The 60,948-nt window shown below is 41.6% G+C and overlaps 4 protein-coding genes across 6 annotated transcripts; 2 read left to right on the top strand and 2 right to left on the bottom strand.

Annotated features, from left to right (window-relative positions):
* Nucleotides 1-233: 233 nt before the first annotated feature.
* On the top strand, nt 234-8,770 carry LOC115756587. 2 transcript variants are annotated; one of them, XM_048281445.1, is made up of 8 exons: nt 234-456; nt 536-634; nt 667-856; nt 956-1,114; nt 1,670-1,788; nt 1,953-2,141; nt 2,230-2,320; nt 8,456-8,770. In XM_048281445.1, the coding sequence occupies exons 1-8, from the start codon at nt 308-310 to the stop codon at nt 8,525-8,527; spliced, it is 1,068 nt and encodes a 355-aa protein (XP_048137402.1). In that variant the 5' UTR covers nt 234-307; the 3' UTR covers nt 8,528-8,770. The 2 variants fall into 2 exon arrangements, with proteins under 2 accessions (XP_048137402.1, XP_030552284.1); XM_030696424.2 differs by having other exon boundaries at nt 235-456; nt 536-629; nt 731-856.
* An 8,105-nt stretch (nt 8,771-16,875) lies between these two features.
* Nucleotides 16,876-19,257, bottom strand: LOC115756555 (transcription factor HHO3-like). Of its 2 annotated transcripts, XM_048281443.1 has the most exons (6): nt 19,213-19,257; nt 18,774-19,161; nt 18,371-18,660; nt 17,874-18,210; nt 17,704-17,780; nt 16,876-17,273 (listed from the first exon to the last, which is right to left on the bottom strand). In XM_048281443.1, the coding sequence occupies exons 2-6, from the start codon at nt 19,018-19,020 to the stop codon at nt 16,947-16,949; spliced, it is 1,278 nt and encodes a 425-aa protein (XP_048137400.1). In that variant the 5' UTR covers nt 19,021-19,161; nt 19,213-19,257; the 3' UTR covers nt 16,876-16,946. The 2 variants fall into 2 exon arrangements, with proteins under 2 accessions (XP_048137400.1, XP_030552254.1); XM_030696394.2 differs by lacking the exon at nt 19,213-19,257 and having other exon boundaries at nt 18,774-19,165.
* Nucleotides 19,258-24,135: 4,878 nt separating this feature from the next.
* Nucleotides 24,136-30,664, bottom strand: LOC115756566 (protein IN CHLOROPLAST ATPASE BIOGENESIS, chloroplastic). The gene is made up of 11 exons (XM_030696404.2): nt 30,245-30,664; nt 26,198-26,281; nt 25,728-25,802; nt 25,584-25,626; nt 25,446-25,503; nt 25,077-25,241; nt 24,928-24,990; nt 24,742-24,836; nt 24,580-24,661; nt 24,392-24,502; nt 24,136-24,312 (listed from the first exon to the last, which is right to left on the bottom strand). The coding sequence occupies exons 1-11, from the start codon at nt 30,546-30,548 to the stop codon at nt 24,172-24,174; spliced, it is 1,221 nt and encodes a 406-aa protein (XP_030552264.1). The 5' UTR covers nt 30,549-30,664; the 3' UTR covers nt 24,136-24,171.
* Nucleotides 30,665-38,904: 8,240 nt separating this feature from the next.
* On the top strand, nt 38,905-40,327 carry LOC115756166 (zinc finger protein WIP6). Its single transcript, XM_030695863.2, has 2 exons — nt 38,905-39,359; nt 39,815-40,327. Exons 1-2 carry the CDS (start codon nt 38,934-38,936, stop codon nt 40,301-40,303), a joined length of 915 nt encoding a protein of 304 aa, XP_030551723.1. The 5' UTR covers nt 38,905-38,933; the 3' UTR covers nt 40,304-40,327.
* The last annotated feature ends 20,621 nt before the right edge of the window (nt 40,328-60,948 follow it).

Raw genomic sequence — 60,948 nt, 5'->3', positions numbered from 1 at the left:
ATTAAAAAATATAAAATTAAATTGATTCAATTGAAAAATTTATGACTGAATTTGTATAGGTAAACCAAAATAATGAATGCAGCACGCTCAAACTATTTATCAACCAGATAACAGTATCCTCTCATATTACACTACTTCCTTTGGCCAAGTGGCCGAGTCGAAGCCATTTGATTTGACTTGGCGATGACTCCATTCTTTTTCCTTTTCCTTTTCTTTTGTGTGTGGTTGACAAATTCCATCCCAATAGTTTTCGCGCGTGGAGCTTTTAGATGGGAACTTTGAGGGGGAAGCACTAGAGAAGGGAACGATGGCTGTCCACTGCACTTCCCTGCACTTTTCTTGCAAACTTTCCGCCAAGTCGCCATCTTTATCCCCAATACAGCCTACCCAGTCAATTTCGATCCATAAGGGCTCGAGCTACTTCAACTCAGGGGCAGTCAAGCTCTCCGCTCGCAGGTCTTTTTCTTCTATCTTCTCCGAAATTTCCTTATGCCTCTGTACTGGGACGAAATGATGGAAGCGTTCTCGTCCATAGGTTGGATGGTCTTGTTCCCGCTGTTGTTTCGGAAGGAAGCCCGATTGAAACGAGCTCTTCCACCTCTGGTTTCTATAAACTCACTTACTTAGAGGTGGGTCTTGCGAAACTTTGTTTCTTGATCTGTGTTTTCGCCGGAAGTTGCTTGCTTTGGACATGTTGGTGAGTGTGTGTGACTTCTTGATATATGTACAGGGGAACAGTTGGCTTTGGGATGTGGGTGGGTTGAGGCTTTTGGTCGATCCAATCTTGGTGGGTAACTTGGACTTTGGCATCCCCTGGCTCTACGATGCTGCCAAGAAATTCTTGAAGAATTTTCAGGTCTCTTTGCTTTTGCGTCAATTCACTTCGTTGCTTTGTTTGATGTGATTTTTCGTTGATTATGGGGATTTTGTTTGGCTATGTTGCGTTTGGGTTCAGCTCAGCGATCTTCCTGATATTGATTACGTGTTAATTACCCAAAGCCTGGATGATCACTGCCACTTGAAGACCCTGAGGCCACTTTCGGAAATGAAACCAGATCTGAGAGTGGTTGCTACTCCCAATGCCAAGTCTTTCCTGGATCCCCTTTTCAGAAATGTGAGTATAGTTTGTACTTCATGGGCTTGTTTCTTAAAGTACTTTGGCAACCTCAAGCTGATCTTCTCTTCAGTTCCTATGTAATGTTTCTTTTCATTGATCCCATCTATTCTGTAATTGGGGAGCACTCTTTGCTTAGACTACTATTAATATGTTGGCACACGAGTGTCTGGAATAGTTTCACTTAAGACTGTTGGAGTGCACAACAAACCTCTCGGTATATGGCCTGCCATTTTCTTGTCTATGGAAGCTAAAAGTGTGCACTTGATAATCCACATCTCATCTCATTGAAAAGCTCAAGATATCGGGTGTAAACGAACTTGATTCCTGTGAGTGTTTCACATGTTGTGTTTCTAGTTTCACTTGATTTAGCGCACCATTTGGTTTTGTGTGTAGAGAGCTATTGAATCAACTATCTCTGGAGTGATGTTCTTTTCTTTGATTTTCAGAACTGAATCCTGGAACCTGCTAAGCTGACACCTTAGACAATCCACAATGCCCCTGCTATGTGGTTTTGCCTCTTTTGGTCCCCAACTTAGTTTTGGAATATTTCAGGTCACCTATTTAGAACCTGGCCAAAGCTGTGAAGTGGAAGCAAGAGCGGGTCCAAAAGTCAGAATTCAGGCTACTCCAGGACCAGTTTTAGGTCCTCCTTGGCAAAGGCCTGAGAACGGGTATAAATTTCAATCTCAATTTCTGCTGTAAATTACAACTCTGGACAGTTTCCCTCCTGTAAGGAATCTCATCTACTTTACTGTTAGTCAATGAAAATGCATTTGCCTGTCGTGTTTGTGATTGAGCTTTCTCTCTGTCTCTCTCATTGGCTTAATACCTTCAGGTATCTCATATCTCTACCAGGACAATTGAGTCTGTACTATGAACCCCACTGTGTTTATAACAAGAGCTTGCTGGAGAAAGAACAGGCTGATATTATTATTACACCGGTTATTAAGCAGCTTCTTCCAAATTTTACCTTGGTCTCAGGGCAAGAGGATGCTGTACAACTTGCTAAGCTGCTGCAGGCCAAGTATAGCATATTTTCCTCAACTCTTTGAGAATCTTTGAACAGCATACTTTCAGTATGTATGAGAATGGCTTTCTTTCTTTACATGCAGGTATGTTGTCCCAATGAAGAATGGAGACCTCGATGGCAAAGGATTTCTTGCTAGTATAATCCAGGCTGAAGGAACGATAGAGTCGTTTAAGGTTTGTGATCAATTACTTACTGAAGAAATGGTGCAAATTCTAGTAAAAGTATTTGGGGGATTGACTTTGATATTTTGTGGATATGAAGCCTTTTATTTAACTACTGGTATTGTGTGCCTAATTTCTAATTTATGAGGGAACTAGACCTTCCTTAATCTTCTTCTAGAATATAACATGTGGCCACTTTCTTTGCATAATGACCATCCATTTCTATGGTGATTGTCAAGTAGTGAGGTGATGTGATCTGTAGAGAAAAATAAGAATTCTGGAAGGAATCAACTATGATTTCTATATTCCCTCTACATTTACAAGGCTATAGGCACACTTATATACAAAGAAGTGAACCAATCCTAATTTACCTACAAATCAGGGGATATACATAGAAACATGATATATATATATATATATAGAAAGAGCATAAAATAAGAAGAACTCTTCCTATTTTGAATCTAATAGACAACTCACGCAAACACTCCCCCTTAAGCGGGTGAGAAGATGTCTTTGATACCCAGCTTGACAAGTGAACTGTGAAAAGCTTGACTCGATAAGGCCTTCGTAAGAACATCCGCCAACCGATCTTCAGATTTGACAAATGGAAATTTTATCACCTTAGCATCCAAGTTATGCTTGACAAAGTGCCTATCCACCTCAACATGCTTAGTACGATCATGTCGAACTGGATTGTGAGAAATTTGAATTGCAACTTTATTATCACAGAATAGTTTCATTTCGGACTCAGGTGGGAAACCAAGTTCTGTCATCAACCTTTTTAGCCATAATAGCTCGCATAGACCTTTAGCTACCCCTAGGAATTCTGCTTCAGCGCTTGACAAGGATATGACCTTCTGCTTCTTGCTCTTTCATGTTACTAAGTTTCCTCCCACAAATGTGAAATAGCTTGATGTAGACCTCCTATCAGAGATGCTACCTGCCCAATCCGCATTCATAAATCCCTCTACCTCAAGGTGACCGTTCTTTGCAAAGAACAACCCTTTTCTTGGAGCCGACTTCAAGTAGCGCAGAATCCGAACCACGGCATTCATATGTTCTTCACTCGGTGCATGCATGAATTGGCTCACAACCCCTACAGCATATGCAATATCGGGACGAGTGTGTGACAAATAAATTAGTCTCCCTACTAACCTTTGGTATCTGTCTTTATCGGTAGGCACCTGAGCAGGAAACTCTCCGAGTTTATGATTTTGAACTATAGGAGTGTCAGCAGGCTTACACTCCAACATTCCAACCTCAGCTAATAAATCTAACACATACTTTCGCAGAAACAAGGAAATACCTTCCTTCGACCCGACTACTTCAGTTCCCAAGAAATATTTCAGGCCTCTCAAATTTTTCATCTCAAATTCATTAGCTAACCGCCCTTGAAGGTCTGCAATTTCTTCAAGATCATCTCCTGTTATGATCATATCATCCACGTATATGATCAATGCTGTCATTTTGTCCTGTTTACGCTTCAAGAATAATGTATGATCAGCATTATTTTGAGTGTATCCATACCTCTTCATCGCTAAGCTAAACCGACCAAACCACACGCGGGGTGATTGCTTTAACCCATATAATGACCACCGAAGTTTGCACACCACATTCGACCGATCAACACACGAATACCCGTGTGGGACTTCTATGGAGATCTCTTCCTCTAGATCTCCATGAAGAAACGCGTTCTTCACATCAAACTAGTGCAAAGGCTAATCCAAGTTCGCTGCAAGTGACATCAAAATTCATACGGTATTCAGCTTCGCAACTAGAGAGAATGTTTCTTGGTAGTCCACACCATAGGTCCGGGTATATCCCTTTGCTACCAGTCGTGCCTTATACCTCTCAACCAATCCATCTGCTTTATATTTGATGGTGAAGACCCACTTACACCCTGCTGCCTTCTTCTCCTTTGGTAACTCTACCAGTCTCCAAGTCTTATTTTTCCGCAAGGCTTCCATCTCCTCTTTCATTGCCTGAACCCACTTGGGATCCCTCAAGGTTTCTTGTACGCCACCAGGAACTTGAATTGCAGAGACATTAGCCACAAATGCCTTCAAGTGTTCTAAAAATCTCCTTGTCGAAACATAATTGGTAATCGGGTACTTCGACTTTCGTTCCTCCACATCCGGTGAGTACCTATTAGGAGCCTTGCCTCGATTGTGTCTATCGGGCAATTTATAACCAACAACCTCATCGGGATTAACAAGAGACTTGTGTGATAGGAGAGCTTACCTCAAGAGCATCCTCGGGAGAGTGGTTGGGTACTGAACAAGGGATATTTTGAGGAAGAGAGGATCGTGCTTGAGGTTGTTCTCGTGACTCTTATACCAACATACTCTGCCGATCATCTTCATTGAGAGTTTCTTGCCGGTTTCCTTGTCCACTGTCCTTATCCACAGTAGCCCCTACCATCATGTCACCTTCCCACCTATTTAGCCTTTCATCATGGATCTCTCCCCGAAAGGTACAATTGGTGGCGGGAAAGAAGAGCTCAGATTCAACAAATGTGATATCCATGGTCACATGAGTTTTTTTTGTGTACGGATTGTAGCAACGATATCCCTTTTGGTGGGTTCCATAACCAAGAAAAACACACTTAACAGCACATGGGTCGAGCTTTGTTCGCTGATTCTTATGTAGATAGACATAGGCCACACACTCAAACATCTTAGGAGGTAAAGTCAAGATTGAGGGAAGTGAGACATGCGTCGAAATAGCCTGGAGCGGGGATCTGGAATGCCAACACGCGGGAGGGCATGCGATTCATCATATGCCCGGCGGTAACCACGGCCGCATTCCAAAACCGATTTGAAACCTGCTCACCCACCAGGAGTGCCCTTGCTGTCTCCAAGATATGACGATTTTTCCGTTCAGCAACACTATTTTGCTGGGGTGTCTGAGTGCAAGAGGTCTCATGAATTAACCCATGGTTTTGAAAATAATCTATGAGGTATTGGTTAATATATTCGCCGCCGTTGTCGTTGCGAAGGACACGGATTTGAGCTCCGAATTGGGTCGTGATCATGCGGTGAAATACACAAAAGATTGTCCCTATTTCATCTTTATGTTTCATTAAATATAACTAGTTCATCTTGGTACAGTCATCCACAAAGTTACAAACTAACGAACACCGGACATAGTAATAATTAGTGAAGCACCCCACACATCAGAATGTATTAATGAAAAAGGAGTTTGGCTCTTATTAAAACTCGGTGGAAAAGAAGCACGATGGCTCTTCGCCAAGATGCGAGTCTCACGATGAAATTTAGAATCCGATAAACTACTGAACAAGTTTGGAAATAATTTCTTTAAATACCCAAAAAAAGGGTGTCCTAAGCGACGGTGCCATAATCGAATTTCTTTCTCCTTAGCAGTAGATTGACCGCGGGTGTGGTATGCTCAGCTTTCAGCAAAGTTATCAACAAAGTACGGTCCCTCCCTCTTAGTGCCACGTCCAATAATTTCCTTCGTGAGGATATCCTGAAATAAACAAAAGGAGGGATACATGAGTACACTACAATTCAATTCATCAGCGATTTGTCCAACAAAAAGCAATCGGTTAGATAAGGATGGCACTAGCAAAGTGTGAGATAATGATAACGATGGGGAAAGTTCAACATTGCAAGCCCCTAAAACCGGAAAACTACGACCATTGGCGTTATATATATGTTGTCTCCTCGGAGTGGTTTAGTGCAGGAGATCATTAGGATGGGGTGTCATGTGATCGGTAGAGCCCGAATCAACAATCCACCCATCTTTACCTCCAGCCTGAGAAGTACCGACAAGCACAAACCCATTGTTACCTATAGGATCGGAATCGGGTGTAGCAATGGAGTCTACTTGCGGCATCAAAGAAAAGGACTAATCACCTATAGCCGAGGAAGCTTGTCCCCTACTCGTCGGATTGTCGGCTTTCCTTTTAGCTTGCAATTCTTTCCACCACTCGGGATAGCCATGCAACTTAAAACAGGTCTCTTTCGTATGTCGAGAATTCCCGTAGTGATTACAACCCCCTGTTGTGAGCGGTTGCGACTTGGCTCTCGAACCAATGCTAGAGCATCCTCCCTCAGGTGGAGTAGAACCAAGAACCATTCGTAAAGTAGCATGTCCAGGGCTGAATTCTGGAAATTGCGAGCCTATTTTGCTGCCACGCGACACCATAGCAGCAGCAGTGGGAGTCTGTGGGTGTATCATCACAACGGCCTGGCACATGTCTTCTCTTCTTACTCGTGCGTAAGCTTGTTCAACCGTAGGAAATGGTTGCATCTGCAATACATCAGCCCGGACCTTGTCGAGGCAATCATCCAGGCCATCCAAAAATAAGTAAACATGATCTTCTTGAACCAAAGTGTTGTATCTATTAATATCATAAGCGCAGGTCATGGGATTAGGCCGGCGAAAATCAATTTCTTGCCAAAGTCCTTGAAGGTCATTATAATACTTTTCAATGGGTCCGCCTACTTGCTTCAATCGAGTTAGGCGTCGTTTTAAATCATGCATCCGGGAGACGTTGGCGCCATCAAAGAATGTCGTAGTCACCGCATCCCAAACTGCTTTTGCGGTGGGGTATCGGATGAAGTTGTCTATCGCTGCAAGATCCATGGAATTGATAACCTAGCTCTTCACAATTGAATCCTCAATCTTCCACTTCCGGAAGCCTGGATCATTCGGAGGGGGTTGGGGAAGAACCCCAATAATATATCCCACCTTGTCTTTGCCAGAGATGTACATCTCAATAACATGGGACCAAAGACCATAGTTGCTTCCATCTAACTTAGCAGCGATTGGGGGAGTCAGAGTCTCAACATGAGATTGTGAGACATGATGTTGAGACAAGACTTGGGTCAAATGCTTAATAAGAGCATCAATATTCGAAGCTCCCCCTTGTGCTACCAAGGGAAGACCATCACCGATCGGGTTTGTGTTTGCCATAGGGGTGTAGTCTGATCGGAGTAGCAACGAAGGTCGCGACAATGGAGTGTAAGTGGCGAAGACGGCCGGTGCGAGACGACAGCGCAATAAAGAAGACGAGCAAAACCCTAGGCTCTGATACCATGTAGAGAAAAATAAGAATTATGGAATGAATCAACTGTGATTTCTATATTCTCTCTATGTTTACAAGGCTATAAGCACACTTATATACCGAGAAGAGAACCAATCCTAATGAACCTATAAATTAGGGGATATGTATAGAAACATGGGATATACATAGAAAGAGTATAAAATAAGAAGAACTCTTCCTATTTTGAATCTAATAGATAACTCACGCTAACATGATCAGCCATGAGTTTTAGTCTCTTTTCCCTGTTTGTCAATTAATTTCTACATGTATCAATACAGAGGACCTTCAAACTTTAGAGTGACTTTAAAGTTACTAAACATTTACTAAATTCCTCACGAGATAACATGCTGTATACCCTGAAATATTTACTTGGTTCCTAAGAACGTGGGACTCAGGACGAAGTGGTTCTTAGTTTAAACCATGAACAGAATCTTAGACACGTTGATTAAGAAATACTTTTAGTACATATTTTCTAACGACATGTAGGATTTTCTCCATGCTTTCTTACAATATTTTTCACAAAAAAAAAAAAAAAACAATTGGAATCAGCGCCATGCAAACTTCCACTTCCAAGTAGATTTGCATATGATGATCGAGTACTCAAAAAGTACCATTTATTCTTCTTGCATGACTTTTAGGATTCTCCCTCATCCCATGTAAGCGGTCATTATCGAACGGGCAATTTGCATTCTCAATTTCTTCTAACTTGTTGATACTACATTATCACCTTATCTTAGTATGAAGCAGTACTAGAACTTGAAACCATTTCTGAGCTTCTACATCAGGGTGGTCGGATCTCATCATCAACTGACGTTGTAGTCAAGTAAACCTCATGCTGAGTTGCAGCATTACCAATCGTCTGACCAATATTGTTCCACGTGTTGGAATTGTGTAGAACAAGAAGCACACTCTACTCTGCCACCATGCCTCTCAAGTGCTGTTATTTGAGCGAAAAGCTTTGCAGTTGTTTTCATGTTCTCCTCCTTTTTAGGCGGCCTATATCATAACAAATTGTGAATGTTCGTTTCTTTGCAATGAGTTTCGACATTGTCAGCTAAACGATAATCGTTCTGCAGGAGCTCTTATCTAAGGAAATACCAGATGCTCAAGTGCTGCAACCTACTCCTGGAGTGCCCCTCGAAATATAACTTTTGACTTGTTATCATCTTGAAGTGTATGTTGACACGGCCAGTGGCCATTTCAAGTTTCAACCGTTGCAGCTGCACTATGAGCAAAGTGGACCAATGCAGCCGTCTTGTTGGAGAAACTCGTTCTCAGGCTCGTACATGTTATCCTGTAATGGTTGCCTTTGGGATCCATGAATATGTCCTATGTATATACCAGATATAGAAAATTTCCAGCACCTCGTACCTTGATGGGTTTAGAAAGTACTATCGATCTTGTACTCGTCCTATCCGGATAGGGTGGTTCCTTGGGTGTCTATTTAATTTTTTGACGAAGTTCTTGATCTGAAAGTAGTGAATAAATAGACAGGAGATGTCATTCCATTTCCATTGGCTATCATATTTCTCACCTACGGTGGACAGTCTAATTCTTGTTGAAATCTGTGGACCGTTGCTATCTTCTTCTGATTTCTCAGCTTAGCATGCATTTCAATCCAATTCGTTTGCCACTGGCACTTAAGCCATGATAACCCTCAAATGTCCTGCATTTTGTATTTTTGTTTTTGTATTTTTTTTTTTTGTGACTCAGGGAACCCTCGCATGGCCGGCAGCCGGGGGGTAAACCCCGGGAGCAACACGTGCTAGCTACCACATACGTGCCACCGGTTAAGTCATCCTGCAACGCTCCTAGGATTCGAACACTCGACCTTTTGCGAGAGGAAGAGTGCGCGAACCAGCGATGCCACTCAGGTGGGTGGTCCTGCATTTTGTTATTCTCGGAAAGAACTGAAAATTTTCATCTGGTACTTTATAATTAGACAATTACATCGGTCAAGTGAATCGCATATCACATAGTTGTTTTCCCTTCTAAACCATTTCAAACAAAAACAAACATCATGCATGCTGCTCAGTCGCGATGAACTTAGAGCAGTGTGTCAGCACTCTTATAAATGCGTACTGAAAGCTTTACACAATCTGATAAGTGACTAACATAAGCTGCAGTAAAGTCCAGTTTCTCGGTTCGTGTAGTTTATCGCTAACTATTTTTGTCTGCTCTGAAGTGCTGGGCTAACATCATTGAGCTCAATGTCAAACTCTTGGCATCCTACCGGTTGAGATGCCAAGCACTACTCTGCCTTTGCCTTCTCCATAACTTTCACAGATTGAGTAGTATTTGAAAATTGTTACGGGCGAGAGAAACTATGAATAGAACACGCTCCTGGGTCACGGGAATACTTGGAAAGTGAGAGTTTATGAACCATTCTCCAATTCATGGGCCAGGCCGAGACAACATGGATAGGCTGGCCAATTGTTGAGGAATGTCGCCAGCTCATGGCCCATTTGCAGGGAGTATCTTTAGCCCATTGCCCAAGGAATGCTAAATTGCTAATTAAGTCGCGGATTGGGTGGCTAAACCTCATCGGAATGAATCTCTTAACTCCAATTGTCTCACTAAACCCAACACCCCCCCCCACAAAAAAAATTCTCTATGGTCTTTGTTATGTTTTGATTTCGAACTCTCTTGTGGTTAAGTTCTGGTTATTAAAGAAGTAATGCATTTTGGTGACAAAAAGAAAAGAGATAGTATTTGAATAATGCCACGTTACACCAAGTTGATTTATCAACTGATGTGACCCGTACTTATTGGGTATTGAATTGTATCTGCTTAGTTAAATGTCCGCCTACTATCTACTGAGCCATTTTGTAAACTGATTTTGCGAACATAAGACTCAGTATACGAAAAGGTACTAAAAAGTCATAAATCTATATTGTAATTATGTCAACTCAGTCGTAAACCTTTCAATTATACCAATTGAATCCTTCTAACCGATTTCGGCCGAAAATCGTTGACATGAAAAATCGACCATGCTACTTGGCATGGCCGGCAATGACATCTATTCTTACATTTTTTTTTTCTTTTTTCTTTTCTTTTCTTTTTCCTTTCATTTTGACCGGCAAGGGCCAACATGTCCTCACTAGATCTGGGTGTCCTCGCTAACCAAAATGAAAGGAAAAAAAGAAAAACAATAAAAATATAAAATATGCAAAAAGTTATAAAATATCATCTAAAATTTGTCCATGCCAAGACTGGCAATGTCACATATGACAAAGCAAGTCTACATCAGCGATTTTTTGGCCAAAACCGGGTGGATGGACTACATAGGCAGATCGTCAAAAGGTTTAGATCAAAATCGACACAACTGAAAAGTTGATGATTGAATTGGTATTAATGCAATAGGTTTAAGGTTTTTTTGGAACTTTTCGCCTTGGTACACGCGATATTACTTGCGAGATTTTGTTTGAAAAGGTTCAAATTGCTATTGAAGTTATACATGATTTCTTGATGGTAGTCCTCGGGCCTTTCAGTCATGTCGTGTTTTAAAGCATCCTATTTGACGTTTCCCTTCATCTCCTTTCGCTGGGACTCTTGTTAATTGATGCATTCGCCATTGGCGGATTTCTCCTCGACTGAACATCGTGTCCACGAATATCATTATCGTCATTCATGTTACCATTCGTTTAATTAGCATCCCGTCACGCGTGCTTGTTTAATTTGCAAAACATATGGAAATTGGAACCTCATCTTGAATCCTACGCAACCACATGCATCGACCTCTTTTTCTATCTAGATTCGTTTGGAGTCGGAGATTGGGATTGAATTAATCAGCGCTGCACCTAGCCACGAATGTTACTCGAACCTGGTCCAAGTGTGCGGTCGGATTAAGAGTACTTCCCCCGCTTTCTTCGAAACGAGGGGTGGATTCAGAAGCACCTTCTTCGAACAATATGATAAGATTTAGGACTATCGACGGTGGTCCCATAGAATTTTTCGTAATATCAGAGCAAGAACTCTGAGTTCAAATCTTTCCACGCCAATTATCGGGCAAAAAATAGAAATGTCCAACTGAAACTCGTGTCCTCGAATGTTAGTTACCGTCGTTCTTGTTACCACGCGTTTGATTAGCTTTGCCGTCTGAGTGCTCGTTTAATTTTTGGAAAACATGGATTATTTGAGGGTTGAAATTAATTAGTGTCGCACTTGGACATGAATGGCCGACGAACCTGGCCTAAGTATGCGGTCAGATTAAGATTACTTCCCCACTTCCTTCAAAATAAGGGGTGGATTCAAAAGCACCTTGTTCGTTTACCTAGAAGTCAAGTCAGGCATTCATCCATCATGTTAAACTTTAGGACAGTTGGCGATGATCCCATAAAATTTTACTTAGTATCGGATCAAGTTTTCGCGTTGAAATATTTCCAGAATTCTTACTCGCCCCTCTTATTACGTTTTTACACGCTGAGCATTAGACCAAGAAATAAAAAAAAGTCCAATCTACGTGTGTGAGGGAATGTTTGAATTTTTATCTATCAGCATTTCTTAGTACAGTTGACAGTAAGTGTAAATTTTTTTTTATTTCCTAGAGGAAAGTAATGTTCTCGCTTTCATTTTGGAGCTTAATTGTGACAAGGTGCGTTATTATGTCTACATAGAAACAAATTATTAGGATTAGGTGCACAACCATAACACAAGAAAGAGTAAAATCGAGAAAGAGAAATCGAGACACAAATTTATCTTGGTTAACCTTAAATTAGAGCTACATTCAGTAAATAATTATATTATAATTAGCACATCTCACCTTTCTGTTACAACTCTAAATTACAAAAAAAAAAAGATTATATATAAGCAAGTAACTATTCATAAGCACAAATTCAAAATACTAACAAAATCTGAACTCAAACTATAGGGGTGAATGATAACCATTCTGTTTCAGAAATAGATTTACGGCTAGAAATAGTTTTTTCTATTTCTGTTTCCGGATGAGTTTCTGAGCAAAAAAATGTGTTTGATAATGACATAAAATTTCTATTTCTGAAAAATATATTGGGCGGCCGACGGCGGGAGGTGGCCGTGGAGAGCGACGGTGGCGGCGGCGGCGGCGGCGGCGACGACCGGTTCTGGCGGGCGACCGGCGGCGGCGGCGGCGGCGGCGGCGACCTGCGGGGCGGGCGACCGGCGGCAGCAGCGGCCGGGTGGTGGTTGGCGGCGGCGGGTATTTGAGAAAAAATGAGATTTCTATTTCTGTTTCTCGGAAAAGTAGAAAATTTTTGTTTCACAATTCTTCTTCAAATCTATTTCTGAAACAACTTTTTGTTTCGGAAATAAAAAAATAGAATTGCGTTAACAAACGGATTTCCGTTCCAGAAATAGGTTTGGAACAGAAATTTTGTTTCTGAAACGTTTTCATGCACCCCCTAAAAGTCCTAAAAGCGGGACTCTCATACTTTCCTGTCGATGGGGAGTAAGAACACACCTCCAACACAAAGGCCAAAATTTTGGGGATGTCATTCACCCCTAAGTTTTAAAAGTGGTACAAACTTTAAGTGATTGTAAATATCCATCGATCGGAGGGATTTCATTCTCTCTCCCATAGTAAATTGGTGACACTAGATTGAATACATAAAAGTCGTATTCCTTGTTACACCTTGTGATTGCTTGCTTTGTTGGTATGCTTTCACAGATTCATCGGTTTCATAACATTTGATATTAGTGCCATGGCTTGTGAGATTTCGTGAGAACGCCGCAATATGTTCTAAAAATTTAAATTGTTAGACGAAAGCATGATTTAATAAACAAATATTTTAATATAGTGCTATGAAACGTGATATCGCGAAATTCAGAAATGAAAAAAGTTTCGACAGGTGGCGCGCTAATCAACTATTTTTTACGACACTAGAAGATAATCCCTTGATAAGCATCATGGTCTAATTGATCGTGACCTCACTGAGTATGTCACAATCTCGAACTAGGAGGATACCAACCGAGGCTTGCCCCCTTCAAGTGTTTTCTGTCCTCGATCTAAATTTCGTTTCTTTGTTTTTTCTTTCTTCAGATGACCAACAAAAATAGAACAACGTATGCACACATATCTATAGTGTCGGGAGAGACGAATTGCTCCACGCCACGTCTCGTTGAGTAGATATTTTGGAAAAATTATGTATGAAGCTCTCGATCACGAGACATGTCCTCTGAAATCACACGCGAATGAAGCCTTCAGGCACATATCCACGTGGAGTTTATACCCCCACAAGATGGATTTCCACGTCATTGTTTATTTAAAAAAACAAAAAAATTTGATAACGATATGTACTATTCTTCACATAAATAAAAAGAAAATACATCTCCGACAATATTATCGATGAATGTATAATTTTAACTATAGATCCACAGATCATCAACTCGTGTTTTACAAAGATCGTGTGATCAGAAATAACTGATAATATTATCAGATTGTCATGCTAAAAAACCTCTAAATGAAACTATAGCCATTGGCGCGTTCACCCAATCCGAGATGAGACTTACATCGCGGAAGGGTTCTTGTTTGGCCTTTAGATATACCCAAGGGTCGCATGGTGCTCCTAAGTTTTCTTTGTATTGTTTCCTCTCTTCTCTCTCTTACTCATGTTTATCTTCTCGATCCACGGGACCAATCCCTATCTTGTCGTGTTTAGAGATCATAGCTTAGCCAGGATTCGCAGGAAATGTGATAATTTATTGGGGGCAATGTTAGGTATGCCAACATTAAGTTAACATTCTTTCTGAGAATAATGCATTTGGGATGTGGCGATAGAGTTTTAGCATTAAAAACATTAGTCAAAGGTATTTGATCTAACAAGTGATCGATTTGTTTAAATCTCCAGGCACATGATTAGGGCAATAAAGTATGACGGAACCGACTATGGTACAATTGATTTGATCTAACAACTGCTCGATTTGTTTATGTAATTTCTGTAATTCGAACTTTAATGAGAGATTATTCTTATTAAAATCTCTAATGACACATTTGCAACAATCACTTGCACTCTTTCGCATGAGATATTGATTTCAATACACTTTTCCAAGTTTTTCTCATCTCCTATGTTCAATGTCATGTATTTCCTTTAATAACTCGGGAGTACGAACGTAGAGATTTAGCCGCCCGAAGACCCACGGAACAGTTGCAAGTCTTATGAACCAGTTAATTCCTGGCCACTTGTCCTGTCAAGTGACCCAGGTCCTAGTGAGATTGTGATCGAATAACCTCCGATCCTTATGCTGAAAAGCCCCTAGACTCCCGTGCGCTAATTGTGGAGGGCTTGTTCAAACTTCAAACTAACAATGGCCATGTTAAGATATTGCTCTTGTACTGCATATGTTACGGGAGTACAATATACACATAGAATAGAGATCCCTTGATTTCCAATGCTTATTAATCAATAATGACAAAGATAATAACAACAACAAACCAAGTCTTATTCCGACTAAGCGGGTTTGGCAACATACAATCTATTACACCTTCGTACCTGATCTTGTATTGGATACTTAGTAACTCCATTACTTATTTTTTGGACGGTCATTACTCCATAATTACTTCGTTGTTGGTGTTTTACCTAATCCGAATCATTTTCTCATTGTTTCTGAGGCGAGCTTTTGATCAAGCCAATATTCGGAAGACCATAGTGAATAAGAAAATCCTTTTCGATATGTTAGCAAAGCAGGATGAGATCGTCAGGACTCCAACTTTCCATTTCCGAACATGAATAATTTCTGCAATGGAGATGGATAACAAAAATGGTGAATCAAAGATGATGCTTTCATGAAAATTGTGGATTAGTAAATTTCGTTTACTAAGGCTCTATTTGTTTCGCAAAAAAAAAAAAGAATAATTTGGAAAATGTTTTCCAAAAAATAATTGCTTGTGCCGTTTGAAATAACTAGCCAATGAAAAATATTTTCACTAGCGACAACAACTTATGTCTACATACTTTTGTAGACGATCAAAATATTTTCCATTCATTCATTTTTGCAGGCAATACCAATGATCATTTTTAGAATTTTTTTTTTTAAACATTCATTTTTCACGAAATAAACGCATGCTTAGTGATTTCACAAGAGTATTGTGGCTATGACATAAACCAACAATCTTGTGCATGTGTTTAGATAGGGCGTATAACTTGTTCTAGAAAATTCGATCGAAATGGTCTCTCGGACACTGGAGCATAACTATGTATCACTTAAATAAAGTAGTTGTAATGCTGTTAGGATGCACGTGTGATTGTGTTAGAGAAGTCCCACGTCGGGAAATTGATGTGGTGTTAAACAGTTGATATTATAATTGGCACATCCTTAAGCTTTTGAGTAAATGTGGGTCCAACTAAATATGTTAGCGTACTCGAACTTGGGCTCTCTCTTGCTAGACTCTACAACAAATCACGTGCATAACCGGACAATTCCATAGTGCATAAAACAGGCATTCCACCACTCTCCCGTGACGAGGTACACGATGTGTTCTACCAATCCAATTCGAGCCGTCGAAGTTTCGAATCGAGCCAAATATTTTGGAGCATGGCATCGAGATATTCCAAAGCATATGAGGTATATCTCTTCGGGCGCACCCAACAAACAGATCGCAAAGCACATTCAAAATAAGCTGAGGGCAAAAGATATGCCTCCGTATCTAGAATATTCAGCCAGTTTAGAACCTAGAATCACGAAGTACAGAGCAAGTGTCGCTGCTTCTATGGCCGGAACCTCCGACTACAAAACGAGAAATCTAATATGTTTAGTCCTCTCCCGCTGTGCCTTTTGTCAACATCAATGCATAAACTATCTATTCGAGTTTCCTCCTCCCAGATTTGCACCAAAAGGGTATATCCGGATGTGCTTCCTCAACTATTCCGAAGTTGAGTGCTCACTATTACCCTTGGCGAACCACGAGATGGAGACCAGATTTGTCTGTACTGGTGCATCTCTTTCGATTCCTCGGTCTCTTGTCTCTCCCGTCACTTAGCTGCTTGCCATGTTAACGTTAAGTAAATCAGACACAAACGTGCTCATCTTTTGATGCTCAACACCTGAGATCCATTAATCAAATTTATGCAATCTCTTTCGGGGCCGTTCTCGGGAGACACAAAGGAGAGAACAGCAACAACCGATGGAGATTAGTCGAAATAGTTATACTTGCGTCAATTTGACGTACAAAATCTATGAGCGTACTCGCGAATGAGGACTGCCGTATTTATCGAGAGTATATAGGCCGAAAGACGATTTAAATTAGGGTAGGGGTGTTAGGTGTGTCTTGTAAAGGTAAGTTGTGCGGGTTCCTTAGGGCAAGAGTTCCATTCCAGTTTCTCGCGAAGTCCATTGGGCATTGGCATTTTCGCCATTGTCGTTTACGCCAATTTCTTGATACACGGTCTATTAGACTGAATGTAGACAAGTACTTCAGGTGATTGTATCTTGAAATAGCCTTGTTTGCCTCGGTTGCTTTTTAAGCTTTGTTACAGAAGAAAATGTCGGAATAAGCGGTCTAAAACTCTAAACTTATAGCATGGAATATCAAAATTGTTTTATTTGTTTATGATCCCGTCACAAAATTTCGACACGGCTCAGGCCCGGTACAACTCAAAAATCGGCGGTTGTATGTGTGGACGTCGATGTTGTAGATGAGGAATTATGGAAATGATCGACACCACTTTCCCTATGACTGCTTCGCTCTTCTGAAGCGATGAATCCGCATTTCTTGTGTGACGGGCTGAGCGGCTGTGGAAGCATCGCGACCGGTGCGTAGATCCCATTAGAGGCCACTTCAAGGGGGGGTTTCGCGGCGGCCACCGGGCTGAAATCTGGTGGCTGCATCCATAATCCGCCCACGACAACGAAATGAGGCGCTTGAGCATTGGCGTTGCCATGGCCGTTGGGACTTGGTCTTCTCGTGTGCAGTCGATACTTCTGAAAGGAATGAACAGAACAAAGCGTATTCAAATTGTTTTTGGCTTTCATATGGAACTCCACTTTAAGTCCAAAAGATAGGCAAACGTCGTCGCCAAAGTCACACTGCTATTCCATGAATCTAGACCCAGTTCTAAAAACTTTTCCTTTTGATTTACATAACATGCCGTAGAATTTAGAACCAGCCGAACAAGCCAAGACAGTCTGTTCTTACAGATATTTCATTATTGACTTAATCTTCTATCTAACTAGGGCAAAAGATCACGTCTTGTAACATGTTTAGCACCGTCCTGACTTATGTATTGGAATTGAAAACATTCGTCGAAGTTCTGGTGACGAAATTCGCAAAAAGAAGAAGCAAAGAATAGCTAGTAAACATCGTGAAACCACGAGAATTGCTGGGTGAAAGAAAATCGAGTGATAAACCAACCTGTAAATGGCTTTTAACTTCATCGTTTGTGAGGCCATCGATCTTCATCACTTCCCTGATTTGCTTAGGAGTCGCAACTGCATAAACGAATATCAAGTAAGCACCTAATCCAATGTGAAATAATGATGAAGATAACGAACTTAGACTAATTCCCGGAGACGGGCACCGACCGTGTGGACCCCCAAGCTGTTGAAGAGATTGCAAGAATAGCCGGTGCAACTCCGGCGACCAGCACCGACGCTGCTTCCGTCGGGCCGCCTGTCCTTGGCCTTGCGATCTCTCCTCTCTCCTGCCGATCCGGCCACCGGCCTTCTCCGCCGTCGAGCAGGCGGCGGCATCGGGCGCGGGCAGTGCAGCTCGACCAGACGGCTGCTTCTTCTTGGTACTATCACGACCATCATTTTCGCCGCTTTGAAATGGATGAAAAGCACCATCTTGATGGCTTTTCACGTCGCAAACAACCACTGCGACTTCATTCGGCTGTGGCGGAGGAGGCGGATCCTGAACCTAAGGAAACAAAAAGACAAAAAAGAAATGAGAACTAATAACCTTATTTCACGCTAAATAAGAACCCAAAATAGAAAAAGAAAAGGCATATTCCCATTCCTCCTCTTCATTCTTCACTTAAATGGGAAAAAAAGGAAGAAGATAAAAATCAAAGGGTTACCTCTTTACGTGGGATGGGATCTGGGTTCGGGTTCCACAGCTGCACGGATCTGAGCCAGTCCGATTTCTTCATCGTACTATCGTCTCCACTCTTATCACCAACCGAGGAATGGTGCACGTCGCCATCCCCGTCATCGTCCTCGCAGACATCATCTTCATCGTCGTCCCCAGAATACGAACCCTTCAGAGGGATGAATTCCTCCAGAACAGGACCGTCCATGGACGTTTGCTCGGAATTGCACTCCGACGACTGCCCCTGCACCGACAGCTGCTGCTTGCACCTCTCAATCGCTGCAGAAAGGAAAAGAAGAAAAAAATCAGTGAAAAGGTCGCAACCCTTTCGTCCCTTTCATTAATCTGATCAACGAAAGACCTAACCCTAGATTGAGGAAAACCTAACGTACCTTGGATCACTAGCTCCAAGCAGAGGGGGAGCTCACGCTCAAAGACCTGAATTTTGCGCCTCTCTTCCTCTAATGCTTCCATATAGCTCCTCATTTTTCTCGGTGTATTCCTTCTTCCCTTTCGACTCTCTCTTCTTTTTCCTTTCTCCACCTCCTTCCTGAACTGGAGAAGCAGGTGACCGTCCGAACAGCAATGGCGGATCTTTAAAGCTTGCGAGGAAGGATTTAATATAGAGCGGGAGAGCATAGGATGATCCGGAACGAGGGACTTTGTTGAGCTGTGACGCGAGCCACGGAATATGTCGAGGAATAATTTCTTGGGTTCCTTTGGCGCCTCTTGTTTTTCTATATTTTTTCTCTCTGGTCTGGAGTCTCGATTGTTCGGGAGGATCGAAGGCAACACAAAACGAACAGAACGACTGAAGGATTTTGAGTCGAGGTCGAGGCGTCGCGTCGAGATGAATCTCGGATGAAGATCGGATAGAGAGAGAGAGAGAGAGAGAGAGACTGTTCGTGTCTGCGTGGGAATATGATATGAATAGAGGGAGATAGAGAGAGAGGGAGTTGAATATTCGAGGGTGAGATTCGCCTTTCGTCGCGCCTCCATGGGCTGGCGGTGACGTCACCACCTCACCCCCGACGTTAGCTTTGAGATAAGATCAAATCCTCTCTCTCTCTCTCTCTCTCTCTCTCTCTAACCTAATTGTGATTTCCCTCACAAGATAATCGTGATTAGGGCTAATCCGGAGACATGGTCGACCGTATTCGGCCTGCCATTATTTTCGTGGCAAGCCTTTTTTTTTTTCCCATCACTGTCCCGACATAGATTATGTCGAGTCACCAATCGGCGTCCCTTCGCTCTGCTGTTACGCGCAAAAACTTGGCTCATATGAGATCGGTGTGGTCACAGCCACTTTAATACATGTACAGATTTATTTCTGGAAATAAAAAAAAAAGAATTATCACATGGTTGGTCCCGAATGGATTGAAATAATATGTCCCTACTTAAGGTACAACATTTTTGGAGTATGATACTACTCAAAGATGGGAGCATATAGTGGAGAACATGGATATGCTCAAGATGGATATGCTGTACATTCCTTTCCTCCATTGTCATATTCCTGCTATTAACGAAAGGGGTTCCTTCTTTACGTTTGAAAAGCAAATGTAACCACATATATCGAGTAGAGGTCATAGTTAATGACTGGCCAAGATTTATCTATAAAGTATCAATTACCCTCCTCACTTTTATGCCAATGCGTCGATTTGCGTCCTCATTTTTTGGAAAACCTACAATTTGCGTCTTGTGTTTATCTACTAGGTTGTGTGAGTCGCATCGCGCACACTCCATATCACTCGTTGACCAAACAGTCAATTGCCCTCATCAATGTTCTATCCCTTCTACCAAAAGAAACCCTAGGTCTACAATTTCCTTCCTCTTTTCTCCTTCCTCATCTCTCTTCCCCCACCCTCTCAACCGCTGCCGCCCGCCGCCCGACTTGGCCACCATTGCCCGCACTTTCTCAGTCCAAGCCATCATCTTCGATGGCATGTGTCTAGGCTCAACACCCTCCGGCCCCCGTTGTTTACCTGCGTGCCAAACCTCCTCTCTGCTCCTCATACTCAGCTCCAACGCTCTAGCGTCTGTCGTGAATGCTGCTGGCCTCGAATCAAGGTCGGCGAAGGTTCGACTTCCATGCCAGCTCATATCGAGGTTGGCCCGACCTCTATATGGGTTGCGGAACTTGGATTGGTTAGGTGGAGGTGGTCGAAAATACTCTCTATTTCATTCGATCAAGTACAACTTGTATTTTGGAACAACAAACAAAAGTACAACTTCTATTGACAGTACAACTTGGATTGACACAAAAAACAAGAGTACAACTTGTAGGTTTTGGAAATTAAGGATGAGAATTATTGGGTGAGAAAATTTGGATGTTTTATTTTATCTGGAGGTACAAAAATGTAGCCTCCGCAAATTTCCTCTATTAATTTTGTGTTGGGAAGGGTGGGATGACTCGCCTCATCTTTTACTTACTTCCATAACATTCCACAAGAACTTTCTCAGACTAGTTAGCAATAATCTTGGCTCTTCTTTCAATATTATACTTACAAAAAAAAAATACTCTAGAATTAAAATCCTCGAGTTTTACTTTTACTATCATAACTATGGCATCAAGTTCGAACGTACCACGTTTTAGTCTACATGACAATATCTCCTTGACTAGCGCAATTCCTAAGGGTAAACATAAGTGCGGCGATTTCAATCCAAGTCAAGCGAAAGAGACAAACACACACATCTATCACTTGTACTGTCCTTTAGGGATGAGCAAAGTACTAAAAAGGAAAAAAAATAAAAAGGGATGTTTATATAGCACATAGTTTGTGTCACCTATCCATCTCAATCGCCAATTCATCTTAGATCTGGATAATCACATGTTGGATAATGTTCTCCAATAGGAATGGAAGACGGGGGGTTACGGATTTTGTAAAAATGCGTTTTACACCGAAGATCAATGCGAGGGATTATCTCTACAACCGACCCTTATAAAACTGATTTTCGAAATTCTATAATCCTTTGTGGATCCGCCATTCACCAGCTATCAAGTGGGAAATGGAATTACAAGAAAAGAAAGAGACAAAAAAAAAAAAGTTGAAGAGAGAGCTCGTGGGAGTTAACAATGCCAACGGTCCTGATGGAGGCGAATATACCGAGCCTGGGGGCAAAAAGGGAATCGAGAGAGAGAGAGAGGACGCCGCCTGATTGATTTTTCGGACACGGTCTGTGGCCTTTTCGTGCTCTCCAAGGGCCAACGCGAATTTATTTCTTACAACCTCATCGGGCCCCAACATTCCCTTATTGTTCGTGAAGCTACTTGCTCCCCGGTAGAGCGTGGCGTTCACTCTCCTCTGAATGACCAAAAAGGTCCTTTTGACTTTTTTTAAACCGCTCGCCAAAATAATTTTCCAGTGACCGTACCGGAAGCACTTTATTCTTTTTCTCTTCGCTGCCGTGCATTACAAGCTGAGACTTCTTGAGAACCTGAATTTTTTTTTTTTTTTTGGTTGGGTCAGATGTGTTTTTGCGATAGATGGGATCTCTGGTCATGCAATGCATCTCCGCTGTTTCTTGTGGTGTGAAAGCGAACGAAGAACCTTCGCAAAAATTTTCAACCTTCACGTGGAATAAGGTGGGGAGATCCAATGTTTCCATACCTGTTCATTATGATGATCGACGTTCTCTCCTGGCTTATGAACAAAAGCAACTGAGGATGGGAGCATTAGAGGGATGAAGCCGAACAGGTTCTACCTACACTCTCGAATTTATTATCCGCTGATGATGCTATCTTTTTCATGGATGGGGCAGTTATGGAATGTCAGAATTTGGCTATTACTCTAAACTAATATTGCTTTGCGACGAGTCAAGCCATTAATCCGAATGAATCAGGCATATCCTTCGGTCGTGGTTGCCCACTGAATTTGAGAAGCAATGTGGCACGTGAGTTGAGAGTTTTGATCATTGAGAAGACATATGCCAATCAAAGAAATAGATGTTTGCATGGATGGAGAAATTGATGTTGAAAGCAGGCAAGGAAATTTTGATAAACAGTAATGCAAACATTACCCCATTATGCAATGTCATTTTTTGAGATCCCCATTTCAAATTGCAAAGCAATTGAATATAAAAATTGCATCCTTTTGGTGGAGAACAAAACGAGCCTAAAGATAGTATGCATCGGAAGTAATGGGTAATTTTGAAATCTAGGAAAGATTGCGGAGGATTGGGTTTTAAAGACCTTATTACCTTTAATAAAGCCATGTTGGGCAAGCAAGCACGGAGTTTCTCACAATCCCCTTCAGCCTTATGGAGCCAAGTTCTTCAAATTATCTATCCCTAGGGGCGATCTTTAGAAAGCGGGGAAAGGGTCTCGTCCTTCGTGAGGTTGGCAAAGTTTGCTCATGGGCAGAGATACAATTTTAGCTTCAAGTTAAATGGTCTTTGGGAGATGGGGCACCAATCAATATTCGTGAAGATAAACGGTGATTAACCGGTTTGATTGGTGGCCCAGCAAATAGGGAAGACCCTTAATTAGTGGCGAAAGTGATTATTCAGGATACAAGAGAGTGGAATGAACATAAACTGAATAACCTATGTGAAGAGTACATAGGGAAAGACTGTTTCCATGCTAATCAGTTTGCCACCGAGAGCAGACGAAAACTAGTTTGGATCAGGGGAACGAACCAGGTTCCTACACAGTAAAGAGCGGGTATAATAGAACGTGTCGCGCAAATCTTCGTTTCAACTCAAGCCAGTCTTCATCTTCTTTGTACCCACCCAGAAGGGCCAGAACACTATGTACAAAAGAGCATGGAGACTAGGGCCCCCGAGGGTTCCTGAATCGTGGACAAGCTTTGAACAAAAACTTCGTTAGATGGAACCCAGGAACATTAAATCGACGTAAAAGTCAGGCTAGCTTACCTGTATAGTGGACGCCGCTGGCCAGAGGGTTCCTTAAGCTTAGCATTGACGGCTCGTGGCTCAACGGAGCTTTGGAAGGATCTATTGCTGGGGTTTGCCGCGATTCGAGCGGTGTGATGATGGCTGGATCCGCGAAAATGGTACATGCATTCTCTGCTCTGAGCGCTAAACCCCTAGAAATGCAATGAGAGGCGCCCTTCTGTACTTGCTCGAGGAAACTAATCTGAAGTCTTTAGAGTAATATGTGCGCTGAAGTGGAGACCGATAGCCTATCTATCGGTCGTGGAGTTCATCTCGGGTAAAATTGAAAGCCCAGCGGCTTTGCGCCATATTAAGAAAGAATGTCAGCGGAACTTGGTCCAGCTGAAATCTTTGGAAGTCATCCATTGTCCCCGCGAGGTGACTTGCAGATTGGGCCGCCAAAGCCCGACGTAGAAAGACCCTCCCTCCAAACTGGTTAAGTACACCCTCTTTGCCTCTTTAGAATATTTTGGATTCAGAAACTCATATGTTTTGTTCTCGCAGTGCTCGCTAACTAAAACGCATTGCACGGAACAGTCTAAGAATTTAACCTCGATTAGATTTTTCCCACGAAAGCTCCCTTGCTTTGGAGGAGATTCTTCTACACTTCCCATCATGTTCTTTCCGGAATTTTGAATGGCCGCTGGTTCAATGAAGGAAAAGAGTTGCACAATGTTTGATTTCAGGTTTACCTTGCGATAAGAAGAGCTTGTTGGTTATTTTCAAAATGACATAGAACTTCGGTTCCATTGCCAAAGGTAAAGATCTAAAGCTTTTTCAGAAATATAAACTGAAAGACCACATGTTATTAAACAACACGAAAGTAACCCAGAAAGTAATCCATGATACAGGGTGTCAATGGATTTCTCTTTATAAAAGCAACATATCGATGTGTTCTCAATCCCGGTACAGAACAAACTTGGCTATATCATCGAATCCCGCTTCCTTGTAACATTCAGCGATTCGCTCAAGATAATCTGACCAGGTCCCCTCAATAGAAGCCAAATCTAGCAAGAAAGCAGCCTCGTCCAAAGAGACCTGCATTCCGATGACTTTTACTCCTTAGGTTGCAAAATCAACCAATCAAACAAGAATCTCCTTCTATTATCCGAGATACCTGTGCAGGTGCCTTGCCCTTCTTGATATCCTCTTCTTTTCCCTCTTCTGACACTTTTTCTTTGATGTACTCTATTTGTTCATCCTCCCATTGTGCTATTTGAGCAACTTCCTGAACCATCCGACATTCTCACAACAAGCACAACAGGCAGTGAAATAGAATGGGTTCATAACAATGAATAAGCATACCTCATATGTGCAGCCTAATGTCCACCATGGCGACTTTAGAGCCACCCTGGCAGCATCTTTAGCTTCCGAGGCCCGTCCAACTCTGCCAAGCGTGAAGAATTTCTAGAGAGAGAGAAAGAGAGAATAGGAAAGTAGCATGTGAATAAAGTAGAATTAACAAACCGTAGTAAAATCTCCGCATAAAAGGCAAAAGGACGTCCAAATCCTGGAAAGAGATCTTTCTTTGTATAGAACTCTCCAGTCACCATGGCTGAAACCTTGCACACAGGATTATGATGTTCACAGTGATGCCACTGACAGACAATACGAAAAATATGGTAATACAAAGATAAATTGGAAGGAACCCACTTCATCCCCCTCGTCAAAGTGGCGAGTCACCTTGCGCTCTAAGACATCTGGAAACATACCAACCTGGAAAGAGACAAAACAGAAGAAAAAAATTGAATCAAAGGCATTCAGTGTAAAGTGAAAGCTAACTCACTTTCTTGTTTGCTTACCTCTTTCAAGAGATACACCTCAAGATTCTTAATCTGAGATTTTGCAAAATCACCCTTGTTGTAAAGTTCCTTACCAGCCTCAGATGAAGCACGGTAGAGTTCATCACTACCATTCTGTGAATTGGCATCTTCTTCAACAAGAATCCTATGAATATATTGATCAACCTGTTCTGCAGAAGCTAAAAATGCTGAGCTTCTTTCACCAATTTCAAACAATTGTGGTAAGAGGGAGAGCAAGAGCTCAACTCATGGACTGCATGGCTTTTACATAGTACCAATAAGCAGAAGTGTATAACCCTGAGATACTGGAGACAACATGATGACCTATATATTTATGCATAAACTGAATCTTGCAGCTCAATGTATTACGTTCTTAGCTAATAGCCATACGCCATGCTTGCGGACTTCAACAATCGGCATCTCCATCCTGTGATGAATGGCAATGAACCGCAGTATGGTGTGTAAGAGCTACAAACTTTCTAATATCCACCAGTTACAGTATCTTACCCAGGTGGGGCTGTTGGCCACCTCAGCAATCCAATAACACCACCTAATTCAGACCAATAATTCCATCATTAAAGTGATGATGCTTCATGAGTTGCTGGCCCCAGAAACAAAGTACTTACTCTCAAAACAAACTACATACGCTACCTGAAAGATTTTGCGCCAGAGGAATAACTAGGGGAATCAACCCCTGCCTAGATCCTGGAGATACTATCGTTTCACCTGCAAGCAAAGAGTTTTAATTATCAGAAGGATAGGTTCTGTTGAAACACTTTGCCTTTTGATCCATTTTATGGCGTTAATGAACTATGTCCAACTTTCTCAGAATCATCTCAATTAGACTCTAGGACACAGGGAGAGTGGCATCAGAAAAGAGTAATCATCCCTTCCTCGGATAATTGTTATTTGATAAGTATCCCTTCTTCCTCATATAACTAGGTGATTTCTTACTCAAAGGTGGATCAATACAAATGAGGAGCCATGACATGTTTCACTCCATATGAGTTATGCCCTGTATTTGAAATCATCGTCTCCACAAAGCAAAAAATATGAACTTCCTCATGTACCATGAGCAACACATCATCAATCCAAGGGAGGAAGTTTTGACTTAAAGCTACCTCTTGCATGAAGCACTTTTAGCAGGTGATGAAGACGCTTAGGAGGTTCAGTGGCAGCTACATCCTTGATGAATGATAAATGACCTGCATTTTGATTCACAAACTCCCAAGCAACTCAGCTTAAGAATGAAAAAGAGAGAACAATAAGAGTAAAGACAATAACAATCCAACAATGAAAGGGAAAAAATTTCATAATACAAACTTATCATTTTCTAAAGCATCGAGATTGGATTGCAAATATGTCAGTTTTCGAACCCAACACCAAAAGGGAAGGTGCTTAGCGTTGATAGTATGGAATCGACTAAACCAAATCTTTCAGAAAATAATTGAGCCCAACCTCAAGAATGAACCATCAGCAAGTATATCATACATGCTATAACTAATGAAAACTTAAACATAGTGATTAGAAGTTCAACTTCATGTTGCTATTCTTCAGCGTTGAACAAATTAGCAGCGAGTGTAGTGTTGTTGCCTTAGTTAAAATTAAGTCATTTTATTAATAATAGTCCATTGTCATTGTCGGCCAAAGCATAAAGTCGAGCTTGAATGAAAGGTATTGTTATTCTGTTGCACATGCTCCCTATTCTCGAAGATGCTACTACTCCAATACACTCGCTCAAAAGACAGATAGCTCAACTCAATCCCATTACGAACCATGGACTTGGTCCTGGTCCAACACGAAAGAGTCAAAAACTAAAGGCCGGCATTACCACATCTGCATTGCCTTCCCCCTTAATAATGAGAATCAGACGGTGAAAAAAAATCGGGGGTTCACACTAAGTAGTCCGAATGCAGCAGAATTCAATCAACGCGGTGAATTTACTTCAGTACCATCCAAAGCTTAACTAACAGAGAAATGGATCTTTCATTTGAGAGTTTTAATTCGGAAATTGTGGAGCAAGGCAAAATTCACCACAAGAGAGAGGGAGAGAGTACCAGAAGAAGAGAAAGAGCATTTGACAGTAGCTCTAGCGCATCACAGGGGAAGTAGGGTTGCGCCAGGTAGGGCTGTCGAAACAGCCTGACCCGAACCGAAATTTTCGGATATTTCCTGTTCGGGTCTTCTTCAGGTCGGGTAATCACTTAAAATACCTAGTATTATAAAGATTTCAGTTCCAGGTCGGGTCACAAACCCGAACCTTCATTCTTCTTCTTCTTCTTCTTCTTTGCTCTGCGATCTCTCACATCATGCTGCAACTGCATCCATTGACATTTCTATATTTTTTAAAGTTGATAAGAGCCCCCAACGTCTCGACATGATTCGGTCCATGGAATTCCATATGCAAGAGCCAAAAGAGAAGGCGATGGCTAGTGACAAGCTTTGTGAAGGAGATAACGGAAGAAACAGGCTTTGCGAAGCTAGGGTTTGACTTGCAGAGGGAGGTGGAGACAACAGAAGAGACAAGCTTAGTGAATTTAGGGTTTTGCGAAGGCAAAGAATCAGTTTGGGAAACTTTTGATTTTGACTTGATATTTCGGTTCGATTCGGGTTTGTGACCGACCCAAAATGAAATCTTTACAATGCCCACAATTTTAGGTGATTACCCGACCCGACCGAAAATACCAGAAAATTTTGGTTCAGGTCGGGCTTTTTCTGACAGCCCTAACTTTAGGGGCTTCTACCGATGAAGAATGGGATTGTTTGAGCTTATTCACATCCACTGAGGAGCTTGTTGATTTCACAAAATATGTCCCGGCCAGTACCCATTTTTGCACGAGCATGATACCAAGTACAACTTCCAAATCCCACCTTTTCCCATAAATCCCGATTTTCCACTAATCCTGAACTCTATACCAGCTCTGCAGGAATGAGTGGAAACTCGCATAATCCTCTAGTTCACAACCAAGACCCGCAAACTGTTTCTCAAGAGAGCAGCTACTATACAGGCAAGAACAACTATTTTGTTGTGACTAGCACAGAGCGTGGAAAGGGAATCAGTTCCAATGACCACATGCCATTAGCTAATGAGATCTCTTCCTACTTTGATGCTTTCTCCAATTCTTTCTATAAGGATGGTAACAATAGCAACTCCTTTGTTGCGGAGTTGAGTGGCACTCTGATGGAAGAAGTTGAGTGTTTGAAGGAAATGCACAGTGAAAGAAGAGGATGCTGGGGTAATAATCAGCCAGCAGATGCTAGCATGCTCTTATGCATTTGCAGTTTGAAAGAAGGTCTTCTAGATTAGACAATATTTATGCTGGAGCAGGACATTCTACTTGCATTGATGTGTCAGAAAATAAGAAGAAGAAACCTTGCACTTCAAGAGATGTAAGCTTCCATTTTGTATCTAAATATTCTGCTTCTCAGATGATTGTCATAATTGCAAGTGGATCTATTCTGTTTATAATTATTCCTCACGAACAATCTTATTATACGCAGCTGAGAAAGAAAATTAACAGTCCGACAAATGCAAAGAAGCTCCCGTCTAATGAACGACGACGGAGATGAAAGTAATGTTAGACCAAATAGGTCTAGCAGTTGCAACAGGGTAGACGGCAATTCTGGAGAGCTCGATGGAGAACTAACTCCACCATTCAAGGCATCAACAGCATTTACTGAAAATGGGAACATAGGGGGGATCAAAGCTTACTAGGGGTTCAGCGATCAATCCTCAAAGCCTCTATGCAAGGCTAATCAGTTCTTCTTCCCGGAAACATGTTTCCCTTGCTCATTGTTTTGTACATTGATATGATTGTTCTCTAATCTTTGCCTTCCAATTTCACAGATACGTAGAGCAAGGATTAACAAACTATTGAGAATTCTACAAAACCTGTTCCTAATGGAACCAAGGGAGGTAGCATCCCCGATGAAGTTTTTAGTAGCTTCTATATATTTTCAGGACAGAGTTGAAATGCAAGTCACACCAGGCTTATGTGCATTTTGTGGCAGGTCGACATTAGCACAATGCTTGAGGAGGCAATTCACCGTGTGAAATTCTTGCAGCTTCAGATTAAGGTGAGAATAAACAAAATTTGGATCACACAAGTAGTTCGGAAAATACACATAACTTTAACTTAGTATGTGCTGTTGTCTTGGTTTGGCTCCTGAGCTCAGATGAGCTGTGGATGTACGCTCCTCTCGCTTATAACGGAATGGATGTCGATCTAGGCCACATTATTTCTCCTCAACTATGACCTTGGAGTAATTGGGCTTTTCTTTTCTCTTTTCCCATTCCAAGGAAGAGAAACGAATGTTGGACAGCTTGACAGTAATTTCAGATTGTTTACTGGGTTCAAATACACCCATATTTATACATTCAGAATACCACCAACCATGCCACAGTCAAGTTCTTCCTAGAGCATAACCTTACAACATCTAGATTTAGTTCACAAGATTTCTAGTAAGAAGCCTTCTAAAAAGGACACGTCTGATATAGACACAATTGGTTAACATAGATCGACAAGAAGATCCATGTCAAGTTACAACATCAATGGAGTTAAGATGAATAAAAATAAACCACTGCTAGTGTTCAAGCAGAGCATATGAAATGGCAGGTAAGCAAGTATCTGACAAGAATCTTTTCTGATGATTCAATAGCAACAAAGGAAAAGCTGTGCCTTCACAAAACACAAGAATCAATTTGGGTAGCTTACTATGCTCTAAATTCCATAAAATCTCTGGTTATTCACCTACTCTTCACAATCAATAACCACCGCAAGTTGCATCCTGTTATGATGATGAACTCGAAATGCTAATTCGTCCAGCTGCCCCTTAACGCACAAACTTATCTACAAGTCTTAACAGGTATCACTTGCCAGGAACTTCACGGGACGCATAAAATTCAAAACCTTAACTGAGCCTTGTCCCAATTCACGCTAACGAGAATATCATCAAACAGGTTGTGACTAATCAGCACAACCACCTAACCAAACAATCAAGCATATACCGACTCGAAACCAATATCAGACGAGGTACCCAATAACGAAACACCAAAATGTCATAATATCAAAGGCAAACATAAAGCGGCATCTTTTTAACAAGCTCGAACTAGTTGGTGGGTGGAGCCTTAACAGGAGAAGAAAAACCAGAAGAAGAAGATGCAGTACCGGAAGCGTCATCGCCGCCACCACTAGAGGCGCGCGTCCAGTCAGGAGGGAGGGGAGGAAGAAACGCGTAGACGGTGGGCTTGCGCCGAATGTCCCAAGCCTGAGACTTTCGGGGCCTCGTCTCAATGTGGCGCGCGGTGGCCTTCTTGTTCCGCCTCGACGAGCACTCTACAGTCGAACCCATCCCTCCCCCGCTGATGCTCTCACCGCCGGCGATTCTGGGGGCCTCCTTGGAAGAGGCGGAGCCGGCGAGAGGCGAGGGCGCGACGGGGACACGAGTCCCGTATACGGCGAAGATGGACATTTCGCTCTTCTTCTTGTTGACGCAGGACGAAACTTGCAGGTACGAGGGTGAGCGAGGCGAGCGAGTAGGATAGGATTTGTGGGACGTTATCCACGTACTCTCACTTTTTCTTTACCCAGATCAGGTGGTCTTCAGTTTTGCTGGGCCGAGTCAAGACGGCCAGTCGGATCAGTCTGTGGTTTTAATTGAATTGTGTTCCGGCGTAACTTGGGATCAAAGGCGCGCAGAAGTGGTCCTGGAGTGGAGAAATGCATGTTAAATGCATCTATAATGTTGTTAGAACGGCATTCGGGAGTTGAATCAAACCAGCAAGGGACTTGGCCTATTAGTTGGCTTAAAATGGCCGATATGCGCCGAGATAGTCTCGGCCTGTAACTTCGGCCTGCCCGGTATATGAATGTCCGGTTGCGATGGCTAGAGTAGACCCGCCGACGTGATCACCACCGTCGGCCATGTCGGCTTATCGAGAAATAATTTGAGACAAGTCGTCTCGTCTCGACATTATCGATGCATTTCCCTAATTGCAAATCGAGGATCCGACGCGTAGAATAAGGGAACATTTTCGTGGTAGAAGGAGGCCAATGGGAGGAGATGGCACGAGATGCCGGCAAATCCAATATCTTCAGCTCTCGGATGATGTTGCCGATCGATGCAAACTTTGGAGTCAAACATAAATAGGCACCTAGGCGACGAGATACTCGTGTTTAATTTGATATAGGATCAATTTTGGATATCATCGCTGATTGCTTGTAACAACAGAAGCTAATTGCCTGTCCCTAAAGAGTATTTATGCATTAGGCTAAGCCTTTTACTTAATTAGTTTAACAATCTTGAGATGAGTTGATAGTGATCTTACAGTCTCATTATCTACACATACAAATGAGGATGATAGATGTTTTCCGAACATTTGCAAATCGAGAATGGACCGATGCTACAGCCGAAAATACGAATTCATTCCGCCACATGCCTTTCTTCGTTCGTGAGGGGCAGTTCAATTGGTTCGGGACAGGTCAGGCATTTTTGATAGCGCGGTCTTAACGTTCCCATTATTTATCTATTTACAAAAATTTCAAAAGTGCAAAAAAGCAGCAAACACGTGGCGCACCCGTGAGGGCCAGTTTATTATATTGTAATAGGAAAGAAAAAAATATGCGATCACCCAAGAACACGTGAGGACTAGTGAGTTATTTAGGGCGCCCACGACCACAAATTTTTTTTTTCTCTCTCTCTTTTTTATATTTCTGTTCAGAAAAACATGTTTGAAACAAAAACGCATTTGATAATGTAATTTCATTTTTCTATTTTCGGGATAAATTTTGGTCCGTAAATGAGAAGTGAAAATTTTCTAACATTTTTTACTTCGGGAGAAGAAACAGAAATAAGAATTCTCCTCGTTACTCACTTCCTCTCTCTCGCATTTGACCTCCCTCTCTCTCGCATCCCATCCGCTTGTCTCCGGTCTTCGACCGTCGTTCATCGGATGCCGGTCGCGATTGCCTAACGCCGACCACCGGTTTCCATCCGTCCGTCGCCGTCTGCTGTCTTCATCCTCTCGTCACCCAATTGTAAAAAATTTTATGTGGTTATTGAACGGATTTATGTTTCGAAAATAGAAATTTCGTGTCATTATCGAACGCGTGTCTCTGTTCAAAAACTCGTCTAGGGAATAGAAATAATTTTTTCTATTTCTGGCCAAAAATCGAGCCCCCCGAAGAGAATGGTTGTCATTCGCGCACTTAATATTTCAAGTCAATAGTAAAAATACTTGTCGCCTTGTGATTGTCTCGAGTAGAAATCGAACTTGAAGCATCTTGTAGTCCAAAATCTCATCCGTTTAATAGCTAACCAACTCTTTAAATTTTTGTGCAAAAAGCGTATTTAGGTGATGAGGAAGATGGAATATATTCAGTAAGCTTATCTTTTTCTGTTTTCATTTAAAGCCAAATCATGGTACGACAGTGATTTTGATGAAATTAGGAGCTCTTTTCCGTGAAGTGTTACATAATTGGTCAACTAAGTATAGTTATTTGTTCAATTTAGTCCTCCAACTGTTTTTTGCATAATCAAATCGCCTCCTTATTAGTACGCCAATATGACATGCCACCAGGACAACTGTTTTTTTTTTTTTCAGTTGAACTTAGTAAATTTTCCGCTGAAAAGATCCAAAAGTTCACGTGGCACACTGATCACAAGCCCGACGAGCCTCTGGTACATGGGCTTGGGGAGGCTCCATCTCAGCTCATTTCGGCCCTCTACGACAGGCCCACCATCTTCACCAATCACGTAGATTTTGGAAACCCTTCTGGTCATGAAGTTCGGAAAGCAAAGGGAGAAAGAGAGAGAGAGAGAAAGCGATGAATGGAGGAGGGGATGAACTGAACCACATGGCACCAAAGACGATCAACTTCACGTGCAGACCGAAGCCCCTCATGGCTCAAAAGCTGCTCTCCTTGGCGCACTTGGGATCGTTTTTTAACTCGTGCCGGATCGTCACGTGGATACGAAGCTCGGTTCAAGAACTCAACGAAGAACAATTTACCCAGCAAGGAAGCATGGGGGTGGGGGGAAGAGAAGGGCAATGAAAAGGGATAAGGAAGAGAGAGAGAGAGAGAGAGAGAGAGAGAGAGCCCACGTGACCATAATTGCTGTCGTGTAGAGTCACGAGGGGTAAGAGGCTTTGTCCCATCACATGGTCCGTCCCGGTTGGGGGGAGTGATCACTGATCTTTCGCTCAACGTGAAACGAGTCGAAGAACTTGGCAAGTGTTGGCGGAGTCTTTCGCGCACGAGCACCGAAGTTTGGAAGCAAACGATGCCTGAGCTACAGTAGTGTTTTTTGTTTGGTGCTCTCTTCCTGATTCTGCACATCTCTTATCTCCTCCAGCGTCGCTGCACATTCCAATGGCCACTATTTCAAGAAAGAGGGAAAGCCGATATGTATTTCTCTGCAGAGAAAGCGGTGGAGCGTTTCAGTTGGCATTGAGGGTACCGAATAAATGGACACAAAAAAAAAAAAAAAAAAGTTGGCGAAGACATGGTGACTGAATTCAGAAATCCCTATTACCACAAAGTACTAACTAACAACACACATAGTTATTAATATTATCCATGGTAAAGGCGGGTGTTAGACCAAACAAGTAGGGGACAATGACACAAATAGTTCATAAACTTTGGCCCAACGTGCTATGTCGTCTTCCAACTATTAATTTGGTCAATGTGATTCATGAATATTAAACCAATCTGCAACGCCATCCCCGAACTTTTAACCTGTTCAATGTGATTCTTGAAATTTTGGTAAATATTCAATCTAATCCCTAAATTATATCGAAGATATCCAATGTTATCATTCTATTGACTCGGGTTCACAATCAACATAGAATATTTTCATATAGTCCGGCAACTCAATTGAACATGTACCAAAAGATCAATGACCGTATTGAATAAGTCAAAAGTTCTGGGATGACATAGGTCTAAAGTTCAAGGACCGCGTCGAACATATTAAAAATTTATAGATGACATTGCAAATGGGACCAAAGTTCATTGAGCCATTTGTGTCGTTTTCCTCAAAAGTAATTTAATTCGATATTTATGTTGCTTTTTTGAAAAAATATGTCGGAATCACGTAAATTCAATGTTCAATTTATTTTCTTTATTCTATCTATTATTGCACTAAATCTATCGTTCTTGGTAAAAGAATCTACAAAATTTGTACATGCAAGGCTTGGAAAGGATGAGGAGCTACTTTTTGGATGTGCCGGGGGAACATGGCACGCAGCGGGACACCCCTACTGCCAACTCCCGTTGAAAGTCTACTCTAACATTAGCTTTTTCATGGAGGTAATATCATAGGGTTGCAAAGGGGGTTATAGCCACTTCAGTCCTCCTTCACCTTTCCCCGTTTCTAACAGTCCACGTAGATTTTCCCGAATTGGATGGAAGACCCTTTCTCTATTCATGACCTAAATTAACACCTGAAATTTACTTTTTTGAGAATTTGGCATCTCACTCTCTTCTATAAGATTAACTGCCCAAGTTATACAGCGCCCATTAATCCTGAAAAAGGAAAAATTAGCTCTATTTATCAACCTATCTCATCTTTCTCTCGTGTCTTCTGTCCGAGCCACCATACTAGTGACCTATGTAGCACCGACACACGACGTGCAACACGACATGGAGTGTTGGTCACGCGTCAGATCACTTTGACCACATGTCGAAGAGTGTCGGACGCATGTCGATGTCCGACATGACATGGAGGCCTCGAAGAGTGTCCGTGTGTCTTAGCTAGTGACCCTCGTCTAGCATCTCTCTCTTCTCCGGAGTGGTCGAGTGTCGCCTCCGAACCTCGAACGGAGGTCGTCATGCCAATCACCATGTCCATAATTGGATTCAGTAGCTTCGGCTTGCGAGCTTTATTTAAGCATCATCGACCTCGGAAGCTGGAACAACACGATATTAAGCGCCGGTGACCTTTTTCTTTGGAACCCGTTAGAGAAGAAGCGAAGTTTCAGAGTCAACTAAATCCTTCCAAGATGCAAAACAGATGTCCTTAAACTGGTTAATGGATCATACCAAATGATTGTCTTGAGCACCGAAGAGTTTTTTTTTTCCATCAGACAGGATGTAACCACTGTTCATTCTTTTTGTATAGCCGAACCCCAAACTGTGGATCTGTTTAAGCATGCATGAGCAGAAGCCTCATCAAGCTTAGGCCTTAATGTACTGATTAGGCAAGCACCAATTGCTGAAGCCACCAGGTGAAGTGGGGAGACAATTAAGATTGGATTCTGCGGTGGAAATGGCAGATTTTGACGAGCAGAAGCAGACCAAAACCTGGTACTTCTTGGGTTTTTGTCCCCATTGTCCAAACACTGTTGCGTTTGTGTACCTTCTCCCTCTCTCCCTCTCTCTCTCTCTCTCGGAGGATGAGATGAGATGTGAGTTAGAGATGGAAGCACATTGATGGGATGGTTACAAGAATCCCTTCAAATGTTTGGAGTTTCATGACGTGTCTAATCAGAGCTTTGGGCCCCACCAACCGCTTGATTGGACCCGTCCACGCCATGACGTTGACCGCCACCAGGTTTTTGTTTTTTTGGCCCTTTTACGACTACTTTCACTATGTTCTACGAGGATAAGGCCGTGTTTTAAGAAAAAGGGAGGACAAACGTACGAAAATCGGCATCGTAAAGTATGATCTACCGTGCTATGAACCTGATTAATCTCACCGCAATATGTATACACGTTATTTATGTCCATTTTGTATCTTTTTCGGTACAATAATAAATAATGAAAAATCCTGCTCCAAAAATTACTACATCATGAATGCTAAAGGACAAGAAAGCATTTTATGTTAGATGTCATACCAATGTCGCCTCGTTTTACTAATCAAATAAAAATATATGGTTGATAAAAAAGACATCAAATTAGCTTGACATGCAAATATCAATATTGCGTCAAGTACTTATTGAAAGGAAGAAGCTACAAAATTGCTTTATTCGTTAAACTTTTTTGGTCTGTTTCTGGGGGTGATGAAAACGACTTCGCATTGAAACTGTTGTTTCATTAAGGCAACTGGAGTTTGGTGAAATGCGAAAAGATGGCGACATCTTCCCCCCTCCTCCACTTTTTTCAGTGCAGTTGTGATTTTCCATGTTTTTTCACGAAGATGGAACCTCTGCATGTTATGTCCAAAGATGACCATTAAAGCGTCCCCGGAAATGTCTCTCCCACTCCCGGATTCTCATTCACTCCCATTTCTTCCTCGCAAAAGGACACATTCCCATCCTTTCTTGACCGATGACGAAATCTCTCATTAATCACTCTGTCGTTTTCATAAACTAGGGCTGTCGTTGCTGTTTTTCTTTTTTCCCGCCCAAAAACAAGGACAGACGAAACAAAGAAAAGATTATGACACAGTTGCCGTAGGTGATTTCAGTTATCGTTCGTATGTGACACTCGGATAAATGTACCTCGGTTCCCACCTTGGAACTGCGCATGAAGGGCCGATTCCACAATTAGAGCTGGTAACCGTCCACGAAGGGCCGATTAGGCAGAGAAACTCGAGAAAATGCCATCATGGTGAAGCTATTAATCGGTGAGAAGCAACGTCATTCCAAGATTTCGTCTGTTTATCTATCTACTAAGGCGCTATTTCAAAATTTTCCCCAATTGACAAATTCTTCGTTGTGTCATAGTATGATGCAAATTAACTAGTATGGTTCTCGAGTGGGCCCATCTGTTCCAGTTCAGGCAGTCCAGTTGGGTGGGTCCACATTTGATATTTGACCAATATTCACTGGCTTCAAGTTATTGGAATCGAAAATAGGACTAGTTGAGGCGAGAACCACCCAAAATTGGCCGGTTATATCCGGTCGGGACGGTTCTTGGTCTATTTTGATTTTTGCCCAACACTAAATACACTTAAACTTCGATGTGTTTCTTTGATTCCACGAGCTTAATATATGTTTTCATTATTCGTAAACTAATCTAATAAGCAGAGTTCTCCCAACAATATTTTCTACCGAGATGTGATTCATGGTACAGCCTTTTATATTAAGCACGAGCTCAGTCTTTAACCACTATACGACAGCTTATTCATCCTAATTTCATGGCCGTAGCCACAACTAATTGCTAGGGTTTGAGATCTTCAAATAGTTCCATCAAGAATGGAAAAAAACTGTTCTTGAACATCGTATTAAGCTCTCAAGCTACAGACCGCCAAACCGATGGCAAATCAAAATAGGTAGATAAATGCGTGCGCTGCGAGTATTGGTGGAATGGTACGAAGTTGGAATTAATGGCACGGACGTGATCAGTTCAAAACTTCAAAGCAGGTTGAAGTTTTCATGGAACTAGGAGTCAGATTACAGTCACTCTGCAGAGACCACGACGGTCTTATCTATCGACATCAGTCGCCTATTTCGAAGAACAGAAGTTGGGAGAGGAGACAACAACTCTTCCCCACTACAGTTTACATCGCCCCATGCATGCATACATCTCCATCACTCACTCTCTCTCTCTCTCTAGGGTTAGAGAGAGGGAGAGACAGGCTCTAGAGAGAGAGGGAGAGAGAGAGAGAGTAAATGAGACGCAGAAGAACTCGAGAGCAGACCAGAGTTAGAGAAGAAGAGATGAAGAGCTCGGGCATCGAGCAACTTTTGGAGGATCACAGCAAAGAGAGAGAGAGTGTGTGTGTGTAGTGATAGTGCGAGTTTCTTGGTACACGATTCAAGGCAAAAAAAAAAAAAAAAATGTTGCCCTTCTTTGCCGGTCCGTTGTCTCCTTCTCACGCAAACACGCCAAGACCAACATGTCAATATTTTCGTCCATCCCGACACAAATCAATCCTCTCTTCTGCTCATGTCCACGTGCATTTCTACGAGCACAAAAGCAAAGAGTTTAGCGTATTATTGAATAGGACGAAACTCATAATGACAACTTTTAAATTGCCCGCGTAATCATAACGAAACAAAACGCAAAAAAGTGATAAAAAGAAATTAAGATACGAGATTTTATCATAATTAACCTTTAAATTAGGATTACGTCTAATAAAGAATTTCACTATAATTAGCACCTCGCATCTCTCGTTACATTATTAAGCTACAAGCGAAAAAATTATATATATCAGTAACTACTCGTATGCTTAAACTCAAATTACTAATGAAAAATTATGAGTTCAAACTAAAAAAAAAAATCTTATGGTGTTCAAGAGACACTGTCCCTTGAAAATCCCACCAAAGCGGCTCTCTCGGACCCTTGCCCGTTCACCGGCGAGTGAAGCCCATGCTTCTCCATCGATGGGGAGTATGAATCACATCTCAATATAAATAATATTTGTTTTCGAAATTATAATAGAGCAGAATGCGTATGAAGAAGCAATTTCTTATGAACACTTCCACATTAAATTATAGAATAATGGTGGTGCCTGATAGCGCATTGCCCTCCTTTGGCTAATGATAGCGTCACTCGACAATTACTCCTCTGACCAATAAAAGATTCAAAAAAATTTCACGGCTATAAGACTTACCTTATGAACAGATAGTAAATTCTTTCGACTTAAGGAAAAAAAAATCTTTTCTTTTCAAATTATTACATAAGCAGATCAAGGAATATTTATCGGAACGACATGTGCCACCATACGGATGCACTCCGAAACTGAAGAATTCTCTGAAAAATATATCAAGGACTTGTCTCCATCTTATCATTTTCTATTTTTCCCCTCGCAAAAAGAGCACTCACAAATAGCGATAGATAATAACCCAAGCACCCATGACGTTCGCCTTTATTTATTGCCCCCTCTCTCGTCCCCCGCTCATCTTCTCCATAACCCTCGAACCTCTCTCCCTATCTCACTTCCTTCCTTTCCCTGACCGCACACGAACACAACATGCAGACATCCTCGCTCATCACCTGCATTTCTTCGAGCGACAGCGCGTGCTTGGAGGACGACTCGTTGGAAGACGAAGAATTCGTTCTTCTCTCTCTCGGCCCGCCCGGTCAGCATCACCGCCACCGCCACCACCACCACATCTCTAAGCACCCTTTGTATCATCATCATCATCATCTTCCTCGTCCGAACCAAGACAAGTCGTTGCCATCAGCAACGGCGGCGGCCGCTGATGATTGTCGTCACCAGGATCAGAGCGTGACGGTGGCTCTTCACATCGGCCTGCCGACCAGCGGAGTGAGCACAAACCCTAATCTCATCGAAGGGAAGTACTGGATTCCTTCCCCTGCCCAGATCCTTGTCGGCCCGACCCAGTTCTCTTGCCCTGTCTGCAGCAAAACCTTCAATAGATACAACAACATGCAGGTTTCGATCGACGTCACAAATGTTTTCACTTTACTTGGTTGTCCTTGAAATGCATATCGGTGATGCAGTCTTCGGGTGAAAATACATGTTCGGAGATTACGCAGTATTATCATCCCGCACTTTGTTTATACCTGAGATCTCCTTACATGAAAATGTGTCCAGCACGTGTGCGGTCTCTTTAGGACATCAAGGAATGGGAACCCGATAATTATTCTATTTCTAACTGTTATATTCTCTGAAATTCCTATATACCTAATGATGCGACATAATTCGCATATAGATGCTTAGAGAAAAAGTTACAGAACAAGATCTTTGCGTACCAAATTTCGCAAATCTTCTCAATTTACCCGACAAAAAATCGCTCCTCATTTTACCAGGCCAATATAACGATCATCTTTGTATTATGTTAATTCTACTCATATAATCAACTCATCACCTACTTAAAACTACTTCAGATGCACATGTGGGGCCACGGATCGCAGTACCGGAAGGGACCAGACTCGCTGAAGGGCACGAAGCCGGCATCGTCTATGCTGAGGCTGCCGTGCTACTGCTGCGCCCAGGGCTGCCGGAACAACATCGACCACCCGAGATCAAGGCCGCTCAAGGACTTCCGGACGCTCCAGACGCACTACAAGCGCAAGCACGGCGCGAAGCCCTTTGCGTGCCACAAGTGTTCGAAGCCCTTCGCGGTGCGCGGGGACTGGAGGACCCACGAGAAGAACTGCGGCAAGCTGTGGTTCTGCATCTGCGGGTCTGACTTCAAGCACAAGCGGTCGCTCAAGGACCACGTCCGCGCGTTCGGGGATGGTCACGCCCCTCACACCGTGGAGGTGTGCGAGCTCGAAGAGGAGGAGGAGGAGGAGGAGGAGGAGGAAGAGGATGATAGAGCGATAGAAGACCATTATCGTAGGGTGGTTCAAGCTTCTGGTTACTTTTACTAGAACAGAATTAGCGTTTTTTCGTTGTAATTAGAGTACTCAGAGTGTCTCTTACTGTTTCTGTCTTAGTTGGGGGGGGGGGGGGGGAGGGCAGGGAGAGAGGATCTATGAAAGATGAACAGTTTCAAAGAGTGTTTTGAAAGCAATTAATGATGTCAAGGAGTGGCAGTTTCGAGTGATGAATGATGGTCCACTTAATATTCCATGGGAAATCTCAGTCACTTTTGCTAGTCTGAACTCCATTTGACGCGATAGAAAAAAATTTCTAGCATCGTGAATTTCAAATCTGTTAAAATGATGGGGGTGTTAATAATAATTTTGGGTGATGTACCTTTTCAGAGAATATTCAATGATTTTGTTGATTGTTTAAAGGGAAAAAGCCACTAAAAATCTCAAACTATATTCATTGTGACACATTTATCCTAAACTTTTTTTTGTGTTACAAAAATTTCCAAACTTTTATTCATGCGACACATTTACCCTAAATTTATACCGGTGTGACACATTTACCCTAAACTTTTTTGTGACACCAAAAATCCAAAACTTGAATCTATGTGACACATTAACCTCAAAATTTAGGGTAAATGTGTCACAAGCCTATAAGTTTGAGATTTTTTGTGTCACAAAAAGATAATTTGGAGTAAATGTATCATATTGATATAAGTTTAAGATTTTTTATGTCATAAAAAATATTTAAGGTAAATATGTCACAAGAATACAAGTTTAGGATTTTTGATGTCACAAGAAAAAGTTTAGGTAAATGTGTCTTTGTGGGCATAGTTTAGGGTTTTTTTTCCCTTGTTTAGACAACCATTTAAAGCAATGCTCAAGATACTTTGACCTTTCACTGAATTGACTTACATTTAGACAAGTGATATTTATTTTCCACTTACTTAAGAAAATATGATGATGTGGGATGCTTGGAATTTCGTCTTGATTTTCTTTTATATTTTCAGTTAGTTAGAGTTGTTGGGTACTCAAAAATCTCAAATTATGCCCATCATCATATATTTATCCTAATATTTTCTTGTGATATTAAAAAAGAAAAAACTCAAACTTGTATCTATGTGATATATTTATCTTTCATCAAAGCTTTGTTAGAGAATTTTAGCCAAAATAACATCATTTTTATTTCACTTAAACCACGTGGATGTCATTTTAACACCATTTGCTTTCCGGTGTCCATGTAGACAGAATTTTAAAGATTCTCATTGATGGAACATAAGTATGTCACACAGGTACAAGTATGAAAAATTTCACATCATAAAAAAAATAAGATAAATGTGTCACAGTAGGCATAATTTTGAAATTTTTGGTAGCTTTTGTCCTGTTTTTAATCTCTTTAACTAGTTTGTATAAGATAAGAGTTTTCCCATCCCTTGATCGGGTTTGGCCTATCTGGAGTGTGGAACAAAACAACCAATCAGTTAAGTAAAGAGTAGACATCTCAAAATGGATTGCAGAATCATTTCTTAACCCATATTTGATGGCCTGAGTCATAATATGGGTTAACTATGTTTATAAATGTGTTGTATATGGGTGTCGAAAGTAGTCAGGCCCATGAGAAGTCCATTATTTTCTCATAGAGGGCGAAGAGTGAGTCATTGCAACCATGGTTAGCGTAAATCCTCTTCTTCAATATTTCACATTTCATTTTACTATAATTTAAATTCCTCCACATTATTTCTTGCTGTAATTTTATGAGTTCACTACAAATTACTAACTTTCTCTTACTCTTCATTGTGAATCACACAAAAATTGAAAATTTTGTGCAATGTTGCACCTTATAGTCTAAATAATGATTTTATTTAATAACATACACACGAAGAGTTTAAAGAGAGTTAACCAGGTGGATACAGATTTCATAGGTATGAATAAATATGAAAGTATTTTATTGAATGGATGGGGTTGGGTACAAATCGTATCAGGTACAAGTCATTAAATTTGTGTTGTGTCTAAATGAGTCAATTTGGATCATACCTTTTTCACCCAACCCAAAATCGACCCGGCACACCCATTTAACGTGCCTAGTAAAGTGTCATCCCAAGAGGTCAACACATTAGCAATAAACGGATAGGATGGCTTGGATCCATTATGCTTTTTTTCATTTTCTTTTCCTTATTTCTTTCCTTTTTTTCCCCATTTTTCTGCTTTCTCATTTTACCATTTGGATGCATTGGTTCACTATGCACGACAGCTTCTCACTGTGCACGACCGCCAAGCAGCCTCGGCCACCTGCCCCGATGAGCCTCCTTCACAGCCAAAGATAAAGCCAATTTCTGCATTTGCTGCCAAAGCTCTATTGCCAGAACCTCCAGTTGTATTCCCATCACGATCTATTCCAATTTGAATTAAACACCCCGTCGTGTAGTGAATTGTGTATGGCAGCCAGTATTCAAGCCTATATCAATTGCCTGGTGCTGAGAGAGAGAGATAGAGAGAGAGAGAGAGAGAGAGAGAGAGAGAGAGAGAGAGTTGCCTTTGATCTCCATTTTACTTATCTCTTCGTTGTCTCTCCTTGACACCAACAGAACACAGCAAGTCGGCATCGAGCTGAAATTGTCTCTACAGCATAAGGTGTTTGATGGAAAACATTTGATAATAAAATACTGCATATTCTAGTGCACGTCCATGGTGGCAAAGGAAGAGCTCAAAAGAAATGGGCCTAAGGCCAAATCCTAGTATTAGCCCGCGAGACATTGTCGACGGTGGAAATGATCGTCCATGTTGGCAAGGTTCACTTGAATGGTTCGTTAAGATACGATAAGGATTCATTTCTGCAACATTATGTGTAAACACCAATTTGTGCCCATGAGAGAGAGTGGAGTCCAGGAGCAACCCCCGACCTCTTCCATTGAAAAATACATTAGTCAGGTTAAATTCTGTCTCTCGCTGCCAGATAAAAAGAGAGCACAGATACGCAGACTCGTGTACAGTGATCTAGTCACGGAAAACTACTGTTCATGATTCGGTAGAGGAACCACACCAAGTTATCTCACTCTCAGCACTGAGAGTGGGAGTCTCAATAAGGTCCAGTTTCTGATCTCTCTCTCTCTCTCTGGGAGACTCTACCGCTGCTACTACTAAAACTATGACAGAGACCCTTTTTGTCAGTGTAGGACTTAGAGAGTGAGAGAGAGAGAGAGATGGACCACTGAAGAATTGTTACTGTTTCTAGGGCTCCACCCAAAGACCTCCTCTTTTTCCTTTTCAGTCCAACAACGAGCACATCCCGCGAAACGTTGCTCTCGGTTTAGTCCGTCGTCGCCATCGTCATCAGTGTCTGTTTCCTGTCCCTTTTTCCGACCACTCCAAGGCTTGTACTGATGCACTGCGCGCACCGTCCTCCCACTGTGACTCACCACCACACCACACCTTCTCTCAGTTTTCGGGGGCCATTGCTATCGTTAATCTGCTTTTGCTGTGGTCGGTCAGTCTGTCCTTGTTTTGTTTCTTCTGAAGGACGTTCCACTTTCTGAGCCGACACGGAGTTTGAGTCTTTTTTTGCTATTATTTTCTTTTCATGGATGCAAGCAAACATGGCATGATGAGGACACCTTGGAGCACTTCAGCTTTGGCTGCACATATGGTCTTGAGTGTTTTTTCAGGGTCTAACTAATGAAGTTTGAAGGCGAGATGGCGTCACCGAGAGAGCATAGCCTAGAATTGTTCTGATAAGCGGAGCTAACCGTATCATACATGGATGTCGTCAATCCATACCGGGAAAAATCAATACTTCGCTTCATTGATGGTTGATTAGTAGGCCTCCATTCTATTCCGGTATTTGATGAATATCTCAAGGAATGAATCCGGTGACCAATGCGGTTTCGAACAGGTTGGGTGTTGTGGTGTAACAACGCGGACCCGATGAGCGTTGATATATGTTGGTGCATAAGGATACCCGAATTAAGGATTAATGGAGATTCAAATTGAGATATATTGGTACAAAAGGATACTTGAATTAAGGACGAACAAACCTAACACTGGAACTCACACGTGAGGGAGAGATTATTAGGATACATGTATGATTTGTGTTACGTAAGTCCTATATCGGAGAATCCAGTTGGACTCACTTTTACTAAAAAATTTAAGTTTTTGGGTTGGACTTTTAATTATGGTGTCAGAGCCATTGTGCATCCACCCCCATTAGCCAAATTTCATGAGCCGCTCGTAATCCGGCTTGCACGTCATAAGGGGTGTTAAAGTTGTTGTCCCACATCGATTGATAACGAGTATCATATGCTCTTTATATTCATGTGATCTCTCTCTACCTATTAACTTAAATTTTTATGTTGGACTTTCTATCATTAGTCAACAAAAATATTTTAATCATCAACAAAAACATTCATAAGGATATTTTGCATTATTTTATTTTTATAAGCGATATAATCATTTGTAGGAAAATTCCTTTTCCAAATCATTGATTTTTGAAGTGGACAAATATATTTTCACGTCATAAAGGATGAAAACTGTTAATATGCACGTGTAAGTTAGGTTAAAAAAGTTCCACATCGTAGAATTGATGTGGTGTTTAGCAATTAATATATCCAAGGTAACCCATAACTCATTGACTTAAACTTTTGAGTGAAGGTGGATTTAACTAGATATGTTAACGAGCTCGAACTTGAGCTTCCTCTTAGCAATCTCCCCTATGAAGGTTTCGGGACTTCTGCTGTGTGCTCTTAACAAATGGTGTTAGAGTGTCGCGACCTAAAAAATAAACAAGTTAAATTCCAGGCTAATGGATTATCAGGTTAATTAATTAACTAACCTAACTCGGACTCTCCCAAGTCCATACCAAATCGCAACTTAAGGTTCAAATAATTAACATGCAATGTGTTTTGAATTTGGAGTCGCCACTAATCATTTTCGGTAGGTTGATTAGAAACCTAAATAAAATAGCGGGAGAAGACTATCTTATTTCCGCGAACCAGAGATTTTGAATTCGGGGATTTGGTTACGCTAGATTACTCTAACGCCCTTTCGGTACCATTTTCATGAAAAATATTTGATTTGGCAATTTTGATGGATTTTACTTGAAATTCAAAGATGCAATTTTTTGATTTTTTCTTCTTTTTTATGGGGATGTAAAACATTGAACTTTGTACGATATACACCATGGGTGATTTAGAAAGAAAGAAAACGCAGCCAATCACGAGTATTTACAAAAATAAATTAACAGGTAATAATACTAAATTTTGGGACACGTGACATGTCTAAAATAAACAAACAAATGTTCACACCAAACGATTACATTTTTGTAGATCGAGATGGAAAGGGTTACCTTCTATTACACAAAATCTTACTCACGTACACGTTATGGCTTCCTTCAAGATCTCGGAATTGGAAGAACGTGGCTATCGTCGAAAAAAGGCAAGTAGTGGCGTTGTTGGATGGCGAGAGGCGAAGTACGTGCCGGGACTCGTCGAAGATGATGCTCGACTAAAACTCTTTTCTTCACTCTCAAATTTTCTCTTACGATTTTTCTCAAGAACTCTCTTTTTTCCTCTCTAAAGAATTTCTCTCACAAATTCTCTCAATACTCTTCCACTCTAAAACTCTCTCAATTCTCTTTCACTCTCTCTCTCAATTCTCTTCCACTTCCCCCCTTCTAAAACTCTTCTCAAGAGCTCTCTCTTTTATAGGCAAAGTTCTTCATCCTTCATTCTTCACCTTCATTTCTTCACCTTCCATCTTCATCTTCTCTTCTTCATCTTCATTTCTTCACCTTCCATTTTCATCTTCCCTTCTTCATCTTCATTTCTTCACCTTCCATTTTCATCTTCCCTTCATTATCTTCCCTTCATCATCTTCCCTTCTTCATCTTCTTTTCATTATCTTCCCTTCATCATCTTCCCTTCTTCATCTTCTTTTGGTATTTGCAATACAGTCCCCGAAGTTCCAAGTATTTGCAATACGGTCCCTGAAATTTTAAGTATTTGCAATACAGTCCTTGAAGTTTCAAATCTTCTCGGTGTATTTTTCCATCCCGTGCCTAGTCTAGACGCATGCTAAATTAAGTGTTCTGCTTGCCCAATTATATGCCAATGCAATGTACGCTAAAAATAAATATGTGAGATGATTTTTTATAATTTTTATGCAAAAAATAGATTAATCAAAATTTAGGCGTCAACAGCTGCCCCTCTTTGAGTGGAGGCTCGTAGAGGTTCCGCTCAAAGACAAAATTGAATCCTAAATTTTGACAGTGCAAATTATGGATGAACTTTTTGGCGGGAGTTTTAATCCCATTTTTTATGTAATGAAGTGATGCATGATATGCAAGACCGTAAATAACACGTGTCATAATTTCCCTTTTTCATGTTAGAGAAACTCGCACATGGATCGCATACAAGAATACCTGTTTTACCAAATTTCTCGTAAGCTAATGGTTCTCTTAATTTCCAAGCTTCTTTTTGCGGATGCAAGGATTTTAAGGTATTTGGCCTATCTCGTTATCGGAGACTTCTCCCTAATGCAAGACAGCGCAAGATATGTGTGTCGTTTGAGATCACAAGAGCTACGTCGTTGTGAGTCGAAAGAAGTGGGATCAAGTTCACAAGAGCTACGTCGTTGTGAGTTGATTAAATGTCGAAATCGCCAAGTGCATATGTCTTCACGATTCGATAAAGGGGAACCAAAATCATAAGAGCTACGTCGTTATGATTTGGTTTGGATCAAAAAATATGGGTGCTTATGTCTTCATGATTTGATAAAGGAGCCGAAAATCATAAGAGCTATGTCATTATGAGCCGACTAAAGGTCAAGATCACCAAGTGCATACGTCTTCGTGATTCGATACTCGAAATCATAAGAGCTACGTCGTTATGATTTGAAGAGATGTCAAGATCGCCGGTGCATATGTCTTCACGTCCCGAGATTGAAACCATAAGAGCTACGTCGTTATGATTTGATAAGATGTCAAGATCGCCTGCATATGTCTTCACGTCCCGAGATTGAAACCATAAGAGCTACGTCGTTATGATTTGATAAGATGTCAAGATCGCCGGTGCATATGTCTACACGACTTGACGGAAGAGGCATATTGCCCGAATTGAACAATATTTGATAGGAGCACCATCGAATGGAATCGATAAGTACAAAAGGGGCATATTGCTCTGAATTGAATCATAACAACTATCATGAGAAGAGTTGTTAATTTGAAAAGGGGTTCGGAAAACTTACCCGGGTTCTCCAAACGATTAATCAAGGAACGAAGCGGATTGTCAGTATCGTACTCGGTAGGCATTTGCCAAAAAACTTGCTCATTCAATAATCCTTGGATGAATTTCGAGACCTTGGGAGGGAACTCGAACATCGGGAATGTATTACCTATCATAGAATGTCGGAGGTAACACACATAAACATATTCAACAATGAGTATAATGCAATCACTCATACTATGGTTCATGCATAACCATTCTGTCAAGTTTGCATTACCAATTTTGTCTAGGGAGGTTCTCACATTACGAATACCTCGAATGTGAGCTGAATGGGGGACTTCGGTCCGAAAGGGCTTTCTCTCACTCTCGAGAAAAGCTATTTATCCCGTCTGCAGGATTCAAGAGAAATCACTCAATCTTTCCATCATCGCATTCGATAAGGATCCAAGTAATCTCGCAATTGATACGACCGAGTCGATCCGGGAGGTCTTGATTAGGACCGTAATGAGAGCTAGGTCAAAGGTTTACAAAGGGGACTCCGGTTGAGTCAAGGTCGCTTGAAATGAATTTCTTCATCATTTGCTCCGGATTTACAAGTCAAGAATCCTGCAAAAATGAGAGAGAAATAATCTTGCTCGAACTTTTTCGAGTGATGCTTAAAATCATTTAACTCTACGTTAACTCAAGTGCCCTAATCGAAGAGACTTTGGAGGGTTATAACGTAGGCTAGGATTGGGGACCGAGGAACGAAAAGGCTCGTTTTGGCTCGGAAATTAAATGAGAAGGGGCTTGACGTTGGTGATCATCGCCGACTAGTCACCGATCTTGGTCTTCCGGAAATGTCTTCGAAAGAATACCATTATTGAATGAGGGATGGTAGTTTTCTACCGAAAATTGCACTTTACAAACCGATTTCTTGGGGAGTCTTCTTCACAACAAGTGTCTGTCAAGGATTTGCAAGAGACACAATGCAAACATGTACATGGAATTTACAACTTAACATGCAAAAATGTACATTCAAAATTCAGAAGTACTTTACAAATGAATGTGCATTGGCCTTACTTTTGGTAGGCACTTTGCTTTTCCTATGCTTGAAATTTTCATATGAGATCGACCTTTGCTTTTCTTACTCCCGACTCTCATTTTTCTTTTTTTCTTCTTTTTTCGAGAAGATATTTCTTTTCCTTTTTCTTTGAGAGCTCTTCGACATCTCTTTATTTTGCTTTTTTTTTTTAGAGCGGGCCCTTCTCCTTTAAGCTGAGTTTGCCTCTCCTTTTTTTTTACAATCCCATGATTTTGAACCAGGAATTACAACAAACATAAATATTTACAAAGAAAAATTATGTAAACATAAAAAATCTAGCATACAAGAAATGAGTCCATTCGGGAATTCTCTGTTGACCCGACCATCTCCAATTCTAATCCTTGGGAAAATGCTATCTTCGTTTTCGGAATGAGCAAATGATCACCAACATGGGTTTAAGAAATGAATTTGCAGGCCCAAGTGGGCTATGCAAAGAATGAAGTGTATAGGATAGAGAAATGAATGCTCTTCATCATCCTAAGGCACTTGAATTAAAATTCGAGTATAAATGCAAAGAAACACCCGAAGATTAATGTTAGTCCGAGCAAGAAAATTTCTAACAATTTACCTCGTGTTGCTGCTAGAATTAACCCGTCTGGACCCCGATGTGGGGTGGTTCTTGACAGGGGTAAAGAAATGAAACCACCGCTCAAAAAGGGTAATCAATGGATAACCTGTAGTGTTTAGGATAGAGAAATGAACGCCTCCGTCACTTCGGTTATCGTACCTTTCATGAGAAAACTCTTTACCTCGGGGAATGCGGAATTTTGCCACCGTTCATCTCGCCTGAAAAAATTGGACGTGTTTGGGAAAGGATTGCCTTACATCATCCCGTCGTGCCCCATTCCATACATTCGATGTATCTTATGCGGTTCATGTTCCTTATTCAGAGTTGGTAAATTAAACATGAGAAACAGTCATGCGCAAACTATGCAATGTATAAGTGTTTTTGAGCATGTAAAATGCAGCAACTTTTTATCTTGGTGGACAGAATTCGCAAGCACATAAGAAACTTCTTAGGGGCGTGGATTGGGAGTTGCCCCTGCTCATGCAAATAAGTTGCAAAACTTCATTATCCGGTTCGAGACATGAGATTGTCAAAGGCTCCAGGAATTTCTTATTTCATTAATTTTTCGGGGAGAATGGATACTTCCCTATCTGGAAAGGCAATGACCCTTGTAAAAATCAAAAGGGAAAGCATCAATGTACGTTCTCATGTTCTAAACGAGTTGAAACGATACCGCTTTACCCTTGTAAATTTTGAATTTGAAAAGATCGATTCATCTGGATCGGATTGTATGTTTGTGATGTTATCTCTCCGGTTTTGTAACCATTTGGGCTGAGCTTCAATCGGCATTGAACTGCGAAGTAAAAAGATTTTTATTAATCTTTGTACATTGATGCCAAATCCCGGGATCGAACCTGGGACGCCTCGGACCACTGTCATTCCCCCAACCACTAGGCCGTGGTGATGTTGGCGTCCACGGTTGGTTCGCTTTTTGCTATATTGTTTTCAAAACAGTTGGCAATCTCCTGTCGAGAATGAAATAAGCTTAAATCAGAGTTTGAAATGATTGAGAGCCAATTGGGACGATACGGAGTTACCCATCTTTGAGTCCGCTTGGCCTTTTACTCGTATTCTCCCAAGTAAGGCTATTCGGAATCTCTCTTTACGGGCGTTCAGGGGCGTCGTCCACAAATTGATTTTCTACAGGCCTAGCTTAACAAGGAACTCACGCATTTGATAAGGGAGGAGAAAATTCGCCCTTTAACTCTAGGCAAATTCTAGACAACTAGAAAGTAAAAAAAATATTCCACGCAGGGGAACTATACATGGAATCAAAGAAGTATTCATGAGAGATTGGTTCCACCTCTCTTGCTGGCCATTCCAATGATCGACGGATTTTGTCTTGGATTATACACCAACGATCGTTGTTCAAGGATCCATAATCACTTGCTTCGGATCACAACTCTGGAGGTCCTTGACTCCGAACCGGCTGATCAATGTGGTGAGCTCATCATCAAAGTAATCTTCCGATTGATACTCGAATTGGGTAGTGTTACTTGCTAACACTAGCGACGGATTTCCCACTTTGTTTTCACCGTGAGCAGATCGACCCCTTGAGCTTGAACTTCCGCCGTTGCTCGGAAACTTGTAGGGATGATCAACTCGTCTGCTGCTAGAACCACCAGCGGAAGGTTGGTATGACATGTATTCTTGATTGGGAAGTGGCCGAGTACCTTTTGCTCGGTAGATTTTCCCGGTATTGATCTTCCAATCAACTTTGGTCCTGTCGTGTTGGTCCCAACCTCGCATCGTGCTTCCTCGACTTATCTCTAACCCTTTGAAGGTGATTCGTGACACTTTGCATGGTGAGTCCGTCTATATTCATTATTCCGTGTGTACAGCCATTGGTCGTGGCTTGAATTGATTCCTAGTCGTCGAACCGCCTCAATGAATATAGAATGAAGCTTGGCGGACCAAAGGGGCCTTTTCTTTTGGACAAAATCGTCGTTATCGGCTTGGTCGTAGTTTTTTTGTTCGAGTAATTGCTTCCTTACAGCATGCTGCCAAATGTTTTGGAGCATTCGAACGCAGACCGGCTTCAGTAGGACGTCTCGAGCACCATGCAATGTGGCCCTCGTTATGAACTGCCGATCATTACTTGCTGATACTACGATGACCTGTATGTCTAACTCGGAATCAATGATCTTTAAGAGACTGAAACCGTCCATATTGATCCCTACCACGGCCGTGACGACGATGTCAAACTCTTCTTTGTACTTGCCTCAAGCACTTCTAAGGCATCCGTTGCCTTCGCATAAGCAAAAACCCCGTACATGCAACTTCTCAAAGATAGCAACGAGGATTGAGAGGGAAACGGGGTTGCCATCAATGGCCATGACTCGCAGATCCTCGGGATAGGAAGGTTCCCATACTTCCGCTTGGAATGAGCGTGTTTTTCTTTTAAAACCTTCCATATGTAGACCGAAAATGGCTAGTTTCGACTAGAGAATGAGCTTTAGATGTTCTTGGACTTGCAAAAACAAATTGCCCGAAAATCACAAAAGCGATGATGGCCTTTCGTGACGGATTCTGAAGGTCGCTAGGTGTATGGAGACTTCAAGTTCTTTATAAACTTCCTCTCTCTTTTTTTTATTAGTCTTGCAGACAGGTTTTCGCTTTCTCTACGAAAGAGGACAGCTTTTTCTCTCCTTTTCGGTCTTAGTGCCTTGGATCCGTTTCGTAATAACTCTCATCTCTCACTCCATCTATCATCTTCTTCCTTTTCTGATATGGAGGAGCCCTCAAATCTTTTCGCTTTCTCTATGAACGAGGCAGTTATTTCCTTCCTCAGATCTTTTCGGTTCCCCCTACGAACGAGGCGGTTATTTCCTTCCTCGGATCTTTTCACTTCCTCCCCGAGGCGCTTATTTCCTCGAATCTTTTGCTTTCTCTAATAACGAGGCAGCTATTTTTTCTCAAATCTTTTTGCATCTATCTATGTGAAGGCTTTTAATGCTTTTCCTTTCGGCGTTCACCAAATCGACAAAGAATTCACGCATTTAAGTATGATGATATTTGCGGATAGTAACGTTTCTTCTTTGCCCCTTGATTAACTCTAGGCGTAAAAGGAAGAATGTCTCACATGGGGACTTTGTAACAAACAAGACATTCATTCACGCATGTCTCTACTTCTCTTGAGAATTCATAAGGGCTAGCTAGTAATGCTCAAAAGAGTGATATTTTGAAAGCCCATAATAAAAACTCAAGCTTCATGTAGGCTACTGATTCGGAGTTTCATCGGTGTTGAATTGGCCGATTGTGACATCAGGGAAACTCCAATTGTAGTGATGCATGTCACTTCCCTCGAAGGGCATCGGTTACGCCTCCGCAAGGCCGACATTCTGGGATGTATCCCCAACGAAATCCGATTGTGCGAGAACTTGCTCGGGAGGATGAATCGATAAATGAGCATTTTCAATGCTCGGATGTGGCTCATCAAGGAACATGCCACCAAAGGTGATGGGGTTGCTGCAGACATGGCAAATAGCGATGTTAAGAGCATCCCTATACCTCTTGATCTCTGCTCGAAGCTCTTCATTTTCTTCCTTTAGAGACGCAAGTTCATGACTTTCACTTCGAACCTTCACTCGGGCCCGCTTGTTTTGAAACCAAAACCTGACCTTCAAGGGCTCCATTCCTAGCTTCCGGCTCAACTCATTTTTTCGTTTCCCGTTCACGTAAGGGCACTCCTTAAAGGCAGCTTCGAGCTCTTTGATTTGATGTTTTCTTTTACGGGGTTGACTACGGCTGCCGCTGGCCGCTATTGTTGTTCTTGTTATCGAGATCTTGAACTTCACCGCCAAGGGAGTTGGGTTTTACGGCTTCTGCTGCTGGATCCGGCCTCGAAATTCAGCGGTTCATTCTCGGGGATGTCTAGGTTGGTTGCCTCCGGTAAGTGCTTTGGTAGCCTCCAAACATGTTGGATTGAAATACTTCTTCTTGCCTTTTGTTCACTCTACTCTCCGCCGTATGCTTACTCTCTCCAAATTCTTCCGAGTAAACATGCATGTTCCAGAGCCTCCCTTTTAACGTGGATGAAAACCACTAATCCAATGCTTCTCCCAAGATTTCGTGTTTCCCGCTCTGTCTTCTTCATTTCCTTCTAACATGGTGGGACCCTCAAATCTTTTACGCAGATGCTTGTCCCTCTTTTAATATGGCGGAACCTTTAAGTCATTTCGCAACTTTTCGAATTTCGTGAGCCTCGAGATGGTAGATCCGTGATTCACGGACGAAACGTCTGTAGTTTTACCCGGATAATTAACTCGGCCCCCACAATAATTATTGCTATGACTTTTTCTGTCCTTTAAATTAGAATTTAACGCCGAGACGATTATCGCTTCCATATCCTCATCTCCAACCTTCTAAGCACTCTTTCGCATCCACTCTTTTTCAAAGAACTTCAAGAACAATGGCCTCCCTCCCCGCACGCGTCTTCTCGGCTGAAGTTTTGGCCAAATGGGAGAAACTTTATAATCTCTTAGGCCAGGGCTACTCTTATATAGCCAACCATCCGGAGGTCGAAACCGAAATCCGTCTCATGTTTACGGATATGGACACCGTTTCTATTCAAGGTACCGAGTTAGAAAAGGAATATAGGATCTTCCCTACCCTCTTCACTAACTTCCCGGAGGCTTACCATCTTGCTCATCAAGATGTTACTTTGGCTCATCTTGTGAGAGCTCGCTATCGGGATCGGTCGGACAGCTTGGTGTTGGCCGCTCTTGTAGCCGACAATCATAAGAAGGCCTTTGACTATGGTAATGAACAAGTCTCGCTGCTGATTCGTGAGAGGGGGAACTTGGTGGAACGTTTGGCCATGTCCCGGACCATCTTCGAGCGCGATCCGCTCGATATCGTTTTGAAATTCCAATGCACATGGCTGGAAGAAAGGCTGGACGATCCGACCCTGGATATAGCCCGCGGGAGAATGCCGATCCATGACTTGGAATCTGCTGCCGAGTATCACGAGGACGGGGTGGCCAAGCTTAAAGAGAAATGTGAGCTCCTCCTCTTTAAGCTGGCGGATCTCGATTCTCGAAGCGATCAGTGTAGGCGGAGCATCAACCGTATGGAGAGTCGGTTAAACTCCTTTGTGATGCTCATTAGGGCTCGGTTTGGCTTTACGTTCCCACCCCGATGATCCGTTTGTAAGGCTCTCCGATGGATGAAATAAATGCAAGTTTTTACTCATTTGCATTTCGCTTTCGCATTATTCGATCTTCCATATGCTGACAGATTGAAGGGGCTCTTCATTTTACTCATTTCATCTTGGTCGTCATATCTTTTTTTGCAAGATAAGCCTTTTACTCTGTGAATATGTAAATCTCACGCTACCGATGGTCATTTCAATTGGGCCAGAGAGACTCCCCCATTTGAAACAATCTCTCAGCAAAGATTAGTAGCGAGGAAACAAACGAATGCCCAAATGTGAACAACTCGTGAATCAGTATTAATATTATAACTCGATTATGAAAACATCAGAGTGAATCAAGTATAATATTTCTTTACGTAGTCAGAACTAACTGGGTTGGTAAAGACACGACCGTCCATCTCGGCCATAATCAAAGCACCACCAGGGAGCACCTTCTTTACTATATATGGACCACCATAGTTTGGAGCGAATTTCCCTTCCGGGAGTGGGACTATTGGCAATAATTTTCTCAAGACCAGGTCATTGATCCGAAAATATCGAGGCCGAACTTTTTTGTTGAATGATTTAGCAACTCTCTGCTGATAACACCGGCCATGACATACAGCCTTAAGTCTCTTTTCGTCGATCAGATTCAATTGGCTTGCCCTCTGCTGGATTCATTCGGTTTCCGTCGACTTAGCTTGAGACAATATACGTAAGGAAGGAATTTCCACTTCAACCTGGTAGAACAGACCTCCATTTCATATACAAGAGAATACGGGGTTGCCCCCGTAGATGTCCGGATCGAGGTCCGATACGCCATAAGTGCAAATGGCAACCTCTCATGCCAATCGCGATAATTTTCAGCCGTCTTCGCTAAGATTTTCTTGATGTTCTTATTGGCGGCTTCTCTTGCTCCATTCATCCGAGGACGATATAGGGAAGAGTTCGGATGCTTGATCTTGAACAATTCGTCCATTAGCTTGTTGTTTAAGTTCGAGCCATTGTCGGTGATTATAGCTTCAGGTGAACCGTATCGAGCAATGATATCCCGGCGGATAAAATTCACGATATTTCGTGCCGTGACCGCTAAATAGGATGCGGCTTCGATCCATTTGGGGAAATAGTCAATCGCTACCAAGATGAATCGATGGCCATTGGATGCTTTAGGGTTGATAGGGCCGATAACATCAATGCCCCACATAGAAAACGGCCATGGTTCGGATAACCGATGCAACTCGTTTGGAGGGACATTAATCTTGTTACCATGAATCTGACATTTGTGACAGCTTCGGACATGCTGAACCGGGTTGGAAGTCCTATCATACTTCTCGAAGTCGGGCATCTTGAACTTCTCCAAGACCGTGACCGAAGTTGTCCGTAGGGGGAACTAGAGCAGGAAGCGGCGGGCTGGCGGCGGATGATTGAAGTTTGGCGGTGAAGGCGGCCATCATTTCCTCCATCTTTCGGGACATCATCCCTTCAAAGCGCTCGGTCAATGAGTTAAGTTTCTCGTCCGGGGCAGCACCGATAGTGGCGTTAATGTCGGCCATCCTCTTTGCGACCGATCGAGTAATATGTGGAGGATCCGTGATAAATTACCTGTACACAGTAACAAACCCAAAATTAGTACAGGGAGCAAGAATAGCGAGCCGGCCCATGGCATCCCTCTAGACTCAAATGAACAAAGTGATTATGACCAAAGGATTGAAACATGTAATTTTCAGTTTGTCCGCTTTTACGAAAAAATTCGTATTAATTCGTACGTTGATCAAAACATGTCCAAATTTTACGAGCTTGTAGTTGAGAAGATGATGAACAACTTTTATGTTGGCCAATCGGACTAGAAATGCGCGGATCAAATCAGTTTAATGTGTCTTTCCAAAAAAATCATGTTCAGAAAACTGTTATAACCGCATGTTGTTGAAAAAACGAAAGGCCATCTTAAATTATGAATTTAATTCTGAAATTTTGTAAGATATTAGTTGAAACATAGGTCTACAACTTTCATGTTTGGCACTTACTCAAAGCTCGATCGTAGAATTTAGTAAAAATTGCACAACAGGAATAAGCCAAATCAGAATTGAGGACAACTGATGAAATTGTAAAAGCTGCTGAAGCAAAGTGCGAAATTGGAAATAAGACAATGAAACTTCTAAACAATCAACCTAAACCATGGACCGGCCCAAAATAAAAATGAGATAACAGGGTACAAGAGACAAGAAATTACCTCTCATACGAAGAAAATGCCAATCACAAAGACATGCGCATGAATTGTGAGTTTAAATCTTATTCTATCTATCCAAAAGGCTTTTGCAAAGTGAAATGATGAACGAAACGACATGTCGCAGCCTCGCGCGCAATCATCATGACTAGTCGCAGCCTCGCGTACAATAGTCATGACTAGTCGGGTTCAATCACTTCGGCTTGGTTCGGTCGACAATGGCAATTCTCATGCATCGTAGCCTCACGTGCATAAGAACGACCCTTGAGCCATTTTTTTGAAAAAATTTTCGGGATCCGGATGGGATAACCTTTAGCGAAGCCTTACCGCCAAGGTTAAAGGACCATCTAAATACCATCTTAAAACTATCAGTGTGACCCAGGTTCGGTCACGGGTTGTGTGCGATGTAGTGCAAAGACGATAAATCATGCACAACAATTAAAAGCAAACACCGCTTCAATGATTCAAAAGTTAAATCACAATTCCAATTCACCAAGCCTGCAAAACAAAAGGTTAGCCAATTACTCCTTCCCTTATAACTCCCAATCTGCAAAAACATTTAACACCTAAGAATGAGAATTCAACCAAAGTTTGCCAAATCAAGTGATTCCTTTTTCATGAAATTATCCGGCCTAAGTCCTCTTAAAGTCCCCAGTGGAGTCGCCAAGTCGTCGCGACCTAAAAAATAAACAAGTTAAATTCCAGGCTAATGGATTATCGGGTTAATTAATTAACTAACCTAACTCGGACTCTCCCAAGTCCATACCAAATCGCAACTTAAGGTTCAAATAATTAACATGCAATGTGTTTTGAATTTGGAGTCGCCACTAATCATTTTCGGTAGGTTGATTAGAAACCTAAATAAAATAGCGGGAGAAGACTATCTTATTTCCGCGAACCAGAGATTTTGAATTCGGGGATTTGGTTACGCTAGATTACTCTAACGCCCTTTCGGTACCATTTTCATGAAAAATATTTGATTTGGCAATTTTGATGGATTTTACTTGAAATTCAAAGATGCAATTTTTTGATTTTTTCTTCTTTTTATGGGGATGTAAAACATTGAACTTTGTACGATATACACCATGGGTGATTTAGAAAGAAAGAAAACGCAGCCAATCACGAGTATTTACAAAAATAAATTAACAGGTAATAATACTAAATTTTGGGACACGTGACATGTCTAAAATAAACAAACAAATGTTCACACCAAACGATTACATTTTTGTAGATCGAGATGGAAAGGGTTACCTTCTATTACACAAAATCTTACTCACGTACACGTTATGGCTTCCTTCAAGATCTCGGAATTGGAAGAACGTGGCTATCGTCGAAAAAAGGCAAGTAGTGGCGTTGTTGGATGGCGAGAGGCGAAGTACGTGCCGGGACTCGTCGAAGATGATGCTCGACTAAAACTCTTTTCTTCACTCTCAAATTTTCTCTTACGATTTTTCTCAAGAACTCTCTTTTTTCCTCTCTAAAGAATTTCTCTCATAAATTCTCTCAATACTCTTCCACTCTAAAACTCTCTCAATTCTCTTTCACTCTCTCTCTCAATTCTCTTCCACTTCCCCCCTTCTAAAACTCTTCTCAAGAGCTCTCTCTTTTATAGGCAAAGTTCTTCATCCTTCATTCTTCACCTTCATTTCTTCACCTTCCATCTTCATCTTCTATTCTTCATCTTCATTTCTTCACCTTCCATTTTCATCTTCCCTTCTTCATCTTCATTTCTTCACCTTCCATTTTCATCTTCCCTTCATTATCTTCCCTTCATCATCTTCCCTTCTTCATCTTCTTTTCATTATCTTCCCTTCATCATCTTCCCTTCTTCATCTTCTTTTGGTATTTGCAATACAGTCCCTGAAGTTCCAAGTATTTGCAATACGGTCCCTGAAATTTTAAGTATTTGCAATACAAGTCCTTGAAGTTTCAAATCTTCTCGGTGTATTTTTCCATCCCGTGCCTAGTCTAGACGCATGCTAAATTAAGTGTTACGCTTGCCCAATTATATGCCAATGCAATGTACGCTAAAAATAAATATGTGAGATGATTTTTTATAATTTTTATGCAAAAAATAGATTAATCAAAATTTAGGCGTCAACATAGAGTTGATGATTGATTGGTGGCTTCCAATCCGTTCCGATGTCTAATGAATATCTCAAGGAAGAAATCTCATGATCGATGCTTGTTTTGGGTGAAAATTGTTATCATGGTTGGTCCGGCGAGAAGATACTACGGACGCTTAGTTTGATAACACAGGCCTAGCGTGAAAGCGAGAAGAGGCCATGGACGGTTGGTCCGGTGACGCGAGGTAGAGACCATGGGTGATGCAATCCCATCCATAGTCCGGTAACGTGAGTCTAGCAAGAAGAAACCATGGGCAGTTGGTCCGGTGACGCGAGGTAGAGACAGTGAGTGATTAATCCCATGTTAGCAGTTGATGTTGATTGTTTGTTCTGCATAGTTGTAAGTGCATTGCAATAACTTGGAGATAGACCATGAGTGAGTAATCCCATATTAGCCGTTGATGTTGGTTGTATATTCTGCATAGTTGCGGGTGCATTGCAATAATTTAGAGATTCAAGTTGAGATATATTATTACGAAGGATATCTCGAATTAAGGGGAAGCAAACTTAATACTGAACTCACACGCGAGGGAGAGATTGTTAGAATACAAGTGTGAGTTGTGTTAGAGAAGTTCCACATCGGAAAATTGATGTGATGTTGAGTAATTAATATATCCAAGTTGGCCCATAACTCATTTACTTAAGCTTTTGAGTGAAGGTGGATCCAACAAGATATGTTAATGGGCTCGGACTTGAGCTCCCTCTTAGCAATCTCTCCGATGAAGGTATCGAGATTTTTGCTGCGTGCTCCCAACAAAAACAATGGATACTACCAATTTTTTCTTCTCCCTGGAAAAATTGTTGCATGATCTATAAATCCATGTGGATAATGTGGATTGATCAAAAGAAATACTTCTTCTTCTTTTTTTGTTTGGGGGGGTGGGGTGGGGGGAACTTCTTGCAAAACGTAGAGAAGGACCCAAACCATATGTTGGACCGCACTCACTTCTCACAAACTAAGATGTGGGCCGAATAGAAATACTTAGTTGGGCCGCATAAATGGGTGGACTTTTCTACATATGGAAAAGAGCCCAACCCAACACGTGATGGCAATTTGCAAAACTGGAATAAAGAAAACATGACGCGCATAAAGACTGAGTGCAATCAAAACGTTTTAAAATGGACGAACTCGAAATCATCCTCGAAGTCGGATGATTTTGTGGTCTTGTACAACATAGAGCATGGCATACCAATAGTAGGACGGGTTTTTCCTAAAAAGGGCCCCAACTTTCATACATAAATTTAATCTGGCCTAACAAATGAGCCTAGTTATCCTTGTCATCGTCGACTTCTTCCTACTGGGATCCACAGGCCTCCATGATAGTAAACCCTAGCTTTAACTTCGACATTGATCGTTCTTCCCCTATGCAACTACTCAATGCATCACGGGCATTTCTCGAGAAATTGTCGCAGCCATACGATAACCCCTTGTCACCGTCTGTGAGGCTCTTCTGTTGCTAATCCACAACTCGAGCGTTTCTTCAAATGATGGCCAAGTATTGTACCCGTACCTCCCGTTGTCATCTCATGTTAGCAATTTCGCCAATCACCCAAACTTAAACGCCCTCCCCCTCGAGCTGAATTTGAATAATGTCTCAATTAGAGAAAATTGTGCAAAAAAAAAAAAAATCCTAAATCTATTATATTTTTATCAATTGAGTCCTAAACATTTGTTAATTTATTTCATCTGCCCAATTTTAACCTGATATGGACGCCGACCGTCCTACGTGACAAGGTAGATGCTGATGCGAACAATTTTGTAATTATATATATTTACTATAACCGACGAGAGTCACAAGGCCTTCGCTTGGATCCGGGCAAGGAAATCATAGCAGCGGGCGAGGGTTTTGTGGCACTTGCCTATTAGGCGGTCGCCGGCCATATTAATTAAAAAAAAAGAAAAAATACTAGTACTCTTTTTTAAAAAGGTGTTAAAAATTTAAAAACATTGTCCATAAATCGGTGTTGATCGTACCACGTAGGATCGCCATTGTCCACATTAGTAATTTCTGACAAAAATTAGCCGGATGGACTCAATTGGTAAAATATGAAAATGTTTATGATTCAATTAATAAAATTAAAAGATATAAGACTAAATTGATAAATCGTCAAAATGTTTAAAATTAAAATTAAAGATTTTTTGAATAATTTTTCTACAAATCTTGTGTCCTCACAAATGTCTTAAGTCATGATGAACGACACTTGATAAGATGAAGATACTATATTCGCATAAAATCCATGTTACATGGGGCATTTTGTTTTTGTTTTTTTTTTTAGTCGAAAGAAAATTTGTTTAATAAGACAACTTTTATTCTCTTTTTTTTTTGGTCGGCAATGATGCAACTAATTTTT

The sequence above is a fragment of the Rhodamnia argentea genome, chromosome 6 (genome assembly GCF_020921035.1).
Source record: "Rhodamnia argentea isolate NSW1041297 chromosome 6, ASM2092103v1, whole genome shotgun sequence".
NCBI classification, from domain to species: Eukaryota; Viridiplantae; Streptophyta; class Magnoliopsida; order Myrtales; family Myrtaceae; genus Rhodamnia; species Rhodamnia argentea.
This window is presented reverse-complemented; position numbering and strand designations above follow the sequence as displayed.

Excerpts from the sequence above, each read along its gene's own strand:
- LOC115756587 (XM_048281445.1), top strand. The coding sequence starts at position 308 with ATGGCTGTCCACTGCACTTCCCTGCACTTTTCTTGCAAACTTTCCGCC. Across the intron at positions 457-535 it reads GTCAAGCTCTCCGCTCGCAG|GTTGGATGGTCTTGTTCCCG; the intron begins GTCTTTTTCTTC and ends TCTCGTCCATAG. Across the intron at positions 2,321-8,455 it reads GAACGATAGAGTCGTTTAAG|GAGCTCTTATCTAAGGAAAT; the intron begins GTTTGTGATCAA and ends ATCGTTCTGCAG.
- LOC115756555 (XM_048281443.1), bottom strand. The coding sequence starts at position 19,020 with ATGCTCTCCCGCTCTATATTAAATCCTTCCTCGCAAGCTTTAAAGATC. Across the intron at positions 18,661-18,773 it reads CTTGGAGCTAGTGATCCAAG|CGATTGAGAGGTGCAAGCAG; the intron begins GTACGTTAGGTT and ends TCCTTTCTGCAG. Across the intron at positions 17,274-17,703 it reads AAGTTAAAAGCCATTTACAG|AAGTATCGACTGCACACGAG; the intron begins GTTGGTTTATCA and ends CATTCCTTTCAG.
- LOC115756566 (XM_030696404.2), bottom strand. The coding sequence starts at position 30,548 with ATGTCCATCTTCGCCGTATACGGGACTCGTGTCCCCGTCGCGCCCTCG. Across the intron at positions 24,991-25,076 it reads AGGTGTATCTCTTGAAAGAG|GTTGGTATGTTTCCAGATGT; the intron begins GTAAGCAAACAA and ends GTCTCTTTCCAG. Across the intron at positions 24,503-24,579 it reads CATTAGGCTGCACATATGAG|GAAGTTGCTCAAATAGCACA; the intron begins GTATGCTTATTC and ends CGGATGGTTCAG.
- LOC115756166 (XM_030695863.2), top strand. The coding sequence starts at position 38,934 with ATGCAGACATCCTCGCTCATCACCTGCATTTCTTCGAGCGACAGCGCG. Across the intron at positions 39,360-39,814 it reads ATAGATACAACAACATGCAG|ATGCACATGTGGGGCCACGG; the intron begins GTTTCGATCGAC and ends AAACTACTTCAG.